Below are 72,089 nucleotides of genomic sequence, written 5' to 3'. Positions count from 1 at the left end.
CTTACCCGGCTGAAGGTTCTTATATAGAACTGACATGTATGATTTAAGATATTTTGTGTGTGATCTATCAGAGCCGATGAATGTATTAAGTATGACTAAACATGAACTCTGAATTCTATATATGCTCAGAATAAGAATATGAATATGAATTTCAGTTTCAGCCATAGTTATGGGACATCATTCATTAAAGTCTTTACTATGTTATTATTCACTGGGCTTTAGGTCACTATTTATATTATGTATGTAGGTGAACAGGCACACGACCAGGCCCAGAGTTGACGGCCTAAATTCTGTTTTTGTCAGCCAACCCTTGCACCTCTTGAGGAGGTTCCGAATGAAGTCAAGTTTTTATGGCAGTTTTTGTAAACATATTAGGCTATGTTATACTATGTGATATTTGGACAAGATTTCTGATAACATACTGATAGAGTGATGTGTAAATATTGCATCCTTGTCGTCACTCATACGTCTATAAAAGGGTATTTAAATTATCTGTCCCATGTACGTCTTCATAGCTCAATGACTTTGTATGTTTTGTACATTTTCTTCCGCAGCCCCTTAATATATGTTAATCGGTCAGGAGGCCTTTGGTAATCCAAGCATTACTGGCCGGTCACGACGCTAAACCCATAGGGGCGGGTTCGGGTCGTGACACTTATTGACTATATGGAGGATAAGGTTAGCCCAACTGGTGGATCAGTGTTGCCTAAGAAGAAGTGGAAGAGGGCGGCCGGCCAATACAGGGAGTAGAAGACTGATAGACCACATGATAATGGGTCTAAACGAGCATTCGAGGAGCATGTGCTCTCTCGGGGGCAACAAAGTGATGGGACTTGTTCTGCGAATACTAGAAAATGTCTGTGTATGCATGGGGGTGATGTAGTACACCAAACTCATAAACTTTCAATGGTGGTGGCTGATGATCAGCCCCACCGATCCCAATGAATATGTTATGCTGGAATTGTCGTGGGCTTGGGAACCATCGGTCAGTTTGGTCACTTCAGTTTCTATTAAAGGCAGAAGTTCCTGGGTTGGTTTTTCTTATGGAGACCAAGCTTGATTCGAAACATATGGATGGGATTCGGAAAAAACTTGAACTGGTAAGTGGCTTTTATGTCAATCGAGTTGGACTAGGAGCGACTTTGATCTATTATGGCCTGCAGGTATCCAAGTTAGTGTGAAAAACTATTCGATTGGCCATATCAATGCATTTGTGGAATCCGGCTAAGGTGACCAAACATGGCGATTTACGGCGTTTTATGGATATCCTGAAATAGTACAAAGGAAGGATTCCTAGGCCTTATTGAGACGGTTAGCGGTGTGTTTCCAGATGCCTTGGCTTTGTGTTGGTGATTTTAATTAAATTATGTTCTGTAAAGAAAAGTGTGGAGTGTTGGGTCGAAGTCAAACACAAATGGAAAACTTTTGACATGTTATCGAACATACACACCTTGTTGATATGGTTTTGTTGGGCCGCTTTTCACTTAGTCAAACAACTGAGTTGGTGCGGCATTGGTTCGGGAGAGATTGGATCATGGGTTAGCAAATGATGAATGGCAGGTCTTATTTCCCCATGCAAAGGTATATCCTCTGGCTTGCGCATCCTCAAATCATTTGCCTCTTTGTATTGACCTTTGTGGGGTTAAGGATCAACGTGAGTTTTGTGGTAGTAGACATCGAATTTATCGGTTCAAGGCAATGTGGTTACGAAATACAAATTGTAAGCAAGTGGTTACTAAAAATTGGATGCCTTCTCCTACTGTAGATATTCAAGCCTTGGTTTCTAATATTTCCCAACTGAGTTCTTTGTTGCAACGTTGGGACCGAAATGCGTTTAGGTGTGTAAAGCGGTAGTTGAAGGAGAAAACTAACCACCTCAAACGGTTGCTTACGATATGTTCCAATTCTTCGGAAGAGGTAGAAAAGGAGCATATGATGCGGTGTGAAATTGATAAGCTTTTAGAATGGGAATCTATTTTTTGCGGACAATGTGCTTGAGCCAATTGGCTAAAGGATGGAGACCGTAATACTTCTTTTTTTCCATTCTAAGGCCACCCAAAGACATAAGAAGAAGAAGATCGATGGCATAGTCGATTCCCATGGGATTGGCAAAAGGAGCACTGAGTGGTGGAGGACAATTTTGTGACTTATTTTCAGGAGTTATTTTCGGCGAGCATGGGATTGAGCATGGATCCGGTGTTACAATTGATTCGAGTGAGAGTTTCAGACCATAGTGCTGCTCAACTAAGTAGACCATTCTCTAAAGTTGAAGTACACCATGTGCTTTTCCAAATGCACCTAATGAAAGCACCCGAGCCTGATGGTAAGCCTGCTTTATTCTTTCAAAAAATTTGGCAAGTGGTGGGTCCTAGTGTGAGTAATGTTGTGCTTGGGGTTTTGAATGGAGTTAATGATATTTCACAGATTAATCGTACCTTTATTGTGCTTATCCCTAAAGTTAAGAAACCCAAGCATATGTCAGAATTTTGGCCAATCAGTCTGTGCAATGTTGTCAGCAAGATTATTCCAAAAGTGTTGGCCAATCGCCTTAAAGAGGTGTTGCCATCAGTAATTTTTGACACTCATAGTGTTTTTATACTAGGCCGATTGATCACAGATAATACGTTATTGGCTTTTGAAGTTTTCCATTTTCTTAAGAATAAGCGGGCAGGAAAACATGGGTTTCTTGCACTGAAACTAGATAAGAGTAACGCTTATGACCGAGTGGAATGACCATTTCTTCATCAAATGATGCACCAGTTGGGCTTTCCATAGCAGTTTGTGCAACTCTTCATGAATTGTGTGTCGACAGTATCATTTTCAGTTCTTATTAATGGGAAGCCTTAAAGATTGTTTCACCCGACAAGGGGGCTTCGACCGGGGGATCCCCTTTCGCTATATTTATTCACTACTTGTGCAAAAGGGATCTCGGCGCTTCTCTCACATGCTATGGTAGACAACCAGTTGTTTGGAATTTCAATTTGTAGAGGTAGTCCACGATGATCACATTTGTTTTTTTGCAGATGATAGTCTTTTTTTTTGCAGTTGCAAATGAAGATGAGACGGGTGTGTTGTAAGATGTCCTTCAAATGTATGAGCAAGTGTCGACGTAGAAAATTAATTTCCAAAAATCTACTGTTTATTTTAGTAAAAATACAAACTTCGTTACTCAGCAAGTGGTGATATCAATTCTTGGGGTGGGTTCTATGGCGACATACGGGAAGTATTTAGGTTTATTGTATTGTGTGGGCCAATCTAAACGAGCAGTTTTGGGGTTTTTTAAGGAGCGAGTATGGCATGTTGGAACAATTCATCTTGAATTTTTTAGTTGGTGGTCTTCGGGTCATCAAAACTTGGCGATGATCTTGTCTATATCAAACAGAAATTTGGTGCTTCAAGTCGCATTACTTAATCACTTTCCTAAAGACAATATTTACACCCACCAAAAGGTGTACAAGGGCTTACAGCAAATTCTCCTCCAAGATACAATGAAGCCTGATCTAAAGATCAAGTCTACCAGCGTCTGCACTGATGACAATAGATCAGAATACTCTTGATATAATCAAGAAAACCAAGACACTGATAATCAAGTATGTAGAATTTGATTACCAATAAGAAAAGCAGAAACTTGCTTAAGAAACTCTTGATTGAAAACTCTAAATCAAGAGGGAGGGAGGGAGGGGGAGAGAGAGAGAGAGAGAGAGAGAATGAGAATTGCAGGAATGCTTTCTAAATTTTTGGATGATTGAAATGGCTAATTTCGCAGCCTATTTATAGGCCTTGATGCATCTGATCGAATGGTCATGTCCCTTGATCGCATCCGATCAGATCTGACCGTTGGATCGCCGATCTATGGTGTAGATCATTCTCACACCGAATACATGCCTTAACTGATCGTACTTGATCACGAACGGGTGCCATCTCATCCGTATGATCATGCACATCGCCAATCAATAGCTATAGTCAAACCGCTCTTGCTCAGACAAGCAACCATTCGATCGGTTGGTTGACTCATCACCAACAGACACCACATCACTACCATGTGGAGCTAACTGTATTCCACGTCACCCGTGCCACGTTGGATCCACGTCATCGTTCCAACCTGTCTGATGCAAATAGAAAAGTGCCCTCATAGCGCCTTGCACCGATGCGTCCGTGCTAAGTACAAAGTGCGCCATCAAACGCCACACAACCCACTAGCTACGCCACGTGTGCGCGCACAAGTGTGCGCATGTGCGGATGGTGCGAAGAACCATCCTTGCGGTGTGCGTACATGCACACTAGCTTCCACTTCACAATTCCATATTCAAAGGAATATTCCATGTAGCACTTTATTAAGTGCACTTTATTAAGCTTTATCTCCTACCTCGGTCCAGACCGATGGGCAAATAGAGAGAACAATTCAGACACTTGAAGATATACTTAGACTATGTGTATTGGATTTCAAGGGAAGTTGGGAAGTGCATTTGCCATTAGTAGAATTCGCCTACAACAACAGTTATCAAGTTAGCATTGGCATGGCGCTGTATGAAGCTTTGTATGGAAGGAAGTGCAGATCGCCGATATGTTGGACCGAGGTAGGAGATAAAGCTTTGATAGGTCCCGAGTTAGTTCAAGTGACAACTGAGAAGATTAAGCTTATTTAGTAGAGAATTAGAACTGCTCAGAGTCGACAGAAGAGTTACGCCGACCAGAGGAAAAGAGAGTTGGAATTTGAAGTTGGGGATCATATATTCCTGAAGATCTCGCCGATGAAAGGAGATTCAAGATTTGGGAAGAAAGGTAAATTAGCACCTCGTTATATTGGACCATTTCAAATTCTTGAGAAAGTACACCCCGTTGCTTACAGACTTGCTTTGCCGCCCGAACTAAGTCAAGTCCACAATGTGTTTCATATCTCAATGTTGAGGAAATATATTTGGGATCCATTGCACGTGATTGATCATTTCGGGATTGTGATTAATGAAGATTTGGGTTATGAGAAGAAGCCGATACGGATTCTTGATTGGCAAGTGAAGCAGTTGAGGAACAAGTCGATACCGATGGTGAAGGTTGAATGGAAAGGGCATTACGGCAAGGATGTTACATGGGAAATGGAAGAAGAAATGAGAATCCGCCACCCGGAGTTGTTTGTGAGGCAAGGTAACTCAAGTTTGGGGACCAAACTTCTTTAAGGGGGGTAGGATGTAACAGCCCTCACTTTATCTTAGTCATGCTCATGTGCATTTGCATGATCTTTGTCTTGATTAAGTTTGCACTCACAGACTTTGATTTGTTTTGTCTAAGTGTTGCTTGTATGCTTTGTTCCTTGCTTGGTGTGTTAAGCCGAGGTTATCCTAAGCCTAGGTCACACTTTCGAACCTCTTATACTTAGGATCCATCTTGGAACCACCTTGGTTGACCTCCACCTTCACCCTAGCACATCGGCCAAGATGTCATCATTTAGGCCGAAGTGTTCATCTAGACGTCCTAGATCTTTGATCCCTGCACCTAGTGGTCTCGTTCTTGGACTAGAATGTCCTAGACCGAGGTGTGGCACATCTAGGCCGAGGTGTGGCACAACTAGGCCAAGTGTTATCCTTTCTAGCCGAGATCATCGAAACCTCCTTGCCGAAGCCTATGTCTTGACCCGAGGTCATTACCTGCCAGAGTGCCCATGCTACCTTACTTGTTGTATACACTTTGTCATGCTCTTGTCTTGTCAGTCAGTCACCTTTTGAGGAGAGCCAACCAGTCGTCACCACGTGTCCCAGCAGAGGGTTAAGTCAGCCGGCAAGGGGAGAAAACATATCATTGTGTGTCATATCTTTTGCATGGTAGAGAGAGAAGCTCTAGGAAGAGAGGAGGAAGAGTTCTTAGAATGAGAGTGAATTTCCAAGCTTGATCTTCACACCTTGAGCCGTTAGATCTGTGTTTTGAGGTTAGATTCTTGATCTACTCTTGTTATTCTTTATGTTGATCCGATCACATTACATGATCTAGCATGATTCATGAACCATGCATTGATTTAAAGCTTGTTTTAGAAAGGGAAAATGATGTTCTTGTGTTGTTGAAAGAAAACCATGTTTTGATCTGAAAGTTTGTATCAAGATCCATGTTTTGTGTTTGTTTTCCTAAGATTTTCAAGTATGGGTACCCAGGTCCATGTTTTCGAACTCATCTCATGAAATCTCAGATTTTGAATAAAGAAGTTATGATTTTTGTATTCATGTTCTTCATGTTCTTCAAAAGAAACCCAGAATTTCCAGACTTCATTTCCCTGAGTGTGGTCATCGGGACCACACCTCGGCCAAGGGGTGTGGGACCTCGGCCAAGACCTGGTTGGTGTCCAGCTTGTTTTCCCAAGATGAAAAACAGTGTTTTAACCCCCAACACATGTTTTGCTTTGTCTTGACTTAGTTTTGAAAGAAATGCCGAGATCATCTACACTCATGCAAAACTTGTTTTATGAATGCATTTCATATCCATCTTTGCTCTCCTTGACTTCTTGAAGTACATTCAATGGGATTTATTATGTGCTTGTAGGCCTTGGAACCCTTGCTTTAATCCCTGTACACGAGGAGCTATGTGAGTGGTATTTTTAATAAAGCTATGTTATAAAGTTTTGATAAAGCATTGCTTTGCTTTGGAAAAGTATTTGATCAAGCATGAATGATTATTCCTAGTTTTTGTATCAAGTATTATATTTGTTTTGATGACATTCTTGGAAAGTCCTTAGTGCTAGGGGACTATAATGCAACTAGTACCCTTGTTTTGAAAGTCCTTAGTGTTAGGGGACTATAATGTAATTAGTACCCTTGTTTTGAAAGTCCTTAGTGCTAGGGGACTATAATGCAACTAGCACCCTTGTTTAAGATATCTCCCGTTGTCTTGCCACCGACGGTTTACCGCGTGGGTTTGTCCGGAATGTCATCCCTTGTATTATATTGATGCTAGTAAGCATCCCTTGAAGCTTTGAAAGACTTGATAGATGAACTTGGTTCATCCCTTCATTTTGTACAAACTATGCTATGTATTGTTTTGATGAAAATCTTGAATAACCTTCATGCAAACCTTACTACTATCATTCACTGAGTATCCAAGCTCACCCTCTCCTTATATATATGTAGATGATGAGCAAGAAGGAGGTGACGCCTAGATGTGTTTTACAAGATGTTTTTGGATTCCTATTTGTAGCATCTTGAAGATTATGCTTCTTGGCTTTGTAATTCATTTACTTTGTATATGTCGGCTTGAGAAGCCTTTTGATCAAGATGTATTACGTACTTATTTTATTGTAATCAAGTTGTAAGACCATGTTAAGATGTATGTCATTTCATTTGATCTATGCACAGCTCTTATGGACTATTTAGATTTAAATTTATTGCTTCCGCACATGAAAGCCTCATATGTATACTCTGATTGTGTGTGAGACTTGGTAAGTTGGCCTTTGGTAATCTCGGATTACTAGCCATAATGGCACCATTCTACTAGGGGCGGAATGGGGTTGTGACAAAAAATACAAGAACTCATTCTCAAGAACCCATTTACCATGAACGAGAAATGTTGAAATCAAACACAAGAACTCATTCTCAAGAAGCAAACTAATAAAAAAAAAAAAAGAAAACCCATTTAACATTACAGAATTTGTAATTCAAGGCAATAAACACTTGGTTTAGGATTGAAAATTTGGTTGAGGAATTTCATCGAGCAGGTGATAGGGAAGGTCAAGTTTACTTAATTCCCAAATCAGAAGCCCATAATCTAACATTCAAATTGTTTATCGGATTGTCCAAAGCCCAAATTCCAACATTTCACAACATTTATCAAATTGTCCAAAGCCCTAAATCCTCGTCCAAAGAAGAAAAAAAAAAAAAAGAAAAAAAGAAAAAAAAAAAGCCCTAAATCTAAATGTATATATACACAGATATATATATATATATATATATAAGGGCTAATATATATATATATATATACAAGATACATATATACTTAATATACAACTACATATATACACACATATATATACCACATTACCTGAGATGGAAATATAGACATATTCGGAAGTCGGGCGTTGGAGTCCATGGAAAGACAGAGTACGGCGTCCGAGTGAAGTGAAGGAGTTGAGGGAGTCGGGCGTCGAATTGAGGGGGGTAGCTCTCTCTCGTGATAGAGATCAGAGGTGTATCATCTGAAGCGATTTCAAATTGTGAAATCTATAGTTGAAATTGCATTTTGAGCATACAATTTCAAGCCACATCAGCAAGCCATTGTCCATGTAGACTTCAAACTTATACTTCAAATCTGTCCATGTAGACTTGAAATTGCATTTTCAACATGCAACTTCAAGTTAAAATTGCATGTTCAAAATGCAATTTCAATTTGAAAGTGCATGTTCAAGATGCGATTTCAAAATTGGGTTACTTCCCCAAATAGTTTGAAAAGTGGATCAATTCGCTAAATAGTTTGTTTTTGTAGAATATTAAAAAAAAAACTCGGTCAAAATCAAACTACTAAAATTTTATAGATAATTGGGGTTAATTCAATATTTTAACTAATACTTTGTAATCTCATTAGATATATTTACAAAATTAAGTTTTTGGAATTTCTTTAAAATGGACCTACTAAATTATATAGTTGAAAAGAATGCCAAGTTTAACATAAAAAGTATTGAAAATGTTTCCTAAAATATGACTCTAATTGGAAATTTAGTTTTTAAAAAAATTAAAATGGAATACTTTCAATTTTTTTGTATTTTTTAATAAAGAAATACTTTTTATAATGGCGCCAACCACTCCCTCCCGTAGCAGCTTCTGTTTGCATTTGAAAGCTCTCCTTCAGAATCCCTTTTGGCTAACGGCAACCTCATAAGGTCATTTTCACTTAAACAAAGGCATAGAGCAAGAGACACTGCTAGTGCATTTTTTGTTTTTTATTTTATTTTTATGTTAAAAGTAACATTTTATTAATGCTAATAAAACGTTACAAAAACAGAGGATAAAAGGGAGAAATCAATAGCATATACATTTTCAAATAATGTAATGTGAGAAATGTTATGTCACTTTATAATGTTAATTATGTTATTTTATAAAAAAATTTAGAAATATGCAAATTTATATTTTACATCTCTAAAGTGTAAATTATAAATCATTATTGTGATATTATAAATGATATTTACCAGCCATTTGTGGTTAGAATTGTTACCAATCTTTAAAAAAAAAAAAAAAAAAAACATCTGTGTGGTGTTTGTTATGAAGAGTTTGGTAAAATACATATCACATTTCTCTTTTTAAATGTGTACCATAACAGCTCCAAATAAATAAAAAAAATTAAATAAAAAATTATTTCAGTGCACGTTAGAAAAGCATTTTAACATTAATGGTAACTTCACGTACATTTAAAAATAAATCATAAATTTAGGGTAACTTCCCGTACACCCTAAATCAATTGTAAGGCCTAATTCCCATCTTCGGTATATGTAGGCAACTTCATTCTGAAGTCCGACCGTAAACACCTCCAACTCAACTGTCTTGTCCACGTGTTGATCAGATCATCTTTGTCTATTCTTTATCTGAATGTTCGGTTGTGATACGTATTCAAAGAGCTGGTTATGGTGCTGAGCAGTGTTGTTTAGTCAAGGGGCAATCATCCATTTTTGGATTCGGGGTTGTACATCTTGAGGGTAGCACATGCGAGAGAGAAAAGGGAAAATCTCTTAGCGTAGCACACACGAGAGAGAAAAGGGAAACCTCTCAGTGTAGCACACGCGAGAGGGGAAAGGTAAACCTCTCAGCATAGCACACGCGAGAGAGGAAAGGGAAAATCTCTCAGCGTAGCACACGCGAGAGGGGAAAGGTAACCCTCTCAGCATAGCACACGCGAGAGAGGAAAGGGAAAATCTCTCAGCGTAGCACACGCGAGAGGGGAAGGGTAAACTTCTCAGCATAGCACACGTGAGAGACGAAACGGCAAAAGCTCTCAGCGTAGCACGCGCGAGAGCGAAATGGGAAACCCCTCAGCGTAGCACATGCGAGAGGGCAAAGGTAAACCACTCAGCATAGCACACGCGAGAGAGGAAAGGGAAAATCTCTCAGCATAGCACACGCGAGAGGGGAAGGGTAAACCTCTCAACGTAGCACATGCGAGAGGGGAAGGGTAAACCTCTCAACGTAGAACACGCGAGAGAGGAAAGGGAAAATCTCTCTGCGTAGCACACGCGAGAGAGAAAAGGGAAACCTCTCAGTGTAGCACACGGGAGAGAGGAAAGGGAAACCTCTCAGCGTAGCACACGCGAGAGAGGAAGGGTAACCCTCTCAGCATAGCACACGCGAGAGAGGAAAGGGAAAATCTCTCAGCGTCGTACACGCGAGAGAGGAAGGGTAACCCTCTCAGCGTAGCACACGCGAGAGAGGAAAGGGAAAATCTCTCAGCGTAGCACACGTGAGAGAGAAAAGGGAAACCTCTCAGCGTACCACACGCGAGAGAGGAAAAAGAAAATCTCTCAGCGTAGCACACGCGAGAGAGGAAAAGGAAAAGCTCTCAGCATAGCACACGCGAGAGCGAAAAGGGAAACCTCTCAGCGTAGCACACGCGAGAGGGGAAAGGTAAACCACTCAGCATAGCACACGCGAGAGAGGAAAAGAAAAATCTCTCAGCGTAGCACACGCGAGAGGGGAAGGGTAAACCTTTCAACGTAGCACACGGGAGAGGGGAAGGGTAAACCTCTCAATGTGGCACACGTAAGAGAGGAAAGGGAAAATCTCTCAGCGTAGCACACACGAGAGAGAAAAGGGAAACCTCTCAGTGTAGCACACGCGAGAAAGGAAAGGGAAACCTCTCAGCGTAGCACACGCGAGAGAGGAAGGGTAACCCTCACAGCGTAGCACACGCGAGAGAGGAAAGGGAAAATCTCTCAACATAGCACACGCGAGGGAGGAAGGATAACCCTCTCAGCGTAGCACACGCGAGAGAGGAAAGGGAAAATCTCTCAGCGTAGCACATGCGAGAGAGAAAAGAGAAACCTCTCAGCGTAGCCCACGCGAGAGGTGAAAGGTAAACCTCTCAGCGTAGCACACGCGGGAGAGAAAAGGGAAACCTCTCAGCGTAGCACACGCGAGAGAAGAAAGGTAAACCTCTCAACATAGCACACGCGAGAGAGGAAAGGGAAAATCTCTCACCGTAGCACACGCGAGAGGGGAAAGGTAAACCTCTCAGCGTAGCACACGCGAGAGAGGAAAGGAAAAATCTCTCACCGTAGCACACGCAAGAGGGGAAGGGTAAACCTCTTAGTGTGCCACACACGAGAGAGGAAAGGGAAAAGCTCTCAGCATAACACACGCGAGAGAGAAAAGGGAAACCTCTCAGCATAGCACACGCGAGAGGGGAAAGGTAAACGACTCAGCGTAGCCCACGCGAGAGAGGAAAGGGAAAATCTCTCAGCGTAGCACACGCGAGAGGGCAAGGGTAAACCTCTCAACGTAGCACACGTGAGAGAGTAAAGGGAAAATCTCTCAGCGTAGCACACGTGTGAGAGAAAAGGTAAATTTCTCAGCGGAGCACACACAAAAGAGGAAAGGGAAAATCTCTCAGCGTAGCACACGCGAGAGGGCAATGGTAAACCTCTCAGCGTAGCACGCGCGAGAGAGGAAAGGGAAAAGTTCTCAGCGTAGCACACGTGAGAGGGGAAAGGTAAACCTCTCAGCGTAGCACACGCGAGAGAGGAAAGGGAAAATCTCTCAACGTAGCACACGCGAGAGGGGAAGGGTAAACCTCTCAGCGTAGCACACGCGAGAGAGAAAAGGGAAAAGATCTCAGTGTAGCACACGCGAGAGAAAAAAGGAAAACCTCTCAGTGTAGCACACACGAGAGGGGAAATGTAAGCCTCTCAGCGTAGCACACGCGAGAGAGGAAAGGGAAAATCTCTTAGCGTAGCACACGCGAGAGGGGAAGGGTAAACCTCTCAACGTAGCACACGTGAGAGAGGAAAGGGAAAATCTCTCAACGTAGCACACGCGAGAGAGAAAAGGGAAACCTCTCTGTGTAGCACACGCGAGAGAGGAAAGGGAAACCTCTCAACGTAGTACACGCGAGAGAGGAAGGGTAACTCTCTCAGCGTAGCACATGCAAGAGAGGAAAGGGAAAATCTCTCAATGTAGCACACGCGAGAGGGGAAAGGTAAATCTCTCAGCGTAGCACACGCGAGAGAGGAAAGGGAAAATCTCTCATCGTCGCACACGCGGGAGGGGAAGGGTAAGCCTCTCAACGTAGCAAATGTGAGAGAGGAACGGGAAAAGCTCTCTGCGTAGCACGAGCGGGAGAGAAAAGGGAAACCTCTCAACATAGCACACGCGAAAGAGAAAAGGGAAAATTTCTCAACGTAGCACACACGAGAGAGAAAAGGTAAACCTCTCAGCGCAGCACATGCGAGAGAGGAAGGGTAAACCTCTCAGCATAGCACACGCGATAGGGGAAAGGGAAACCTCTCAGCGTAGCACACGCGAGAGAGGAAAGGGAAAATCTCTCAACGTAGCACACGCGGGAGGGGAAGGGTAAACCTCTCAACGTAGCAAACGCGAGAGAGGAACTGGAAAAGCTCTCAGCGTAGCACAAGCGAGAGAGAAAAGGGAAACCTCTCAGCATAGCACACGCGATAGGGGAAAGGTAAACCTCTCAGCGTAGCACACGCGAGAGAGGAAAGGGAATATTTCTCAGCGTAACACACGCTAGAGGGAAAGGGTAAACCTCTCAACGTAGCACACGCGAGAGAGGAAAGGGAAAAGCTCTCAGCGTACCACACGCGAGAGTGAAATGGGAAGCCTCTCAGTGTAGCACACGCGAGAGAGGAAAGGGAAATCTCTCACCGTAGCACACGCGAGAGAGGAAGGGTAAATCTCTCTGCGTAGCACAAACGAGAGAGGAAAGGCAAAATCTCTCAGCGTAGCACACGCGAAGGAGAAAAGGGAAACCTCTCAGGGTTGCACACGTGAGAGGGGAAAGGTAAACCTCTCAGCGTAGCACATGCGAGAGAGGAAAGGGTAAATCTCTCAGCGTAGCCCACACGAGTGGGGAAGGGTAAACCTTTCAATGTAGAACACACGAGAGAGAAAAGGGAAAAGCTCTAAGCGTAGCACACGCGAGAGAGAAAAGGGAAACCTGTCAACATAGCACACGCGATAAGGGAAAGGTAAACCTCTCAGCGTAGCACACGCGATAGAGGAAAGGGAAAATCTGTCAGCGTAGCACACGCGAGGGGGGAAGGGTAAACCTCTCAACGTAGCATACGTGAGAGAGGAAAGGGAAAATCTCTCAGTGTAGCATATGCAAGAGAGAAAAGGGAAACCACTTAGTGTAGCACACGCGAGAGAGGAAAGGGAAACCTCTCGGCATAGCACACATGAGAGAAGGAAGTGAAACCTCTCGGCATAGCACACGCGAGAGTGGATGGGTAAACCTCTCAGCGTAGCATGCACGAGAGAGGAAAGGGAAAATCTCTCAGCGTAGCACACGCGAGAGAGAAAAGGGAAACCACTCGGTGGAGCCCACGCGAGAGAGGAAAGGGAAAATCTCTCAGCGTAGCACACGCAAGAGAGGAAGGATAAACCTCTCAGTGTAGCACACGCGATAGGGAAAAGGTAAACCTCTCAGCGTAGCACCCGCGAGGGAGGAAAGGGAAAATCTCTCAGCATAGCACACGCGAGATGGAAAGGGTAAACCTCTCAACGCAGCACGCGTGAGAGAGGAAAGGGAAAAGCTCTCAGCGTAGCACACGCGAGAAAGAAAAGGGAAACCTCTCAGTTCATCACACGCGAGAGAGGTAAGGGAAACCTCTCAGCGTAGCGCACGCGAGAGAGGAAAGGAAAACCTCATAGCGTAGCACACGCGAGAGAGCAAGGGTAAACCTCTCAGCGTAGCACAAACGAGAGAGGAAAGGGAAAATCTCTCAGCGTAGCACACCCAAGAGAGAAAAGGGAAAACTCTCAAGGTAGCACACGCGAGAGGGCAAAGGTAATCCTCTCAGCGTAGCACACACGAGAGAGGAAAGGGAAAATCTCTCAGCGTAGCCCACGCGAGAGGGGAAGGGTAAACCTCTTAGCATAGCACACGCGAGAGAGGAAAAGGAAATGGTCTCAGCGTAGCACACACGAGAGAGAAAAAGGAAACCTCTCAGCGTAGCACACGTGATAGGGGAAAGGTAAACCTCTCAGCGTAGCTCACGCGATAGAGGAAAGGGAAAATCTCTCAGCGTAGCACATGCAAGAGGGGAAGGGTAAACCTCTCAACGTAGCGCACGCGAGAGAGGAATGGAAAAATCTCTCAGTGTAGCACACGCGAGAGAACAAAGGGAAACCACTTAGTGTAGCACACGCGAGAGAGGAAAGGGAAACCTCTCGGCATAGCACACACGAGAGAGGAAGGGTAAACCTCTCAGCGTAGCACACACGAGAGAGGAAAGGGAAAGTCTCTAAACGTAGCACACGCGAGAGAGAAAAGGTAAACGTCTCAGCGCAGCACACACGAGAGAGGAAAGGGAAAATCTCTTAGCATGGCCGACGTGAGAGAGAAAAGGGAAACCTCTCAGTGGAGCACACGCGAGAGAGGAAAGGGAAAATCTCTCAGCGTAGCACACGCGAGAGAGGAAGGGTAAACCTCTCAGCGTAGCACACGCGACAGAGGAAAGGGAAAATCTCTCAGCGTAGCACACGCGAGAGGGGAAGGGTAAACCTCTCAGCGTAGCACACGCGAGAGAGGAAAGGGAAAAAATCTCAACATAGCACACGCGAGAGAGAAAAGGAAAACCTCAAAGCATAGCACATGCGAGAGAGGAAAGGGAAACCTCTCAGCGACGCACACGCGAGAGAGGAATGGAAAAATCTCTCAGTGTAGCACACGTGAGGAGGGAAGGGTAAACCTCTCAACGTAGCACACGCGAGAGAGGAAAGGGAAAATCCCTCAGCGTAGCACACACGAGAGAGAAAAGGGAAACCTCTCAGTGTAGCACACGTGAGAGAGGAAAGGGAAACCTCTCAGCATAGCACGCGCGAGAAAGGAAGGGTAACCCTCTCAGCGTAGCATATGCATGAGAGCAAAAGGAAAAATCTCTCAGCGTAGCACACGCGAGAGAGAAAAAGGAAACCTCTCTACGTAGCACACGCGAGAGTGTAAAGGTAAACCTCTCAGCGTAGCACACGCGAAGGAGGTAATGGAAAATCTCTCAGCGTAGCACACGCGATAGGGGAAGGGTAAACCTCTCAATGTAGCAAACGCGAGAGAGGAACGGGAAAAGCTCTCCGCGTAGCACAAATGAGAGAGAAAAGGGAAACCTCTCAGCATAGCACACGCGATAGGGGAAAGGTAAACCTCTCAGCGTAGCATACGCGATAGAGGGAAGGGAAAATTTCTCAGCGTAGCACACGCGAGAGGGAAAGGGTAAACCTCTCAACGTAGCTGACGCGAGAGAGGAAAGGAAAAAGCTCTCAACGTAACACACGCGAGAGAGAAAAGGGAAACCTCTCAGTGTAGCACACGAGAGAGGAAAGGGAAACCTCTCAGCGTAGCACACGTGAGAGAGGAAGGGTAAACCTCTCAGCGTAGCACCAACAAGAGAGGAAAGGTAAAATATCTCAGCGTAGCACACGCGAGAGAGAAAAGGGAAACCTCTCAGGGTGGCACATGCGAGAGAGGAAACGTAAACCTCTCAGCATAGCAAATGCGAGAGAAGAAAGGGAAAATCTCTTAGCGTAGCCCACACGAGAGGGGAACGGTAAACCTCTCAGCGTAGATCCCGCGATAGAGGAAAGGGAAAAGCTCTCAGCGTAGCACACGCGAGAGAGAAAAGGGAAACCTCTCAGCGTAGCACACGCGATAGGGGAAAGGTAAACCTCTCAGTGTAGCATACGGGATAGAGGAAGGGGAAAATCTGTCACCGTAGCACATGCGAGAGGGGAAGGGTAAACCTCTCAATGTAGCGCACGCGAGAGAGGAAAGGGAAAATCTCTCAGTGTAACACACGCGAGAGAGAAAAGGGAAACCTCTCAGTGTAGCACACGCGAGAGAGGAAAGGGAAACCTCTCGGCATAGCACACGCGAGAAAGGAAAGGGAAAGTCTCTGAGCATAGCACACGCAAGAGAGAAAAGGTAAACCTCTCAGCGTTGCACACACGAGAGAGAAAAGGGAAAATCTCTCAGCGTAGCACACGCGAGAGAGAAAAGGGAATCCTCTCAGTGGAGCACACGCGAGAGAGGAAGGGTAAACCTCTCAGCGTAGCACACGCGATAGGGGATAGGTAAACCTCTCAGCGTAGCACACGCGTGAGAGGAAAGGGAAAATCTCTCAGCATAGCACATGTGAGAGGGAAAGGGTAAACCTCTTAACGCAGCACATGCGAGAAAGGAAAGGGAAAAGCTCTCAGCATAGCACACGCGAGAAAGAAAGGGGAAAACTCTCAGTGTAGCACACGTGAGAGAGGAAAGGGAAACCTCTCAGCGTAGCACACGCGAGAGAGGAAGGGTAAACCTCTCAGCGTAGCACAAACGAGAGAGGAAAGGGAAAATCTCTCAGTGTAGCACACGCGAGAGAGAAAAAGGAAACCTCTCAGGGTAGCACACGCGAGAGGAGAAAGGTAAACCTCTCTGCGTAGCACACGTGAGAGAGGAAAGGGAAAATCTCTCAGCGTAGCCCACGCGAGAGGGGAAGGGTAAACCTCTTAATGTAGCACACGCGAGAGAGGAAAGGGAAAAGGTCTCAGTGTAGCACACGCGAGAGAGAAAAGGGAAACCTCTCAGCGTAGCACACGCGATAGAGGAAAGGGAAAATCTCTCAGCGTAGCACACGTGAGAGGGGAAGGGTAAACCTCTCAACGTAGCGCACGCGAGAGAGGAAAGGGAAAACCTCTCAGTGTAGCACACGCGAGAGAAAAAATGGAAACCTCTTAGTGTAGCACACGTGAGAGAGGAAAGGGAAACCTCTCGGCATAGCACACGCGAGAGAGGAAGGGTAAACCTCTCAGCGTAGCACACGCGAAAAAGGAAAGGGAAAGTCTCTCAGCGTAGCACACGCGAGAGCGAAAAGGTAAACGTCTCAGCGCAGCACACACGAGAGAGGAAAGGGAAAATCTCCTAGCGTAGCACACGCGAGAGAGAAAAGGGAAACCTCTCAGTGGAGTACATGTGAGAGAGGAAAGGGAAAATCTCTTAGCGTAGCACACGCGAGAGAGGAAGGGTAAACCTCTCAGCGTAGCACACGCGAGAGAGGAAAGGGAAAATCTCTCAGCGTAGCACACGCGATCGAGGAAAGGGAAACCTCTTAGCATAGCACACGCGAGAGAGGAAAGGGAAAATCTCTCAGCGCAGCACACGTGAGCGAGGAAGGGTAAACCTCTCAACGTAGCACACGCGAGAGAGAAAAGGTAAACCTTTCGGCATAGCACAGGCGAGAGAGGAAAGGGAAAATCTCTTAGCGTAGCACACACGGGAGAGAAAAGGAAAACCTCTCAGCTTAGCACACGCGAGAGGGGAAAGGGTAACCAAACGTGTGCCAAACGCGAGAGGGAAGGTGACCAGACGCGTGCCAAACGCGAGAGGAAAATGGTAGGTCCAAACGCATGCCAAATGCGAGAGGAGAAAGGTATCAGTCAAGCTGAACCGAAACTTCTCTGAATGAATAGTACATACAATACCGTGCATAAATGAGAAAGAAACTAGACAGGTACAATACAATACAATGCATGATGTTTAAGGAATGCAATAAACAAACACAGCGGCGCTCTAGAAAGCACCTTATGAGGTGAGTGGCGGTGAATCGCTCTACTGTGACGGGGATCCCCCCCTTCGTGTTCCTCGGACACTTACCTTTAACTCACAGTACAAAGGTGCTGAAATGCTGACAAAGAGCAAGTTCTGCTGGGGAAGCCATTGATGCCGCTTTTCTTCCGGATCATGCTCACAACTTTCCCTATTTTCCAACAGGGTGGCATACGAGGTTGGTTCAATATCCAGAGTCGAGATGCACATCTGCTACCTCAACCTATGGGGCTTCCATACGGATTTCAAGCGGGGGTACACCCCTGGGTATTTAAACCAGACTTTAGTCTCGAAAATTCCAAACAATTGTGTTCTGGGCATCAGCCATTCGAACTCTAGTTTCCACTGTCGCAATTGATCTCCTAGGAACTCATTGCAAACACAGCCAAGATGCATTTGGCCGGGATTGGTACTCTGGGAGAGCACTTCTGATTGCCATTCTGGCATCGAAACAGTCATCAAAATATTCTATTCACTTTGAACACACAGCTCGTACCACACACTGCTTATTCTGAATACACAGCTCATAACACAGTACTATGTTTATTTGGCACACCGCTCATACAGCACACTGCTCACTCTAAACACACAGCTCATAACACAGTACTCAGTTTATTCGGCACACAGCTCACTCTGAACACAAAGCTCATTCTGAACATACGGGATGTAGTGACAGAACTTGCAGAAGTCGAAACAAAATCAGATGCTCCAAATTTTCTCTCATTTCTTTTGCTTTGTCACCTGAAACCTATATAGTTTCAGATAGGTCCTGGTTTTATTGTTCTCACGTGACCTGGGTTGAACCCTGTAGTTTTATGAAAGAGCAAATCCTGTTTTGCACAGATGTAGAGAATGGCACAGCGCTCTGAGCACAAAATGATTTATTTTGAAATTAAGAAATGAGTTCTTAACCGGGTATTGAGCCTACGACTGAATGCAGCGCACTACGACTCAACAAAGAAAAACGAAAGGTAAACAACCTAAACACATCGAGAAACACTCGAAACGCCTCAAAACAAGAATTGAGACAAACAAAACAACAGACACGACACTCAGACGTGTTCCAAAGATGAGGGACCTCTCAGATCACGAGGAGCCAGTTTCTCCAGGTATTGCTTCCCACTCTTTTCTCATTTGTGATTCTCACATCACTCGACCCTCAGGCTCTGTTTTTCTGAAAAAGCCATTTCTCACTTTTTCTCTCAGCGCATAACTCTCTATTCTTTAATCTCTCTTTTCTTTTATCCCTTCCCTAGGTGGTTGATGGATAAACAGGAGGTTGTGGGCTCGTGCCCCTAGCATCCTGTTAGATTCTTCTTCTTCTGCTCACAGCAGTGAACTTCCCTACAGAGGAGTTGTGACAAGATGTGCAGTACATCCACAGCTGACACCAGCTGACGATGCTATACTGGGGAGTTTGGACGCCATCAGATGTGTCCAGACGAGGGAGTGGAATATCCTGATCCATTCCATTTCGCGCTTCACATTTAGCTTGATACCTCGCTGCTCGGAAGATGTGAGAGCTTTCTGCCCTTTGCTGTTAACTCCAGTTGTGCCCTTTTCTGGCAAGTAGAGTGCCCTTTTCTGGCAGGTATGTTGACAATGGGGAAAGGACAGAACACCTGACTCAACTGTACCCCTAGTTCATCATGTTCACCATTTTTTTGTTTTAGTTTTCTACTAAAACAATTTTGACCAATATGAGAGTTAGATTAACACACTTGTTTGATTTTTGATTTGAAATCATGCAAGTTAGGCTATGAGCGCTGAAAATTTTCCCTTTTCGGGTACAAGAAATGGTCTAGTTTTGGAAAAAAACAGAATAATTTTCGAGAGAATTAGTCAACCTCAGTAAAAATTCTCAAAACTGCTTTTGCAAATGGCCACTGCTCAACGAGCACGGAACCTACTCTTGAGATACGCAACCTGAGATCTAAAACAATGGAAAATTGTCCCTTGTCTAAAGGACACTGCATGGCAACGGAAAGTTGCCTCTTGTCTGAAAAGCACCGCAGCACACCGTATGGCAACGGAAAGTTGCCCCTTGTTTGGATAGCACCACAGCACACTGTAAGCAGTTCTCAAAATGACGATCACAACCGAACTCTCGGATATAGAGAAGACAAAGATGATCAGAACCATTTCATGGACACAATCGATTTGGAAGTGTTTATGGTTGGACTTCAAAATGAAGTTGCCTACGTATCCCAAACATGGGAATCAAGCCTTACGTAGTTGCGGTTAAGGTACACTCGGGTATTAACCTCTCCTTTTGCGCTCTAACTTTTGCCAAGGCCGCCCTTCCGGGTTTTCAACCTCGCGAGCTATGTTTTTTTTTTCTTTTCATTTCATTTCTTTTTTCTTCTTTTCTTTTCATTTCTTTTTTTTCAATCTTTGCATTTTTTCTTTTTTGTTCTTTTTCTTTTTTTTCTTGCTCTAACTTTTGCCTGGGTCGCCCTTCCGGGTTTTCGGCCCAGCGAGCCTCTCAAAGGTAAAAGTGTAGCTTTGTCCATGCCGAATGGTTTTGAGATTTCGAAGCCATCTGAATCTAGAAGAGTGGCTGTTGTTCGCTGATGATGCAAAAGTCCATCTGATAGGAGCTGAATTTGCCCCTAGTGTTGTAGATGGGAACTCGATTGTCCTTCAGCAATATTTCCTTCTTTCCTCCCTTCTGGGATTTGGCCTTCTTGCCGATCTTTGTTAACTTGAGAAATGTCCCGATTTTTTACTCTTCGAGCACTTCTAACATATTTTCCCCTAGTTCGAGGTGCTGCTTCTCATCCAGCTTTGCAAGCTTCTTTTGACGACGTCTGACCTTCTTGATTTGACTTTCTTGCCTCTTGTTCGAGGGCTGCTTTAGATCTGGCCACACAGGCCTCACATTATGATTGACCTTTGAACATTCTGAATCCAAGTTCAAGGTCTGAAAGCAAAAGGGGTCGAGTCTCAAGAATGAGAGCGATCCTAAGCTGCACAATCTCAAGAGCAATTCCATGCAGGTCTTCGTAGGACTGCGCAAAATATTTTTTGAAATCTTTTAAGAAAGCGACTAGTCGCTCGCGCTGAAGACAATGTAGAACCAATCTGGATCAAGCTAGGATCCTTCTCAGTACTCACATTAACAAGCATGATCTCAATCATTAAGGGCTTAGCACGCCTCTCTTTCTCTCAAATGATCAAATTTTGCAAATCCCGAGGAATTCCTTCCTCTTTGTTTTCACCACAGTGTTCAAAAAGTTTTGAAAAACTTATGTCAATGCAATGATTTGAAGGCACAAAAGAGCAGGTGAAACATACTGCCGTTTCATTTAAACTTGTTGGCACAACAGGTTCAAGATAGCAACAAACACAAAAGCGTGAAAACCACCGCTATTTCATTCAGATCTTCTAGTGTAACTGGCTCAACGGCAGACACAGACTCAAAAGAGAGAGAAAAGACAAACACAAAACAAAATAGGGATATCCGAGGTAACGCTCCCAGAATCACTCGACTCCTATACAACAGGACTGACTCGATACAACAAGACAGACCCAACTTACTCAGTACAAAAAGACTAACTATATACAACATAACTAGACTGACCCAAAATACCCAAGTCAGAAAGTACAAAACTAGCATTCGCAAATGCTCAAAACAGTGCGTGCCATACACCATATCTGGAGTAAACTGAGCGCCGCCCGCAGGTGGTTCACCTCGCGATCACATACTCGCACTATCCTCCAAGTTCACTGACCCAGTGACGATAAACTTTGCTAAGCTTGGGGGGATGACGACCCCATTGTCAAACAAATTTTGTACTTCGTGGCGAAGACGAAAGCAATTATCGGTGCCATGATCAGTTTGTTGATGGTACGCACAGTACTGGGTAGCATCATGACCAGGTGGAAGACGACCGGGGAGAGGTCGAGGCTCAAGAGGTTGGAGATGGCCCTTTTCAGTAAGGATTTGAAGCGCCTTGGACAAAGGCATATAGAGGGCATGGAAGACCCTGTGACCTCGGAGTTGATACTTCGAGGTTTGTGGATTTTTGCTGGGTGCACTAGAAAAAGGGTCAGCAGGTACTGGCTTGGTCTGCTGATCTTTCTCGGGTGTAGAATTAGGGTTGGAATGAACGGTTCTGGTACGACGGCCCTTCTCCCGATTTTCCCCTTGGATCGAATAGCCCTCGTTCTGAGTGACGAAAGTGTCATCCATAGTTTTTGTAGCAACTGCGAGCACTTGCTGTTTGTTGAGTCCCCCGGCTTTCAAAGCCTCAACAGCCTGCAGAAATTTTTCATAGCGATCAGTGTCCGCCCCCACCTTGTTCTTACCACACGCCTCATCTTTGTCGAAGGTTTGGGTTGCTACATCAGTGCAAAGCCCTGTGGTTGCTAACACGTCATTGCCCGAACTTGGGATGGCTTCAGGTTGGCTGAGTTCAATTACAATTCGCACCAATAGCGGGGGCTCTTCTGGCATGAAATTTTTGGCATGTGATATGATCGATGGTGGAGCCGATAATCCAAAGGCTAGATTTGCCACAGTTCTCTGAAGATCGCCGATCATTCCCATGAGCTCAAAAGTAGTGGGCTCGCGAGTTTGAAATGATTGGAGTTCCAATACTGGATGTGTGGCAGGGGCCCCAGATGGGCGTTGCATTTCAACGTGGGTCTCACCCTGCATGGTGATTCCCTGGTTTAATGCTGCTGCCATGACCACGATTTCTTCTGAATTATGCGTCATCATGAGTTTGCTAAACTGAACAGCGGTGATGTGAATGGTGACTAACAAATCTGATGAACCGGTGAGCCTTGACTGGCCCTTCTCTGCCTTGCCTCAGTGAAGGAAAACACTGGCTGCACTGAACTAAATCTCTTACCTGACAAAGTCTATCAGCAGAGTCCGATGTATTGGGGGGATATTGGAGCCTTTTGAAGCTACGCTTCCAAGACCACCCTAGCAAAAGACAAAATAGGCAGCATCTCAGCCCAATTTCACTGGAACAGATACGAGCAAAGCTGAATGACTGTGCTTTCTACTGAACTCTGCTCAAAATTCTTCTTCTAAACTGATACCCTCTGGTAAACTGATTCTCCAAAATACTGATGCCCTCAGGCCTGATACCCAGACTTGCAAACTGATACATGTATCCTTGTAAAGGCACACTTTAAAAGCACATAGCAAGCGAGCGAGAGCCAAAACACCCCTATGTTGGGGTAGGGTTTCCCTATCCTATTTTGTCAGGAGCTACAGTTTCACTACGCACACAACGGTTTGAAATAACCTATGATCGGGTAAGCAACCTGTCCTAGTTTGGAATAGTCACAACGGATTCCGATATGCACTAGGTCGAATGGTCAAAAGGGTGCCCCAATAACAACCGGGGTTTGTGTTCCCATCGTGATAGAGCCCGTAACCGGTCAACCTTATGGCATACAGCCTCAGGTAGATCGTTCAGGAATAGCAGATAGCGAACACGGTCTCCTAGGCACACCAATGCAAATGCAATGCAAAGAGACACATAAGTGTAAACGAAACAAGATATCATGAGTCCGAGTCAAGTTCTCTAAGTCCCCAGCGGAGTCGTCACAAACTGTAGACGTGCCCAAACATCCCGAGCTCCGTGCACGAATGGGCGCGAAATCCCGTTTTGTTCATTGAGTTTACTACTGTTCGGACTCAATGTCATGGTTCTGAATCTAATCTCACAAAGTGCAATGCAAGACCGATAAATCAACAAAGAGTCCAAATCGGGCAAATCATTTTGGAAAACTGATTTTAATAAAGAAGTGCCAAACATGGACTGTTTTGCCAGATACAGAGTCGCCACCTAAATATTTTATTTTGGGGGAATTTAGGAAACCCTGACTCGTGCCTAAGGCCACGTGTCTGTCATCACCAAAGTTGCCTCGGCTCGGAAACTTGGGTATAAGAGGGGAAGGTCATGTAATGAGCACCTCCACTCGCTCGATCAAAGATTGGCCTGTACTAAGCATGATATTTTATTTTTGAAAACACATGTGTTTTGATTCCGGTTATTAAACCTAGAATTACTATGTGATGCGCACAACACACAAGTATAGACTAGATCGCCTAAGTTGGAACAAAACATTGCATATTCGTTTGTTTGAAAATAGTTTGAAGTTTGCTACTCGCAAGTAGGCTAAAACAGGGATTTGATGACTTGTTCCAATTCAAGTAATCCAATCTTCACCCACAGGCATTCAGACAATTATATCACATAAGCAATTAGCCTCATGGCAAGCATGCTTTCATGGCAACATTAACACACATGCAGTATGCTAAAGCGTAAACACTCACAGTATACTCCAAGTCAAAACAAAGAACTAGTTAGAAATCATGCATGATCCTAGTTCATATTAAGATGGCTAATGCAACACATGTGAAAATGCATCTAAAATAGGCTCGGCTACCTAGAATGTCATGTGAAATGCAACTTGATAGCATGCCGTTGAACACATATTTAAGTAAATGTATTGAAAATACAATGCACTTTGTATGATGCGCCGAGCCCGGTGCATGCAATACAGATGAATGGATGCACGCATGCGAGCATAAGGCATGCTAAATGAAACATGCCCTAAAACTAACAATCGTAAATGGTTAAGTAAAAGGGAGAAAGAAATTGGGGATTGGAAAACATGCATCACAGACATGCACACTTATTACAACAATTGGCCCTCTCGAGGGAGAGTCCGAATAAGAAGCTAACTAGCTAATCTAAGCTAATTAAACTAATTATTACACAATAAATTAATTAACTAAGTTAACTAACTATTACAAAACAAATTGAATAGTTAACGTATCAACTAATTAGGTACAAACCAAAGCGTAAACTAGCTATCTACGCATGGCAGCTAAGGGAATCAATAAAAGCAGGAGGTTCTGAGAGGGAGAAGACTGGATGCATGCTCGGTCGCCTCGTTCGGAAATCCAATGCGATGCCCCAATTTGTCTCTGTTTTCAACTGTCCTCAGAACCTTGCACCAAGCTCTAGAAAGCTAAAACTCCACCTTGAGAACCTGTGGGAGGGTGGCCGACCACTTCTTGGTGTCACCAGCCACTGGCCGACCACCTATCTTTGTTGAGAGCCAGAAAAAGTGGTCGCTGGCCGACCAGTTGTTGCTGCTGAATTCCAGTTTGCTGCAACAAAGAGTAAAAAAGGGCATGGCAATGTATTTGCAAGGTATGTGTGCACAATCACCCTCCCTATCATTTCATGAGCTCAAGGGAGTGTAGGTTCTCGACCATCGGGCCACCAATTGCGCATTTCAATGCATGATGGCCGAGAGGCGAAGTTACACAATTCAATATAAAATGAATGCACAAGTAAACACATAAAGCCTAGAACTCTATCATGTATGATCAAGAGCGTCGGCGACCGGGAATTAAGGCACATTTCATCACTTTAAGTATGAAACATCCATCTTTTCCCGTGTTTGGACTAACACGTATTCCAAACACAATGCAACACATAGCATGGCATGCACAATGCTATGTAACATGGAGTATGCAAAAATGCAATGCAACACAAACTTGCAAATATGCAATATGACTTAAGCATGCAAACATGAAATGCAAGATGAATAACCTAACAAGGCTAATGGCATGCACAATGCACAATGCTAAGAACAACTAGCATGCACAATGCAATGATGTAACATAAGCATACACAATGCAAAGAACTACATGGCATACTCAATGCTATGAACTACATGGCATGCACAATGCGAAGTAAGATAAGCATGCAAGCAACATGCCAATGAACATGCTAAATGGACTTAAACCAAAAGGGGTAGACCTCGGTCATGCCCAAATCAGTGGCCATTGGTGATAAAATTAAGGCATGGAAGCATATATAAGCATGCATGCCAATTGGCTCACCAATTAGGCTAAAGGGCACAACTCTCAAGAGTGCTCAAAGAGTGACAAAAGTGGAAGTGTAGCAACACTAAGTGCACTGAAATTAAGTAAGAAATGATGCCAAATCATTCAAACAAAGCAAGTAAAGCATGCAAGAATCCTAAAGCATGAAAGCTAACAAAGAGGATTACTCTAGAGACATGCAATACATGGCACAAATGCATGAACCAACCATGGACAGAGCTGAAATAGGTCAAAACAATGACCAAAACATGCTAAGATGGAGGCTCAAGTACCTAGTCAATATGGCATACATGCTAGGCCACAAACTAGGCAACAATGCTCAACACTCAAAGGCACTTAAAGAGTGAATGAAGTGGGAACATGACGGTTCTATATGCTCTAAAATGTCATGTTAAGTGATGCTAAATCATGTACACAACGCAAATGAAGCATGCTATGATGCTCAAAGCTTGAAGCAAGCAAGAGCACTTGTACTATAGCTATACAAAACATGATGCATATGGCTAAGGCAACCCAAAACAATCATAGAACATGTTAAAATGAGTCTAAAACATGCATGGAAGAAAGCCAAAACATGCTAGCATGAGGGATAAAAGACATGATGCATACAAGGTAAATAAGGTGGATTACACTACACCTATTAAGACCAAGCATGGGATGACTTAACCACCAAAAATTAGAGTAATATTATGGTGTAATAACCCCAAAAACACACTGAAATGATGGCTCACAAGCTTAGGCATGAAGGCATACACAATGACTCATGTTAAGGCACAAAGAGGGAAACCCGCCAACGCATTGAATGGATGATAAATGCAAGTGCATGACCATGAAACATGGACTGAAATCACATTATAAATGATGTCAAATCATTCAAATAGGCCAAGTAATGCATGCTAGTGGACTTGATGCACAAAGCTAACAAGCTAGAATGCATTATAGCTATACAAAGCATGGCATGCATGACAAGGACAACCAAGACAACCAAAATCAGAGCTAAAGCATGTTAAAACATGGACAAAATCTTCTTGAAGTTAAGCCAAAAGCATGCTAGAATAACATGTTAAAGCATGATGCATGTTAGGCTATTTCATGGAATTGCACTACAAGTGCATGGAGCATGCAAAGGCTAACCAAACCAAACTCTAACAGAGGTATGACATGGCAAAACATCACCAAAAACATGCTAAAATGGAAACAAAACAAGCTAGAATGACATGTTACTTCATGAAGCATACAAGACTAGTTTGTGTGATTTACACTACAAGTGTATTAGGCATGCGTGGAGTGAAAAAACCAAGCAAAAACAATGGCATGCCACAGCAAAAAGACCACAAATACAAGCTAAGATATGGCCAACATAAGCTTAACAAACATGCTCACACATGAGGCATTCAAGACAAGTATTGAAGACACAAGGAGAGGAGATGACCCTCTCCTATTTGGGACCTCAAAACACCCTTCCCACCACTGAAATTCTTCTGAGTTTCAGTGGTGAGAAGGCCAAAACAAGGTGGTTCCAAAGGCTCACAAAGAAGGCACAAAAGCAAGGCCAAACAAGGCCTAGTTTAGATTGCTTAGTTGCTTGCCTTTTGTTAGTTCCTCTAGTTTAGGGGCATTAGTCGGAGAATGTAGGAGGAATGGTTAAAAATGACTTTTTAGTTGTGTTCTTGACTGGATTATACATATGTAGACTTGAGAAGAAATTTTTTATTTAATGAACTCAAGTGTAATGAATTTGCCATCTAGTGCCTTAATAATAATTCCATTTAAATTTGATATGGGTAAAAAGTAAGGACTGGAGATGTTGTCTTTGCTCAAATTATAACTCAAGTTCATATTTGATTAAGAACACACTCCAAACCACTCTCTAGCCTCCATTTTGTCTCAAACTCATATCAAATTGAGTTTATCATTTTTCTACCCAAATAAAGGGAGATACTTTTGCAAACTCAAATTCTAACTATTTGGTGACATGTAGCATTATTTAATTAGCCATTTGCAAGGAATAGATGAGATTTTATTTTAAAATTTAAGTTTAATAGTGATAATGTTATAGATCCACTGAAAATTTTGTTCAAATTTTTACTCTAATCTTTAGTGAAGAGTTGAGTCATGATTGGAGATAAGAGTAACTTGCTTGATGAGGTACCTTCAACTCATTTATATATCTAGCCCTCTACGTGATACTTTCCTTGAATTCTTTTCTTTCCAAGAGTACGCATTGAGAGGGAAGAATTTGTTGGTTAATATTATGTTGTAATCTTGTGATCTTATTGATAATGTGACATATTGAAATCTGTCATGAGTCAGGTATTTGCATTTTTTTGTCTGTCAAGCACACCATTAGATAGCTTCCTTGAATTTTGGCTACCAATGTTATTAAAAGCGATAGGCGCACCGAGGCGCCAATGTCTCTTGGGGCCCAGGTGCAAGACGCAAGACACAAGGTGAGGTGCAGGCTTTACCGAAGTGAGGCGTACCTTGTACGAGAAAACAATGTAGAGAAGAAGAAACGTAGATAAGAGAAGTGAAGAAGACAACGATGTAGAGAATAAGAGAAGAGAAAAGAATGAGAGAGAAATGTAAGAAGAAGAAGATAGCAACGTGAAGAAGATTTTTTGGAGCTGCTGGACTCGATAACGAAAGCAGGCAGTAGTAAAGTGTTCTTTAGAGATTAGAAATTAAGACAAATTTTTCTTCTATTGTTGATTTGTGGCTGAATGCCCAATGTATTGGCATGTGTACTTCAGAGTGTGGATCTTTTATAGTTGCATCATGTTTAATCAATGGTTAGATTTTAAACAAAACCAATCAAAATAACAATAAAAATAAATAATAAAAAAAAGAAGCCCTCAAGGCGCAAGCCTTGGGCTTTTTTGCGCCTTGGCCTAGTCGCACGCCTTAAGTGCGATTTATCAAAGTTGCCTAGCTTGGAACACTGCAAGGTGAAAACCTTGGGCCTAGGTGGGACTTTGGCCTAGGTGCACATTTCATAACACTGTTCGTAACTATTTCAAAGATAATGCAATGAAAGAGAAGAATTCTGTTGGTTGAAGGGTGTCTTGATGCATATGCATACATTTTTTGGTGTTCATATGTGCAATAATATGATGCTTGATGAGATAAACCATACAAAAATTATTGATCTATGGGTTTTTTATTTTTTATTTTTTATTATTTTTTAAAGTTTAGGAGTGTGCTTGCCCAATTGGCCTCATGGATCAAGTTCCATTATATTCTTTGTCCGCTTTGTCATCTGTGTTGTCAAAATACGTTTTGTTTTTTCTTATGTTACCTTTGGTATAATAAGGGATGAAAATTTTGGGAGGAAGGAGGATGATAGAAGAGGCATACTAGAGATTGAATTGTGTGTTTTCTTCTATTTGTTTTATGAATGGAAGAGAGAGAGAGAGAGAGAGAGAGAGAGAGAGAGCAAGAGATGGTTGTAACATAATTTTATTGGTTGTCTTTGCAAAATGAAGGATAACCAACCTTTTAAGGTTAAATTATAAATCTATATTGAATAGGATGGGGAAGCTCGTGCTCTCCTCCCCATTAACCCCTTAATGTGAGCCTGTGAGCCGATGAAAATTGGTGGGTTTGGAGGCAGTGCACATCCCTTCCTAGATTTGTAATTGGCATGGGCTCTTTTAATTTGTGTCCAAACTTTGACTGTGTATACAAATTTATGTATTGCATAACATATTTTTGACATTTCTTAAGTTTTGCAGTGATTGGTCAAAATATTTGAGATAGTAGTGGAGCTCATTTTCCTTGCTCAAAGTCGGTTTCTCTAGCTCTAAAATACTTGAACACCATGCTTGTAAACACAATGGTTTTTGCAACATTGATGTCCCAAAAAAAGAAAAAGAGAAAAGAAAGCTTTTGTGTGTTTTGTGTGAAACATTGGATGTGTAGTGAAAAGGGAAAAAAAGGAACAAAATAAAAATTGTTTTTCCCCTTCCAGGAATACAAGATCTAAGCATACTCTATAAGGTGCAAAATAAGAAAAATTGAGTAAGCAGCATCATAGGAGGAAAGTGTGTTTGATTTCAATATTTTGGATTTAATTTTTTTGAAATTGAGTTTTAAGCAAATTTTTTACTTTGTAGATGCATCTTACTATGCATCTAAAAAGTAAAATATTTGTAAATTTTTTTTAAAAAAAATCAATAAATACACAAGAATACGTAAAATGTATTGAACTCTCATATTTTTGTTATTTTTTATTTTTTTGTATTTTTGATATTTAGTGAATTTTTTAAAGATGTTTTTTCACAAATATTATATTCTTGAAGTGTATTTATGTTTGGTGTATTTAAAAATTAATAAAATTGTTTAGAATATTAAAAAAATTTAGTGAAAAAAAAAATTACAAAAAGAAAATTCAATTTTTTTGAAAAGTAAATCCTAAAAATTCAAACCAAACAAGCTCAGCTCTTCAAAATTCCTATGAAAAATTGCAAGCCATAATTTACCAGAGGACTTGAGCTCGATACGTAGATTTTGTGGACACAGATAATGAGCTTGGTAGCATTGATGCAGATTGATCTCAATTTTCATTTTGAGCTCTGATTGTGGTTTGTGCTTTGTTACCTACAATGCTTTCTGCATTAATATATACATTTATTACCACTGGGTTGGCTAATGTTGCAGATCCGCAGCTTCTTTTGAAGATATGGTTGCACAATCAGAAGCAACTACTCATTTGGTGCAGTTTCTGGAACTAATACCGATCTTTTAATTATTGAAGTTGTGTAATACTGTTTGATGCAATAAACCTATCCTCAAGTCTGGAGAAAATATAATAAACCTTATAGTTTTGACATTATTATACTGATCTCTCTTTCAGTAATGCTAAAGGAGTTAAACTCATACATCTGGTGAGAGAGCACAAAAATAAATAAGGTAAAATATATATTTTGATTTAAAAAAGATGACAATATAAATTTTCTATTCGTCTGACTAATGAATTACTATTGAAATGAGGCTAATGTGAATTTAAACTTCATAGGAGCCCAATGTGACTTAAATTTGTGGGGCTTATTTTATTTTATTTTTTCAAAATGGGAGGTTATTGCAACTTATACGAAAAGTTGGGATGAAATGCTTTAGCTTGCAATAATCAACACCAGATATTACAAAATTCCAGAGTATGGGTGGCGTTGTGATCTTTAAATATTGGTCACTGACAGTTTATTGTCATTGTCACCGACAGTTTTTTGTGATAAACTCCCTTTGCATATTCAAGGATGAAAAAAATAATGAAGTGTGAGTGATGACTTTGGCAGGCATCTGAGTGTTCATTGGCTAAAAATTGCCAGATAACCCTCAAAACCCCTTCTTAAGTGGAGCAAGTGCTGACATAGAAACAACAAAATTTGGTCTAGTGCTCTTTCCACTGACTTTGTGGGTTTTCTTGTGTACCCACCAACTATGTTGATCCTACTTGCTAGTTGGTAATCCAGTCATCTTTTTCTATAAAGCCCATGGAGTTGCAAAGAGTTTGAGCTACACACACACACACACACACACACAGCAGTAAAAGAAATGGAAGCTCCAAAGAAGTACATTTGTTTTCTGGGGTTTCTGTTGTTTCTAGGCATTGCAGAGCTTGGAGGGGTTAATGGGGCTGGTGAATGTGGAAAGGCTTCTCCAGACACAGAAGCTTTCAAGTTGATTCCTTGTGCATCAGCAGCAAAGGATGAAAATTCTACACCTTCTAGTGCTTGCTGCCTTCAGGTGAAGAAGTTGGGCCAGAACCCTGGATGCCTTTGCGCTGTTATGCTTTCCAACACTGCTAAAAACTCTGGAGTCAACCCTGAAATTGCCATAACCATTCCTAAACGCTGCAACCTCTCTGACCGTCCTGTTGGCTATAAGTGTGGAGGTTTGTTATATCCAATAACATCCGTCTCTTAATCACCCTTATATTTATTCTCTTGGAAAATTATTCATTACTCTCATAGCACCACCACTAAGTCATATGCACATACGTGGTGCTTTCGTACTCAATCAATAAGGTTCACCTAAAAAGGATGGTGATCACTGTTTTGGCTGGCCTCCACCATGCGAGCACTGGTGTTGGAAGTTGGTGCTTTGAGATTTCTTTTCTCACCCATGCAATGTTGTTTTTACCATCTTTTCAGACGTAAGAACTTTAGCAAAGAACAAAAGAAAAGAAAAGAAAAACTAGCTGTCCATGGTTATATTGCATTGAATTGATTGCTGGATTTTTTGGTTGTGCAGGGAGTTCTGCTGTTGAGCCACTTTCTTGGGACATACGGCTCAAAATAGCCATTGGTGCAGCACGGGGCCTTGCTTGCTTGCACATATCAGACAAGAAATTCATTTACAGGGACTTCAAAGCATCTAATATACTGCTTGATGGGGTGAGAATTTATATGATCGTGCCTCGTAAGTTAATGAGTTGGATTTTATACTTGTGTTCTGAAAAGGCACTGACAATAAGAATAAGTAGGAAAAGGAACTTTGAATATGGTGACTATCTTGGAATGGAATGTGTGTCCTCTGTTTGAGTGACAAGGGAATGTAAGAAAAGAGTTGAGTACATTTTTTTTGGGGGCGGGGGAAGGGGAGGGGAAGTTGATCCCGGGGCTCGAACCTGGGTTTTAAGCTTGGCTTACCCCTAGGTATCCATATTTTTTTTTTTGCAAAAATTTGTATCAATTAGAGGGGGAGGGAACGTCAAACTTGTGACCTCCTCCTAGTGAGGAACGAATCATGAATTCTGGCCAGTACTTGTTATCTGTGTTTTCTTAATGACAAGGTCTATAATAAGGTCTCAAGACTTGGGAGAGTGACTTGAGCACTTATCTAGAATACAGGGACTGCCATTTCATCTTTTTAAATCATTCAACAAAACAAGTGGTGTATCAACATCACAATCATGTAGATAGATATTTCCTCTAACGGCATTCATGTAATGAGATTCATCCTGTGCATTTTCCATTGAAACAAACATGACCTACGATAAAATGGGGCAAACATGGAAAACAATTATTCTGAAAGCTTTTGTGTGTTTTGTTTTCTTTTTACAGAACTACAATGCAAAAATCTCAGATTTTGGCTTGGCGAAATTGGGGCCCTCAGGTGGAGAATCGCATGTGACAACACGAGTTATGGGCACATATGGTTATGCTGCTCCAGAATATGTTGCAACAGGTAAATAAGAATCCTTTTTTGTTAAAATGTTTAGAGAATTGAACCATAGAAATTATTCCCAAAAGACATCTTCTATGAACAAGCACATGAGAGGCAAAGGTTCCTGCTTATATGTTTTATTTGGTCGATAGTTCATATGATCTAGGTCGAAAAATAAAAAATAAAAAAACCCGTCCCTTGTGGTAAAATGAATTAGTTCAAATTTTCAACAGGTCATTTATATGTGAAGAGCGACGTGTACGGTTTCGGTGTTGTGCTGCTGGAAATGCTGACAGGTTTGCGGGCACTTGATTCCAAACGCCCCAGTGGGCAGCATAATCTGATTGATTGGACAAAGCCCTTTCTCTCCAACAAAAGGAAGCTGAAATCAATTATGGATGTGCGGATAGAAGGGCAATATTCTTCAAAGGCAGCGTTGATTGCTGCTCAACTCACTATACAGTGCCTGGAATCAGAACCTAGAAAACGCCCCCCCCCCATGAAAGAAGTTATAGATATCTTAGAACGGATTGAAGCCATGAAGCAAAAACCAAAAGAATCCCAAGCCATCTCTACACACTCTACAGCTCATCGTCATCAAAATGAACTAGTGCATATTTAGTATAATCTTTTCCTGTCATCAAAATGAACTAGTGCATATTTAGTATGTTAATTTTGTAGGCAAGTAAGTGAAACTGATAGTCATCTCTCAACCACTCTCTCTCTGCTATTCATTTAGTAGTGATATTTAGTATCTTTTTTTTTTAAATTTTAATTTAATTTTTTTTGAAGCTTTTTTACAAATGAAAGAGGCAGAGAATACAAGACAACGTGAGGAGATGCAGCGGCAGCTTTTTGGACTTCAGAGCATGTTGGCGCAAGTTTTGGAAAATCACAATCCACCAAATTCTCGACAATAGATAGTCATGGTAATTGGTAAGTGTGTTAAACCATATTTGATTATAGTTATGTTCAAAGTAAAGGCAAATAAACGTTTGATGAGAATATCATAGAGAAATGATTGTCTTTAAACTAATTTAGTTCAATATTTAAAAGATCGAATTTACAGTTTAGTTTATGTTGACTAGTATAGAAACTTCAAACATTGTAATGTTCCACTGATCCAAGGATGAATAGTTAAACAAGAATTTTTGACTGTTCCATGGAAACCAAAATGTGATAAAGAAGGCAAAAAACGAGCCGGTTGGGGCAAATAGTTGGAAACAGCCTGGAAACAACCCGAGATCGTAGTGGTCACCTCGGCCTAGATCAAACAAACTTGTGAAAGCAAGCAATGCTTCGATAGGATGCATTATTAGTTATGTAGGACATAAAAGTGTGACAAAGTAGGCAAAGCCGGGGCGTTTGGGGTCCAAAACTGCTCTGAATTAGCTCCTCTCTATTGTTTTATTTACAATTTGATAATGGTAGTCATTTAATTTGCTAATGTGACATTTGCTTTTCATGGACATTTTTCATTATTTGTCCAATTTTAACTGACATTATTTATCTTTTTCTTTGGTACAGATGGATGAACTCGTGCACAAAGCTAAATTGTACAGGACAAATTGGCACTTTTTGCATTTTTGGAAGGATTATATATTTTTGTATAGATGTATATAGAAAATATTAGGGTAGACTAGTAGTTATATTTTTGGATACACTACTAGTTATATTTTTTGATGGGTGTGTATAGAAAATATTTGGTAGACTAGTAGTTATTTTTTTGGGTTGATGTACATGGATAAAAATTTCAAACATAATAACAAGTACTTGTTATGTTTTAAATTTTATGCGAGATGAAATATGTAGTTTCTAATTATTTGTGGATGTAAACTTATAATAGTTGCTGACTTTAATTAAAGAGGTTCAGAAATGGTTGATATATGTATTTTGTTGAATGTTGATGATTCAACTTATTTGTTGGTTTGAATGATTTCTTCTTTTTACAGATTATATTGAATAAATTGGATGGATTATTATAAATTACAAGTTTATTTTGTTGGATGTTGGTGACCAAAATTTGGTTTTGTTTTTATAGTTTTGGCGACCAATTGATTAGTCGCGAAATGTCACAATTGGCGACCAAAAAAATTTTGGTCACAGAATGTCACAATTGGCGACCAAGTGATTAGTCGCAAAATGTGACATTTGGCGACCAAACAAATTTTGGTCGCAGAATGTCACAATTGGTGACAAAGTTTTTTGGTCGCAAAATGTCACAATTGGCGACCAATCAAATTTTGGTCGCAGAATGAGACTATTGGCGACCAAAATTATTGGTCGCGAAATGTCACAATTGGCGACCAAAATTTTTTGTCGTCAATTGTCACAATTGGCGACAAAAAAATTTGGTCGTTGAATGTGTTAATTGACGACCAAAATTATTGGTCGTGGAATGTGACAATTGGCGACTAAGATATTTGGTCGGCAAAAGGCGACTTTTCGCGACCAAAATGTTTTTGCGACAAAATAGATTAGTCGCAGTAATGATATATTTAGCGACCAAAAATTTAGTCGGCAAATCCAACTTTTCCCGACCAACGAAAATTTTGGTCGCGAATTACTTTTGCCGACCCTCAATTGGCGACCAAACTAGCGACAAAAAAAATTGGTCGCGGATAACTTTTGCCGACCAAAAATTGACTTTTAGCGACCAATTTTTTTGTTGCCAAAAGTGTTAATTCTTGTAGTGCTAATAAGAAGTCCATCCGCCAATTGCATTATTAGTATACGTGAACTACTAAAAGAAACTTAATTACATCCTACAATGATGATAATACTATTAAAATCATGTAGTGATTAAACACATTCCGCTATAATCTAACAATAATTGAATAACCACAACAAATATATATATATATATATATATATACATATCTAGCCAAATAATTGTGCTTAAATACAGATACATATATAGTTAGTCGTGTGTGTTAAGTTTTGTTGACATCCGACGCTGTTTAACCATTTTAGTGAGTCAACTTATTCGGAAAAAGAGTTTATAAAGGACAAGTTTTCACAAATGGACATTAGGCTATAAATTCAAAATCGGGAATGAATTTTGATTATTATCTTTTTTTTGCAAGTCATCTGTGCCTAGTTAGTCATGGTTGTCAAATTTCGTTGACATCCAACGCCATTTGACCATTTTAGAGAGTCAATTGGTTCGAAAAAAGAGTTTATAAAGGACAAGTTTTAACAAATGGACATTAGGATCTAAATTCAAAACCGGCCTGTCTTTTCCTACAAGTCATTTGTGCCATGTTAGTCGTGCGTGTCAAGTTTCGTTGACATCCGATGTTGTTTAATCATTTTATTGAGTCAATCGATTCAGAAAAAGAGTTTATAAAGGATAAGTTTTCACAAATGGACATTATAGGCTCTAAATTCAAAACCGAAAATTGATTTTGAGTCTCCACTTTTCTTAAAAGTCATATGTGCCTAGTTAGTCATGTGTGTCAGGTTTTGTTGACATCCGACGTTGTTTACCTATTTTACTGTGTCAACTGATTCTGAAAAAAGGTTTTGAATGAAAAGTTTTCACAAATAGACATTAGGCTCTAAATTCAAAATCGGGAATCAATTTCGAATCTCGTCTTTTCCTATAAGTCATTTGTGGCTAGTTAGTCGTGTGTGTCAAGTTTCATTGACATCCGATGCCATTTGACCATATTAGTGTGTCAACTGATTCAGAAAAGAGTTTTAACAATACTAATTAAGTACTCAAGTGTTTACGAAAATAACAAATTATATGTATGTATGTAAACAGTCTAGTCTTGTTCCAAATTATAACTATAGTTATAAAATCATGTATCGAACAGTAAAATGATTTACCTATTTTAAGAATCAACACTAAACTATGAATTAAAAAACCATGCATTGAGAATCCTCCATTTCAAATCAATGAGAAAGGTTACCATTTTAAGAATCAAGAGTAAACTGTGAATTGAAAAACCATCCATTGAGAATCATGGTTTTGGAAAAGTTTCTAGACGAAGGAAAGAAGAATACAACTCAATCAACCAACAAAACTCAGTATGATTTGACAAACAAATAGATTATTTTAACTTCATGTTCACAGACAACAAACATTGATCTAAGAACACCCAACTCACCCACTCCAAATATTGCACATCCATCCTACAACCCACTCAAAATAACTTCAATTGTAAATGTAATACCTTCATCAGAATCTCTACACATCCATAAAGAGGTACATATTTAAAATTAATATGGTGCGACCAATACCCAAAATGCATGTAGTCCATACACTTTATTTTCAATACTTAAAAACAACTATTCTTACATTTAAAAAAACAAATAAACAAAACCAAAAAGATTATGTTGAATTAGGAGACAATTTGAAAAAATTGACTTCAAGCTCCATCATGACTAAGTATGAGTTGTAGAAATCCATATATTTATTTAATTTTTTATTTTAAATAATATATTAAAAAGGTAGATGATAGATATATCTTGTTTTATAGTTAAGAAATAAGAAATGACTCACTTACACTTAAACGGGTTTATATTTCTGCGGCTCTCTAGCACTACTCATTTATCAATGTAGACCTACTAGTGTGGGTAATGAATGTTATGAAAATTTAAAAAGAAATTGACCTATGCATAATTTTTCTCAATCATGATCATAATAAATCAACCCCCAAATCAATTGTTGCTATTCATCAAATCAACCAAAATCAATCCAGGGGCATTCCCCTGGCCAAAATTTGGAGAAAACATTTCACAAGTTCCTTCAACCAAGTTGTGTATATTCACTAATAGTTCAGCATTGGCATTCCATGTGTAAGAGGAGGAGGAGGAGGAGGAGGAGGAGGAGGAGGTAATCAAAATGAAATTGTTTGCTAGAAGACAATGTGGATTTGTGTGGATTGGTCTTGAGTTCACCGATTTGTTTTTGTGCCTTTTTTTTATATATTTTTTTATAATACTAGAAATCTTCTGAAGGCAGTCCCACAAGACTCCTGCTATTGCGAGGCCACATTCTCGAATGAAGAAAAAAAAAATTCCCGTGATTTGAACCTATAAGCTATAACACCCAAATCACAATGGAGTAATTTTTTGTTGTGTTAAAGCCATCATCTGTTTTTTTGGAAATGTTATGTGGTTGATTTTGTTGGTTGCATTATTTTAATTCCAGTCAATTTATTAGGAGGAGATGAGAAGATATGAAACCCTCGCACTAGTTCCACAAGGTTGTCTTAAAGAGCAAGAGACCCAATTGAACACTACAAATAAACTACACCAGAGAATCTAGGTGTGTATGAGAGTAGAGGAAAACAGAGGATTTGTATACTTGGATGCCAGAGGGAGAACCGGTGAGGAGATCGCTACTGCTGTTGCCATAAACAGTTCGTGAGGATAACGCAGGAGCGAGAGAGAGATTGTGAGGGTCTACGCGAGAGAGAGCGAGAGGAAAGAAGAGAAAAGGAGAGAAGGAGATGAGGGTTACTTGGAACTGCCCATGATGCTATTGTTGTCACTGTGAGAGAGACAAAATGACAACTGGGTACGAGAGAGAGAGAGAGAGAGGGGCAGAATACTGAAAGTTTTTTTTTATCCTAAGAGAAATATCGAGAGTTTGGGAAAAGCGGGAAAGAATGGGGTTGTTTGGTGGGGTTTTTTTGAGTCAATTTACGGTTTTTGGTTTTTAAAATGTTATTTTGGACTGTTTAGTTAAACTTATTTCAAACAATTTTTGATTCTAACAACTTATTTTAAGTCAAAAAAACTGATTCTGAGAAACTGCTCACCCCTTGCCTCTGATTATCAGCTTCTGCTGTGGACATGTTAATTCACGGTTATACTCTTAAATTTTTTTATTTTTTATTTTTTTAAAAATAGAAAAAGACCCAAATGGACTATAAAATATTATTATTATTTTTTATGAGAAATGTAGACAAATAGTGAATAATAAAAAATAAAAATTAATTGAAAAAACTACTTCACAGCTTATTTAACAAACACTACTCAACAACTTAAATCTATAATCCAACAACTATACCAAACAGATTAACAGCTTCTGATTAAAGTCATAATCTATAATCTGTTAAGATATAATCTATAATCTATTTTAGCAGCTACACCAAATAGCACCAAGGAGGGACCGGGGAAGAGGGAAAGGGGGTGCGAATTTTGAAATTACCATTTGGTATGATGTCAAGGCGAATGAATGAGCAAAAGTAAACATTTTATGACGAATTGCCAAAAGAGCATACCCAAAAAAAAAAAAAACGACGAGACCAAAAAAATTTTTGCGACGGTTAACTTACTGTCGTGTATAATCTTGCTTTTTACACGAGCTTAGATTTTCCGTCGTAAAAAAAAAAAAAAAAAAAAAAACTTTTAGGGCTGTATACGGTCCGGATTGGTTCGGTTATGAGAAAATTCAAGAACCGAACCGATCCTAACGGTTCAGTGATTTTGAGAACCAGGCCAGACCGTTACACTTGTAAAACCGGACCAGAACCAAACCGAAAAAACAGTTCGGTTTCGGTTTGGTTTACGATTCCAAAAATTTCTATTTACAAGAATAAATTGTTAATATTAACAAAATAATTACTCAAACTAATTACATTTAACTCATGATAAAAACTAATAATATTAAGGCATTACTTAATATTACATATATATACATCCTAATATCATTAAAATTATAAAAAATCAATTAATAAAAATAAAACTTGATATTATATATATATATATATATATATATATTTTAAAATTCGGTTCGGTTTGATTCGAACCGCGGTTTTTTCATAAAATTCATTAATTGAACAGTTTTTACGGTTCTCATATTTCTTAATTCGAAACCGAAACAATTCTTAATAGAACCGAACCAAACCGTATGATTCGGTCTGGTTCGGTTCGAATTACCGATTTAAACAGATTTTTGTACAATCCTACTTTTCCTAGTTGTGGTCTTTAGTACCTTTTTCAAAATGTTTTAGACTTTTAAATTCTACTCACCTAGGTGAACCGAAAAAGTAAGAGAAAATTAACAATATATCCTCCATATAGTTTGAATAGCAGGAGCAATCCCAGATAATTTCTCTTTATCCTATAATTTGCTCTACAAATTTACTTGAAAATAAAAAAAAATTAATAAAATTGTCAGGCACGTCACATTGATTAAGTCTAGAAGACCTTTATTAGTGGTCTAAGTCAAAAAGACTATTATTAAGAAAAAGAGCAAATTACAAACACCCCTCAAGATTTGGTAAAAATACATATTTTTTCTTGAGGTTTGAGAAATTACAAATTGCTTTTTGAGGGTCAATTTTCATAACAAATTAAGGAAAATTAGAGGGGAATCTGTATGAAAATAAAAACCTCATGGGACAATTTGTTATGAAAATATAAACCTCAGGGGGCGGGATGTAATTTCTCAAACCTCAGGGGGGAATCTGTATTTTTACCAAATCACGAGGGGGGTGTTTGTAATTTCCCCTAAGAAAAATTATGTAGTGTCATTAGCCCTTGTTTGGCATTTTAGTTTTCAAGGTAGCAAGTTAAAATAGTTACAGAAAAGATAAAGTAAATTAAAAAGTTAATAACATAAAATGTCATATTTAAACTATAATTATTTCATTTTTTTTCTCTTACAAAAGTCAATCAAAAAGGCCAACTCAAACGAGACTTTTTAGCACCTAGCTAATAGCCAAAAAGTCAAAAAGTCAACACACATCCCAAATAAAGTCCTAGAATTCACATGATGCCATAATTAAAAATTGTGGAATTTAGTACTTTTTATTAAGATTTAAAAATAATAAAAGAAAAATGAGAGAAGCTTCTCTCTGATCCACAATAAAATTGTGAACTAGTAGACGTCCCCGAACGTCCCGGGAGGGAATCCCCCGTTCTGTTCGTTTGGGCTTACTACAGTTCAGGACTCAATGTCACGGTCCTGTATCTAATCTCGCAGAGTGCAATGCAAGACCGATGAAATCATCAAAGAGTCCAAATCCGGCAAATCGTTTTTGAAAACAGATTTTTTGAAAGAAGTGTCAAACATGGGCTGCTTTGCCAGATACAGAGTCGCCACCTAAATATTTATTTTGGGGGAATTTAGGAAACCCTGACTCGTTGCCTAAGTCCACGTGTCCGTCATCAGTAAAGTTGCCTCGGCTCGGGAACTTGGGTACGATTGGGGAAGGTCACTTCGTGAGCACCCCCGCTCGCCCGATCAAAGATCGGCCTCTACTAACTATGATATCAAGTTTTGAAAACATTATGTGTTCTTATTCCGGTTATTAGCCTAGAATTACTGTGTGATGCGCACAACATACAAATATAGACTGGATCGCCTGAATTAGAACAAAACATCTCATGTTTGTTTTTTAAAGCGGTTTGCTACTCGCAAGTAGGCTTAAAATGCAGATTTTGCCACCCTCGGGTGGGCTTAGAAAAGATGATTTTGCCACTATCTAGTGGGCTTAAAACTCACGATTGATGAATTGTTCCAATCCAAATAACCCAACCTTCACCCACAGGCATTCAGGCAGTTGTATTACATAAGCACATAGCCTCATGGCAAGCATGCTATCATGGTAGTCACTCACACACATGCAAGGATGCTAAAACATAAACACTTACCGAGTACTCCAAGCCAAAACAGAAACTATGTTAGAGATTCATGCATGATCCTAACTATGCTGAAATGCCTAATGCAACACATTGTAGACGCGCCCGCGAAGGGGCCTCCGCCACTACAATTCGGACTCAATTTGTTGTCACAGTTCTTAATCTGAACCAAAGAGTCCAAATCTGGCAAATCGTTTTGAGAAACAGATTTTTTTTTGAAAAGAAGTGCCAAACATGGACTGCTTTGCCAGATACAGAGTCGCCACCTAAATATTTTTTAATGGGGAAATTTAGGAAACCCTGACTCGGTGCCGAAGGCCACATGTCTGTCATCACCGGAGTTGTCTCGGCTCGGGAGCTTGGGTACGATCGGGGAAGGTCAGCTATGAGCACCTCCTTTCGCCCGGTCCGAAGACCGGCCTCTACTAACCGTGATATCCGATTTTGAAAACTTTATGTGTTCTTATTCCATTTATTTGCCTAGAATTACTATGTTATGCGCGCAGCAAACAAGTATAGACTAGATTGCCTAATTTGGAAATAAGCATTGCATATCCGTTTGCTTTTGAAAAGCACTTTGGAATTTGCTACTCGCAAGTAGGCTAAAATACGGATTTCAATGAGTTATCCAACTCAAACAATCCAACCTTCACCCACAGGCATCCAAACAGTTTATCACATAAACACTTAGCTGCATGGCAAGCATACTGTCATGGCAACACTCACACGCATGCGGGATGCTAAAGCGAAAATACTTACATCGTACTCCGTACCAAAACAATAAACTAGTTAGCAAACATGCATGTCCTAGCTCATATTAAATTGCCTAATGCAACACACACAGGGTGCAATCAAAGTAGGCTCGGCTAACCTAAACTAAACACGGCATATGAACTGCGATTAATTTGATGCACGTATTCAATTTTGAATTGTAGTACAAATGCAGTTAGCATGATGTACCGAGCCCGGTGCATGCAATACAAATGCATGAATGCACGCATGCATTGCATAAGGTATGCTAAATTAAACGTGCCCTAATACTAACCAACAAAGCAGGTAAGTAAAAGGGAAGAAAGAAGTGGGGATTGGAAGACATACACATCACTCACACACACTTATTACAGATTTGCCCTCGCTCGGAGGGGCCAAATAAATAATACAAATTAACTAACTACGCAAGCTAATTAAATATTACAAATTGCCTAATTAGTTAACAAACTAATTTAAACCAAGAAAAGCAGTAAACCGCCTCGGGAGGAGAGCTCGATGCAATGCACGCTCGGTCTTGCTCGGAAATGCACCGTCATGCATAGGCTGCCTCTGTTTTCCTTCCTTTACTCCTCTGGAGGCTGCCAAAACCTCAGGACTGCTTCTCTGGACATTGGGGAGTGCCACTGGCTGAATAGAATGCCTACCGGCAGTGTCATGTGGTCACCGGCACAAAATGAGTCCATCGGCTGGTTATTCACTGCCGGTCGGCAATCTATGCTGCCGGTCGGCAAAGAATGCCTGTAGAACCTGCAACTCACAGCAACAGAGGACAGAACTTTCATGGCAATACAATTCAAACATATATGCACCAATCATGTCCCTTATCATGATAATGACTCAAAGGGGCATTTGTCTCGATTCTCGGACCACCAATCACGCATTTCCATGCATGATGGCCCAAGCGATCAAGCGTGCAACTTTCATGTCAAATGAAATGCAAACCAAACAAACAAACCAAGGCCCAATTCCTATCACTAAGTCAAGGAACAAGGCATGCGTGCAAGATGCAATGCAACCTAGGCATACAAGCTAAGGATGCAACATGACATGGCAAGACACTTACGCAAGCATACAAGCAAACATATGGCCATGCAAATGGATGCAAAGATGGACTTATACATGATTTAGGCAACTCTAAATAGGCCCAAAACAGTGGCCAAAGTGACCAAAACAAGGGACCAAATACACATACACACATGCACATGTTAAAGGGGCAATGCTTAGGCACAAATGAGGCAACTCTCAAGCACATTTGAAAAGGGATATCATGGACAATTAGCATGCAACATAAGCTCTGAAAATCATGTTAAAACATGGTGCCAAACCAAGCAACAAGGCGAGCTAAACATGCAACAATGGTCCAAGTACTTGAAGCAAGTCAAAGGGACTTGAACCATGGCTAAGCCAACCAAGCCTCACAAGGCTAAGAGGGCTTAAAATAGGTTCAAGACAGACCTAGACCATGCAAAGGGGGCTCCTTAGATGGCATCTAAGTGGCTCAATTTCAAAGCATGCACTATGGCCAAAACATGGAGCATACTACACAAGCTTTCAAAGCATTAAAGAGGCGTCTAAGGTAAACATATAGGCATGCAAATCGGACTGAAATGACATGGTAGATGATTCCAAATCACCAAATCAATGCAAAAATGCCATGCTATACATTCGCCTACTTGAAGCATACAAGCTCGAATACAAAGGGGCTATACTTGGCGTGCCAAATCCGACCCAAACAACTATGGACAGACCTAAAACATGGCAAAATATGCACAAAAGCTTCACAAGACTAAGCCTAAAACATGCTCGAACAAAGGCTAACAACCTAAGGCATATTAAGGCGATAACAAGGAATTACATGGTAGGTATGCTAAGCATGCATGGTGTACCAAAACCAACAAAAAACAGAGGTATATTATGACATACTAAGCATGGAAAACAGCCAAGACATGATCAATACACACTCTAACATGATGCTCTTTCAAGAGGCCAAAAACGGTCCGTTTCAAGGACAACAAGGAGAGGGGGTGGCCCTCTCCTTTTGGGGACTTCAAGGCACCATCTTCACCACTGAAATTCCTCAAGATTTCAGTGGTGAAGAGGCCCAAACACCAAAGTCTCGAAACTTGCACAAAATAGCACAAAATGAGGCCTTTCAAGGCCTAAGAGGGGTCAAACACCCTCAAACCACAAAACACTCTTAATAAACAATCAAGAGGGCTAAAAAACAAAACTTTTTTGTATTATACACCAAGCTCAAAAACGATTTTAAGACAGGTAAAAATACAATGCAAGATTGGGGAATAAAGAGGCTAAATTCTTACCCTTGAAGACCCCTTCACAAATGATGCTCCAATGGCCCTCCTTGGCTTGAATCCAGCTCCAAAACTTCAAAACCAACCTCTTAGAACCTCAGTAGCTAAGTGAAGGTGAAACACTATGTGTTTGTGTGCAATAGTAAGACACAAACTCACTAAAACACACACAAGAGGGAGATATAGAGATAGAAAATGTATGGTTTCTAACCCTAGAACTCAAGAACCCTAAAAATGGCTGTCTAAGCTCTCCAAAATATCTCAAGTGTCTAACCCTTGCAACAAGAGAGAAGGCTCTCTCTTATAGAGCCTTTTGTCTTGTAAAGCTTACAAGACAAGCTTCTAAAGAGAGAGATCCCACCATACACATATATGGAGGGGAGCAAAAAGCAAGACAGTTGTCTTAAAATATCTGCAAAAGTAGATGCACAGTAGTCGGCCGGCCAAAGATGCCATTTTGGCAAAATTGAGTGCCGACCGGCAATATACATTGCCGGTGGCAGCAAAAACCAGCCGGTGGCCTCTGGCCACTGCCGGTGGTGTGTGGGGATGCCTCACAAGGCATTCCCTGCCCTTCCAAGGCAAAATGCAAGTGTTTGGTGCAAAACCAGACACTAAACGGTCGAATTCGGAGATCTTGAGGCAAGGTGCGTAGCCAAGACCTCCGGGAACTCCAAACGAACACAAACATGGATGATCACCGAGTGTTCAAACGGTGACGTCCAAGTCTTGAGGACGGTCAAAAATGGGGTGTCTACAGTTGCCCCTCTTTGACAGAACTCGAAAGTCATAACAATGACGGGAGTGAATGTCAAAGCCCAGAGACGACCCATTTTTAACAAGGCCGAAGACTTAGACAAACATGCAAGACAAACAAGGTATGCGCCCGAAGGCAGGGGCAAAATGCAAGACAATGCACGAAGCCGAGCATAACTTATGATCATGCAAAGAAAGCTGTAATGAAGCATACATGCGACAATTTAAGCTAGCAAACACCAAACTACACTACAATGCAGAAAGGATGTAAGAGAATTATGCAATTCTCGATACGTCTCACTCGGAGGATACAATACCTGTGCGGTTCGTCTGGTTGCACCAACCTCAAATGAACCGTACATACAATATCGTGCCTGCAAAGAAAACAAACTTAACAGGTACAATATTGTTAGCAACATGCATGACAATGCAAAAAATGGATGCAAGACGATATGCAATATATACAAAACAATGTATAAACAATGCGAATGAAGATGCAATGTAATTGAAACAATGCAAACTATATGCAAAGCAATTGAATCACGATCCAATCACGAGCGGTTCGAAACCACACCTATGTCAAATAGATTGATGGAGGTAACAAGTCTGTCTACCATAGAACGGTCAACTGAACTATGAGCATCGTAGACAGACACAAGAACAAGTATTGGGTGGAATGACATAAGTGGGGAAACGACTCGCTGGGGAAAGGACTACAATCCTAATGCTGGATGCAAAAATTACACTACAATGTAATATAGATACGCTAGGAAGATGGCAATGGATATGGCACGCAGGCCAAACCAAATCTTGCCTAGGAAAGGCATGTACGCATACAAGCCATGTTTAACATAGAACGGTCTACTGAACTATGCTTCGACACGAGAAGTATGGGCACATACCAGACCAAGCTCAACATGGAAAGGCGCAAGCCATAGATGGAAGTGATGCAATGAATGCATGTAAGCTACAATGCAATGGATATGGCACACAGGCCAAACCAAATCTTGCCTAGGAAAGGCATGTATGCAAACAAGCCATGTGTAACACAGAAAAGGTGCCGCAACCCTCAAACCAACATACCAGCGTGGAATAGGCGCGTACACATGCAGGACTGTGTTTTAACGTGAAAAGTAAGGGCACATACCAGACCAAGCTCAACATGGAAAGGCGCAAGCCATAGGCAGAGGTGATGCAATGAATACATGCAAACTACAATGGAAATGCATGACAATGCACTATGATGCAACGACTATGATTGCAGCTTTCCCTATCTTACCAACAGGGCGATTTACTAGGTTGGTTCAGTATCCAGAACTGAGGCGCAGACATGCTGCCTCAATCTATGGGGCTTCCATATAGATTTCAAGCCGAGGATACACCCCTGGGTATTTAAACCAGACTTTAGTCTCGGAACTCCTGAACCTTTGCGTTCTAGGCATAAGCCATTCGAACTCTAGTTTCTACCGTCCCAGTTGGTCTTCTAGGAACTCACCGCAAGCATAGGCAAGTGGCTTTACTAGACCACCGCAAGTCGTTCGGGCACGACAAACACCAAAGGAATTGCACCTTTAGAGGATTTAAGGTCTCCTAGACCATGATGCAAAATGTATGCATGACAATGCATGTTTTTTTTTTGTTTTTATTATGAAAATGATGTATAAAATGCATATTGCATGGAATGCGCGACAACACGCGGCTTAAGATGACGCATGATGCGAAAAAAGTCGTTCAGGCACAACAAACACCGAAGGACTTGCACCTTCAGAGGATTTAAGGTCTCCTAGACTGTGCGTGTTTAAGGTCTCGCCAGACCATAAAAAAAGCGGAGCATGAGAAATGCATAACAATGCAAGTGAATTTGAAATGCGCAACAGCATGCGGCTAAAGACACGTGAATAATGCATCTAATCGAAAGTCGTTCGGGCACGACAAACACCGAAGGACTTGCACCTTCAGAGGATTTAGGGTCTCCTAGATCGTGCGTGTTTAAGGTCTCGCCAGACCATAAAAAAAGCGGACTGTGCACATCGATGTGCTGAAGGTCTCGCACCTCCCAAGGATTTAAGGTCTCCTAGACCGTACAATACCTGTCCGGTTCGTCTGGTTGCACCAGCCTCAAATGAACCGTACATAGAATATCGTCCCTGAAAAGAAAACAAACTTAACAGGTACAATGCATATTGATGTATTTGAAAATGCGCGACAACGCAAAACAAGTGGGAAGCATAACAATGCTGTGAAAGCACAGACATGTAAGTGGAGCATGCGGTCTACGCAGGCAACGAAATTGATCATAAGCATGCGGTCTACGCAGATAATGAAATTAACAAACATGCGGCCTACGCAAGCAATACATGCGTTCTACGCAAGTAATGGAATTGAACAAACATGCGGTCTACGCAAGCAAAACATGCGGTCTACGCAAGTAATGAAATTAAAATGCGGTCTACGCAAACAATACATGCGGTCTACGCAGGTAAAGATATTGAACAATCATGCGTCTACGCAAGCAAAACATGCGGTCTACGCAAGTAAAGAAAAAATGCGGTCTACGCAATCAAAACATGCGGTCTACGCATGTAATGAAAATAATAATGCAGTCTACGCAATCAAAACATGCGGTCTACGCAGGTAATGAAATTGAACAATTATGCGGTCTACGCAAGCAATACATACGGTCTACGCAGGTAAAGAAATTGAACAATAATGCGGTCTACGCAAGGAAAGAAATTGAGCAATTATGCGGTCTACGCAAGCAATACATGCGGTCTACGCAGGTAAAGAAATTGAACAATAATGCGGTCTACGCCAGGAAAGAAATTGAACAATTATGCGGTCTACACAAGCAATACATGCGGTCTACGGAGGTAAAGAAATTGAACAATAATGCGGTCTACGCAGGGAAAGAAATTGATTACAAACATGTGGTCTACGCAAGTAATGAAATGGATTACAAACATGCGGTCTACGCAGGTAATGTAATTAATATGCGGTCTACGCAAGTAATGAACTGATTACAAACATGCGGTCTACGCAGGTAATGTAATTAATATGCGGTCTACGCAAGTAATGAACTGATTACAAACATGCGGTCTACGCAGGTAATGTAATTAACATGCGGTCTACGCAAGTAACGAAATGGATTACAAACATGCGGTCTACGCAGGTAATGTAATTAATATGCGGTCTACGCAAGTAATAAAATTGATACGCATGATAATGCAAAGGTGGATGCAAAATGTTATGCAATCTATACAAAATAATGTATAAGCCATGCAAATGAGGCACGCATGCCAATGCAAATGAGGCACACGTGCCGATGCAAATGAGGCACACGTGCCGATGACAATGAGGCACGCATGCCGATGATAATGAGGCACACATGCCGATGCAAATGAGGCCAATGAGACGCGCATGCCTCATAAGGTGCTAAAATAAAACAGATGAGGCACGTATGCCTCGTAAGATGCAAAACGAAACAAATGAGACACGCGTGCCTCATAAGATGCAAAATGAAACAAATGAGACACACATGCCGCACGGAATGTAAAATGATGCCCAGTGTGACACGCATGCCATACGGAATGTAAAATGATGCCCAGTGTGACACGCATGCCACGCAGAATGTAAAACGATGCTGAGTGTGACACGCATGCCACACGGAATGTAAACGATGCTAAGTGTGACACGCATGCCACACGGAATGTAAAACGATGCTAAGTGTGACACGCATGCCACACGGAATATAATGCAAAGTGCGACACGCATGCCACACGGAATGTAAATGCGAAGTGCGACACGCATGCCACACGGAATGTAAATGCGTAACAACGCACGTGTTTCGGAATGCATGACAATGCATGAGAAGGGAATGCACGACAACGCGAACGATACGCGAGGCGACGTATGCACTGAAATACATGACAATGCTCGTAATAAAAATACAATGACAATGCATGAGAGATGTGCATGACAATGCGATGGGTGCGTGTTACAACGCATGCAGTATGTGCATAACAATACAACTATGAGGCGTATGATAGCGCGATGTAATGCACCGAAATAGTGCAATGAACACGTGCAACGCACACGGGGTAACTTTTGGATCTTGTAAGAGGCAAAAAGGATACCAAAGGATACAACCTTGCACGAGTTGGAGTGCTACGCACAGAAGACGCGGTCCGAGGTCAAAACGGAGGCCGGTTGAGCATCGGAGATACACTTTTTTGCACTTTCTTGAGCTATAAAGACCAAAAACTTCTCATATGGCCTAAACAAGGTTGTGGGAACACCACCGGCCAGGAGGGGAGGCCACCGGCTGCAAAATAACTCCATCGGTACAAAATACTGCCGACCGGCACAAAATATTGCCGACCGGCAAAAAGTTACTGAGTCGGGGCAGATTCGACATTTCAGCTTGGATGTTTTAAAATAGGGTTTCAAACCCTATTTTCTTACTTTCCTTTCCGCCGAAAACTCTCACTCTCTCTCCCTAGAGCGTTTTTCTCTTCTCTTTTGCCCGTTTCTTCGCGTTCTACGCCCGTTTCGTCGTCGGATTCGCGATTTTCTTCGCGTTTCGGACATTTTCGACCGAACAAAACTTTGTTTCGGTGCCTCGTTTGCCGTTCCCACCTTTTCGGGGTTTGTTCCCCTCACTTTCCTCTCGATTTTCGTGCGTTTTCACATTCCGGCCTTCCCGGCCATTTTTGACCTTCTCAGGGGTTGACCTTTCGGTTGACTCTTCGCATTCCGGTCCGGTTTTCCTTCCTCCGGCTATTTTCTCATCACTCTTGACATGGCGGACGACATTCCACGCGGCGGGACTCCCCCGGGCCACGAGATGGATCCCGGGGTCGAGCTTCTACCGTTGAGCGAGCGCCCGTTCGACCCGGCGACCTACCAACCGGCGATCCATGTTCTGCCCCCCGACAGCCTGCGCCAGTTTCGGAGCTTCGAGAGGCACGTGCCACCCGAGCTATTGCTGCGCGAGCCTACCTCCCACCTGTCCTTCGGCGTTTCCGAGGTAATTCTCTTTCTTCTGCTTTACTTTCCGCAATGTAGGATACAAAACTATCGTAGTTAGTTGTACTCTTTAACTGCTTTAGCTCGGATATCCTGTATACTGTAGTTGATCGCAATCATACATACAACTGATATCTGCTTGAAACTGACACATGCACACACACTGCACTATCCCCGAATCATCCAGACACACTGTATTTCACTGTATACACACCGATACCCTATAGCTGTTCAAAGCTGTCAAACTTGCACACATGCTATATCTGTTCTGAACTACCCAAACACACTGACACATCACACGCTGTAGTTCACTGTAAGCACACCGGCACCCGGCATTTGTTTAAACCTGTCAGACTTGCACACATGCTACATTTGCTCGAAACCACCCAAACATGCTGACGCATCATACGCTGTAGTTCACTGTAAGCACACCGACACCCGGTATTTGTCAAAGTCTGTTAAACTTGCACGCATGCTATATCTGCTCTGAACCACCCAAACACGCTGACGCATCACACGCTGTAGTTCACTGTAAGCACACCGACACCCGGCATTTGTCAAAATCTGTTAAACTTGCACGCATGCTATATCTGCCTTGAACTACCCGAACACGCTGACGCATCACACGCCGTAGTTCACTGTAAGCACACTGGCACCCGGTATTTGTCTGAATCTGTCAAACTTGCATGCATGCTACATCTGTATGCTTCTCAAAACTGCATTTTGAATGTTGTCTTGCAATTGTTATTTTCTGTTTACAGGAGGATTCCCATACCACCGGCGGGTATGGGAACACTAGCGCTCGGGAGTGGTACGACGAGCTTCCTGACGCGGTCCGACGCATAGTGGACCGGGCGGGCTTCGGCGCCTTCTGCCGAGGACTCTCCAGGCTTACTACATGCAGACCTCTCCTCCCCGCTCTGGCGGAGAGGTAGTGGGACACCACCGATTCTTTTCATTTCTCCACAGCAGGGGACATGACGATGACCCCTTACGATTTCTCGATGCTCACAGGCATCGGGGTAGGGGGTGATCCGATCCCTTTTGATATCGACATGGATGAGTGGATCGCCGCTTAGGTCCATCTGCTGGGTGAGGCGCCACCTCTTGCTCGTCCAGGTTTTGTGCGGTACTCCTGGTTCGAGGTACAGTTTAGGGTCCAGCCTACTCTCGTTGATGCAGCTCCGATGACCTCGGAGGCCGTGGAGAGGTACGCCCGCGGCTTCCTCATGTTCTTATTCGGGACGACCATCTTCGCCGACCGGGCGAACACCGTGCCTCTCTGCCTTCTCAGCGCACTGGTGGACATCCGAGACATCCTGTATTACGACTGGGGTGGCACCACTCTGGCCACTCTCTACGGGTACATGAGCTCAGCTTCCCGCGGCAGCGGCCAGTTGCTCGGAGGTTACTGGCGGGCTTGGGAGGTACATTTCTTCTCCGCTTTTCATTTCTGCCCTATATTTTCTGTACTCTGTACACTGCACACACTGTAGTCTACTTTATACTTGTTGTATACTGTACACACGGCACACACATACATTCTGCTTTACACTGACTGTACACTGCTCACACTGTACACTGTACACAATACACTGCACAACACACGGCTCTGCCATTTCTGCTTTATTCTGTATTCTGCTTTATCTGATAAATGCACTGGTATTTATCTTGCAGTTGTGGGTTTACGCCTACTTTCCTAGGCTCGCCCCCGTACCAGTCACGGAGACTCCTTTGGTTGTCCCGTTTTTGCGACGCTTCGACGGGAGATGCACCCGGCGGCCGCGAGAGACTTTCAGCTTCTTCCGCCGTTACTTCGACACCATTACCCCCGCCGAGGTATGTTTTACTTACAGTCCATTCAAGCTTCACCTTTCCACTGCATATTTTAATAACAGTAGATAATAAACTGTATGTCACTTTCAGATCACTTTGCAGCCGTGGGCTCCATTGCCGGCGGCGATGCGGGATCGGTTTGCCGGTGCTGAGGAGACCTCGCGTTTCCGGATCCTACTGGAGGGCCCGGTCTGTCGGGCTTGGTACCTGGGTGAGCGTTTCCTACGCCAGACCCTAGGGTTACCTGAGCAGATAGTCCCGGTTCACCCTCCTGCGGATATGAGGGAGACCGAGAGGCTCACGACCGAGCAGATGGCCGATTACACTATCGGCTGGGAGGCGACCCGCTTTAGAGGCATCGGCGACTACCGAGAGTACGTGCGGACGTACCTGATGCGACCTCTGAGCGGCGGCCGTCGAGCGGAGGGAGCCAGGCCTGCGGCGCCGGCAGCTGGGGCAGGAGCGGGAGATGGAGCGGGAGCTTCGAGGAGGGCCCGAGTCCGGGGCAGAGGCAGAGTTCAGGGAGGACGGGGGGCTGGCTGGCCCGCCCTGCCCACTGCACTGACTTTCCGAGGGCAGGGTGGGGCGACCTATCAGATCCCCTTCGCCCCTCCGCCAGCTGATCACGAGTTCGTCGGCGTCCCTGACTTGCCTCCGGTATGTATTACTGCATTTTTGTACAGTCATTTCATTTCAGCTTATTTGATATTCCACAGAATACTGATGCATCTGATACTTTTGCAGGCTTCTTCTGGGTATACCCGACAGTCATTGGAGATGAACGCCTCCATGATGGGGATGCTTCAGCGGACCTTTGATCTCCTGGCCCTCTACAGCATCCCGGTATGTTCTTCTGTCACTGGCCTCAAACCACTCATACACTGCTTCACATAATCTGATGCGCGGCACAACACCTGATACACTGATCTCACAGTATCTGATACACTGCATACACTGCATTCTGCACTGTACTCTATACTGATAAACTGCTCACGGCATTCACACTCTGTGCTCATACACTACATTTTGCACTGATAAACTGCTCACGGCATACATACATTGTACTCAGACACTGCATTCTGCACTGCTAAACTGTTCACGGCATTCACACACCGTACTCATACACTGCGTTCTGCACTGATGAACTGTCCACAGCATTCTCACACCGTACTCATACGCTGCGCTGATAAACTGCTCACGGCATCCACACACTATACTCATACACTGCATTCTGCACTGTTAAACTGTTCACAGTATACTGATGCATTTCCCTTTTATGTACTTTTTCAGCCTCCTTTCCAGATTCCTGCTGTAGGAGGCATTCCAGCTGGACCTTCCTTCCCGGCTCGAGGGAGAGATGAGGAGGGCAGAGCATTCACCCGCATGAAGGCGGGGCGCACTCATATCGGGAGTAGCTCGCGAGCTCCAGTCCCGGATGATGATAATGACGAGGAGTCAGAGGCGAAGGCAGAGGCGGAGTCAGAGTCATCAAAGGAGGAGACCGGAGGCGGCACTAGCTCAGGCTCTGACGGCGATGCTGATGATGCTCCTGGACCTTCGTCCAGGAAGAGGACTAGGACAGACTGATGGTCCCCCGGAGTGCTCGTCATGGATACAGATTTTTGTTATTTTTCTTCTTGTACTTTTCTCTTTTTGTTGGTAGTTAGATTACCTTGTACTGTCGCAGGCAAATTTTTGTTTCCAAAACTTGTATATTTGAAAATATTATGAAATGAACGAACTGTTTGTCTTAAAAAGTGTTACATCCGTATATCTTTACCTTTCATACTTTGCATCGCATCACACCATATTACATCTCAATGTAAATGAAACTGATTGGTTGTCTGAAAATTGAACACTTGCACGGTAATAATCAGATAACTAAACAGCCAACAGCAAAATAAACCCAAGCAACCCACTGCCTGATTCTGGACACACAGCCTTCACTCTGTTGGGGATTAATCTGCATACGGCCCATAACACAGCATTCGGTTCATTCTGCACACGGCAAATCCTAAACAAATAACCCAATCTGACAAGACGGACCACGGAGGTGAAACCAGCTGGAGTTTGAAATACAATCGAATGTAGAGAATGGCACAACATTCTGAGCATAAAAGATTAACTTTCAGAAAAGGGGTTTTCTTAACTGGGGTATCGAGCCTACTACTGAACACAGTGGGGAGGATTCAAACAAAGAGGTACACGACCTAAAACACAACGAGACACGCTCGGAAGAGACCTAAAACAAAGGTTGAAGTAAACAAAACAAAAGACACGACACAGAGGCGCGTCTACGACGATGGGGGACCTCAGATCACGAGGAGCCAGTTTCTCTGGGTATTGTTTCCCACCCTTTCTGATCTGTGATTCTCACATAACTCGGCCCTCAAGCTCTGTTTTTCTCTCAAAGACCTCTGGCTCGCTTTTTCTCTCAACTTACACCTCTCTATTCTTTATTCTCTCATTTTTTCGTTCCTCCCCAAGGTGATTAATGAATGAATAGGAAGGTGCGGGTTCATGCCTGATGCCGCTAGCTCACAGCTATTTCCTCTGGTGGGTAGAGTGCCCTCCGGGCGAGTACGTCAATGACGGGGGAAAGACAGAACACCTGACTCAACTGTGCCCCTAGTTCACCACTTTGACCATTTTTTGTTTTGGTTTTCTACTAAAACAATTTTGACCAACATGAGAGTCGGATTAACGTACTTGTTCGATTTTTGATTTGAAAGCCGTGCAAGTCAGGCTGTGAGCACTGAAAATTTTCCTTTTTGGGTCCAAGAAAATGGTCCAGCTTTGGAAAATGGAATAGTTTTCGACAAAATAGTCAACTTCAGTAAAAATTTTCAAAAACTATTTTTGCAAACAGCTGATGCTCAACGAGCATGGAACTTACTCTTTGAGATGCGCAACCTCGGATCGGAGGCAATGGAAAATTGCCCCTAGTTTGAAGAACGCCGCACAGCAACGGAAAGTTGCCCCTGGTTTGAACAGCGGCTCACGACAACTCGTGGCAACAGAAAGTTGCCCCTTGTTTGGATGGTGCCGCAGCAGCCTGCAGACAGTCTTCATTGGTGGTGGTCGAACTCTTGGACACAGAGATGACGACGACGGTCATAACAAATATATGGACACAATCACCTTGGAAGGTGTTGACGACCAGACTTTAGGATGAAATCGAAACCATTGCATGGACCGAAACGCTACGAAAGCGTTGGGGGCTGGACTTCATGATGAAGTTGCCTACGTATCCCAAACATGGGAATCAAGCCTTGCATAGTTCCGGTTAAGGTACACTCGGGTATTTTAACCTTCACTTTTCAGGCTCTAACTTTTGCTATGGTGCCCGATGCGGGTTTTTGACCTTGCAAGCTTCTTTTCATTTTCTTTTGTTTATTTCTTTTTCTTTTCTTTTTTGCAATTTTTTTCTTTTCTTTTCTTTCTTTTTTTTGTATTTTCTTTTCTTTTCTTTTCTTTTTTGCATTTTTTTTTCTTTTCTTTTCTTTCTTTTTTTTGTATTTTCTTTTCTTTTCTTTTCTTTTTTGTATTCTTCTCTTGCTCTAACTTTTGCCTGGGTCGCCCTTCCGGGTTTTCGGCCCAGCGAGCCTCTCAAAGGGTAAAAGTGTAACAAGTCCATGTCAAATGGTTTCTAAAGTTGAAGCCTCTCTGTATCTAGGAGAACGGCTGTTGCAGTGATTTGTAGGAGAATCCATCATGGCTGCTCCATGAGCTTCTTCTGGTGAGATCTACTCTTTTTGATTCGGCGTGGGTGCCTCTTGCCTGGAGGGCTGCTTCAAAACTGACCACACGGGCCTCCTCCGACAGTTGACCGTTGAATGTTCCGGATGAATTCGTGGCTCGAAACGAACAGGTCAAATCTTGAGGCTGAGAGCGATCCTAGGCTACACAATCTCAAGAGCGGTTCCACACAGGTCTTCACAGGGCCATGCAAAACATTTGTTTTTGAAAGTTTTTAAGAAAGCGACAAATCGCTCGCGCCGAAGATAGTGTGGAACCAATCTGGATCAAGCCAGGGTCCTTCCCAGTACTCATACTGACAAGCATGGTTTCGCTCATTAAAAGGCTTAGCATGCCTCTCTTTCTCTCAAAATGATCAAAGTTTTGCAAAACCCGAGGAATTCCTCCCTCTTCGTTTTTATCACCGCAGTGTTCAAAAAGTTTTGAAAAACTTAGGCTAATGCAATGAGCTTGGCACGCAGAAGAGCTGGCGAGATGTACTGTCGGCCCATTCAAATCCGCTGGCACTTATACTGAAAGCAAGCACGAAAGTGAGATAGGAACAGCTGTTTCATTCAGATTTGTTGGTATAACTGGCCCCTCGGCAGAAACAGACTCAAAAACAAAAAAGGTAATTACAAGACAAAATGGTGTTCGGGACAACAACCCCAGAATCACCTGGTATTCTATACAAAGGGGACTGACTCGCCACAACAAGACAAACCCTTAAGCAAAAGACTGACTCAAAACAAAGAGACAGACTCAAAACAAAAGACTGACTCGATACCCAAGCCAGAATTTACAAAACTCGGTTTCACCGATGCTCAAAAATGCGTGCCAGACGCCACACCCAAAACATACCGAATGTCGCCCGCAGGTGGTTCACTCTCTGATTACGTACTTGCAGTATCTGTGTCCTCAAAATCCAACAACTGGGTGCTAACGGACTTGGCTGAGGTGGGCGGGAGGATAACCTCGTTGTCGATCAAATCTTGCACCTCATGACGGAGGCGGGAACAATTGTCAGTAGGATGGCCTGTCTGCTGGTGGTACGCGCAGTACTGAGCAGCATCATGCGTGGCAGGGAGATTCTTCGGGAGTGGCCGAGGCTCCAAGGGTTTAAGGTGCCCCTTCTCGGCAAGGATCTGAAGTGCCTTGGACAGAGGCATGTAGAGAGCATGAAAGGCCCTGCGCCCTCGGGGCAGGTACTTTGGAGTCCGAGCGGTCTTACTAGCCGCACGAGCAAAAGGGTCGGCAGGCGCCACCTTAGCTTTCTGATCTTTCCCGGGTGCAGGGGCGGGAATAGGAGGAACTGTTCTGGCATGACGGGGCCCAACCCGATTTTCCGACTAACTTGAACTACCCTCAGGTGGAGTGGAGAAAGCACCTTCCACAGTTTTTGCCACAACTGCGGCTATCTGTTGCTTGTTCATCCCCCCGGCTTTCAAAGCCTCGACTGCCCATAGCAGTTGTTCGATGGGATCGGCGTCTATCTTTGCTTTGTCTTTCCCTCTGGCCTCAGCCTGGTATGTCATTGCCATAGCTGGAGGTCATCTCCGGTTGGCTAAGTTCGATCACGATACGCCCCAACAGCAGGGGCTCCTGGGGTACAAAACTCCCGGCATATGGTGCGGCTGGAGGTGAAGCTAACATTCCGTAGGCGAGATCCGCCACAGACCTCTGGAGATCACCTATCATCCCCATTAGTTCAAAGGTGGTCGGCTCGCGAGCCTGGTATAGCTGGGGGGCCCAGACCGGGTGCACAACAGGTGACCTGGGTGGATGTGGCATATCCATGTTGGTCTCACTTTGCAGAGTGATCCTTTGATCTAATGCAGTCGTCATAACCACGAACTCTTCTGAATTCTGCGTCGTCATAAGTCCTGCCTCAGCAAGGGGGAACACTGGCTATTCTGTATCAACCCTCTGAACTCTCTAAACTGAAAGGGAAAACAAGCAGTATTTCAGCCCAAACGGATCAAATACAGGTGTAGCCGAACAACTGCACTCCACTACTGATCATTGTTCCTCAGAATCACTGTCCCCAAAACTGAACCTGATACCCACAGATAACTGATTCTCGACAATACTGATACTGATGCCTTCAGGTCTTATACTCAATCTTGCAAACTGATATGTACGTTCCTGTAGACATACACTCTAAAAGCACACAGCACGTAAAGAGAGCCAAAACACCCCTATGTTGGGGTAGGGTTTCCCTGTCCTATTTTGTCAGGAGCTAGGGTTTCACTATGCACACAGCGGTTTTCAAACAACCTAACATCGGGTAAGCAGCCTGTCCTAACTTGGAATGGTCACTATGGATCCGAATATGTACTAGGTCGAATGGTCAAAAAGGGTGCCCCGGTAAAACCGGGGTTTGTGTTCCCATACTGTCAGAGCCCATAGCCGGTCAGCCTTATGGTCATGCCTTGACAAGACAAGCCTCCGGCAAACCGTTCAGGAATGGCAGATAGCAAATACTGTGTTCCTAGGCGCACCAATGCACATGCAATGCAAAGAAACACATAAGCAAAATCAAAACAAGATATCACGAGTTCGAGTCAAGCTCTCTAAAATCCCCAGCAGAGTCGCCAGAAACTGTAGACGCGCCCGCGAAAGGGCCTCCGCTACTACAGTTCGGACTCGATTTGTTGTCACGGTTCTTAATCTGAACCAAAGAGTCCAAATCTGGCAAATCGTTTTGAGAAACAGATTTTTTTTTGAAAAGAAGTGCCAAACATGGACTGCTTTGCCAGATACAGAGTCGCCACCTAAATATTTTTTAATGGGGAAATTTAGGAAACCCTGACTCGGTGCCGAAGGCCACATGTCCGTCATCACCGGAGTTGTCTCGGCACGGGAGCTTGGGTACGATCGGGGAAGGTCAGCTATGAGCACCCCCTTTCGCCCGGTCCGAAGACCAGCCTCTACTAACCATGATATCCGATTTTGAAAACTTTATGTGTTCTTATTCCATTTATTTGCCTAGAATTACTATGTTATGAGCGCAACAAACAAGTATAGACTAGATTGCCTAATTTGGAAATAAGCATTGCATATCCGTTTGTTTTTGAAAAGCACTTTGGAATTTGCTACTCGCAAGTAGGCTAAAATACGGATTTCAATGAGTTTTCCAACTCAAACAATCCAACCTTCACCCACAAGCATCCAAACAGTTTATCACATAAACACTTAGCCGCATGGCAAGCATACTGTCATGGCAACACTCACACGCATGCGGGATGCTAAAGCAAAAATACTTACATCGTACTCCGTGCCAAAATAATAAACTAGTTAGCAAACATGCATGTCCTAGCTCATATTAAATTGCCTAATGCAACACACACAGGGTGTAATCAAAGTAGGCTCGGCTAACCTAAACATGGCATATGAACTGCGATCAATTTGATGCACGTATTCAATTTTGAATTGTAGTACAAATGCAGTTAGCATGATGTACTGAGCCCGGTGCATGCAATACAAATGCATGAATGCACGCATGCATTGCATAAGGTATGCTAAATTAAACGTGCACTAATACTAACCAACAAAGCAGGTAAGTAAAAGGGAAGAAAGAAGTGGGGATTGGAAGACATACACACCACTCACACACACTTATTACAGATTTGCCCTCGCTCGGAGGGGCCAAATAAATAATACAAATTAACTAACTACGCAAGCTAATTAAATATTACAAATTGCCTAATTAGTTAACAAACTAATTTAAACCAAGAAAAGCAGTAAACCGCCTCGGGAGGAGAGCTCGATGCAATGCACGCTCGGTCTTGCTCGGAAATGCACCGCCATGCATAGGCTGCCTCTGTTTTCCTTCCTTTACTCCTCTGGAGGCTGCCAAAACCTCAGGACTGCTTCTCTGGACATTGGGGAGTGCCACCGACTGAATAGAATGCCTACCGGCAGTGTCATGTGGTCACCGGCACAAAATGAGTCCATCGGCTGGTTATTCACTGCCGGTCGGCAATCTATGCTGCCGGTCGGCAAAGAATGCCTGCAGAACCTGCAACTCACAGCAGCAGAGGACAGAACTTGCATGGCAATACAATTCAAACATATATGCACCAATCATGTCCCTTATCATGGTAATGACTCAAAGGGGCATTTGTCTCGATTCTCGGACCACCAATCACGCATTTCCATGCATGATGGCCCAAGCGATCAAGCGTGCAACTTTCATGTCAAATGAAATGCAGACCAAACAAACAAACCAAGGCCAAATTCCTATCACTAAGTCAAGGAACAAGGCATGCGTGCAAGATGCAATGCAACCTAGGCATACAAGCTAAGGATGCAACATGACATGGCAAGACACTTACGCAAGCATACAAGCAAACATATGGCCATGCAAATGGATGCAAAGATGGACTTATACATGATTTAGGCAACTCTAAATAGTCCCAAAACAGTGGCCAAAGTGACCAAAACAAGGGACCAAATACACATACACGCATGCACATGTTAAAGGGGCAATGCTTAGGCACAAATGAGGTAACTCTCAAGCACATTTGAAAAGGGATATCATGGACAATTAGCATGCAACATAAGCTCTGAAAATCATGTTAAAACATGGTGCCAAACCAAGCAACAAGGCGAGCTAAACATGCAACAATGGTCCAAGTACTTGAAACAAGTCAAAAGGACTTGAACCATGGCTAAGCCAACCAAGCCTCACAAGGCTAAGAGGGCTTAAAATAGGTTCAAGACAAACCTAGACCATGCAAAGGGGGCTCCCTAGATGGCATCTAAGTGGCTCAATTTCAAAGCATGCACTATGGCCAAAACATGGAGCATACTACACAAGCTTTCAAAGCATTAAAGAGGCGTCTAAGGTAAACATATAGGCATGCAAATGGGACTGAAATGACATGGTAGATGATTCCAAATCACCAAATCAATGCAAAAATGTCATGCTATACATTCGCCTACTTGAAGCATACAAGCTCGAATACAAAGGGGCTATACTTGGCATGCCAAATCCGACCCAAACAACTATGGACAGACCTAAAACATGGCAAAATATGCACAAAAGCTTCACAAGACTAAGCCTAAAACATGCTCGAACAAAGGCTAACAACCTAAGGCATATTAAGGCGATAACAAGGCATTACATGGTAGGTATGCTAAGCATGCATGGTGTACCAAAACCAACAAAAAATAGAGGTATATTATGACATACTAAGCATGCAAAACAGCCAAGACATGATCAATACACACTCTAACATGATGCTCTCTCAAGAGGCCAAAAACGGTCCGTTTCAAGGACAACAAGGAGAGGGGGTGGCCCTCCCCTTTTGGAGACTTCAAGGCACCATCTTCACCACTGAAATCCCTCAAGATTTCAGTGGTGAAGAGGCCCAAATACCAAAGTCTCGAAACTTGCACAAAATAGCACAAAATGTGGCCTTTCAATGCCTAAGGGGGGTCAAACACCCTCAAACCACAAAACACTCTTAATAAAAAATCAAGAGGGCTAAAAAACAGAACTTTTTTGTATTATACACCAAGCTCAAAAACAATTTTAAGATAGGTAAAAATACAATGCAAGATTGGGGAATAAAGAGGCTAAATTCTTACCCTTGAAGACCCCTTCACAAATGATGCTCCAATGGCCCTCCTTGGCTTGAATCCAGCTCCAAAACTTCAAAACCAACCTCTTAGAACCTCAGTAGCTAAGTGAAGGTGAAACACTATGTGTTTGTGTGCAATAGTAAGACACAAACTCACTAAAACACACACAAGAGGGAGATATAGAGATAGAAAGTGTATGATTTCTAACCCTAGAACTCAAGAACCCTAAAAATGGCTGTCTAAGCTCTCCAAAATATCTCAAGTGTCTAACCCTTGCAACAAGAGAGAAGGCTCTCTCTTATAGAGCCTTTTTGTCTTGTAAAGCTTACAAGACAAGCTTCTAAAGAGAGAGATCCCTATGGAGGGGAGCAAAAAGCAAGACAGCTATCTTAAAATATCTACAAAAGCAGATGCACAGTAGTCGGCCGGCCAAAGATGCCATTTTGAAAAAATTGAGTGCCGACCGGCACTAAATAGTGCCGACCGGCAATATACATTGCCGGTGGCAGCAAAAACCAGCCGGTGGCCTCTAACCACGGCCGGTGGTGTGTGGGGATGCCTCACAAGGCATTCCCTGCCCTTCCAAGGCAAAATGCAAGTGTTTGGTGCAAAACCAGACACTAAACGGTCGAGTTCGGAGATCCTGAGGCAAGGCGCGTAGCCGAGACCTCCGGGAACTCCAAACGAACACAAACATGGATGATCACCGAGTGTTCAAACGGTGACGTCCAAGTCTTGAGGACAGTCAAAAATGGGGTGTCTACACACATGCAAAAATGCAACTACAATAGGCTCGGCTATTCTAAACATGGCATATGATGATGCTACAGCTAACACGTATTCAATTTGGAATTGAAATACAATGCAGTTAGTATGATGCGCCGAGCCCGGTGCATGCAAGACAGATGAATGAATGCAAACATGTTATCATACTGTATGCTAATTGAAACATGCCCTAAACTAACCATCATAAGCTGGTAAATAAAAGGGAGAAAGTCATGGGGTTGGAAGACATACATCACACACATGCATACTTATTACAGTATTGCCCTCGCGCAGAGGGTCCGAATAAATAATATACAATCCGAATAAATACAACAGTCCGAATAAGTGAAAAATCGTAATTAATTAACAAGTTAATCTAGGAAAGCAGTAAATGACACGCAAATCCATGGACCGCCTCAGCTCTGTTCCAAATGATGGATGATGCATGCTCGAGTCGCCTTTGCGCGGAAATCCCTTGCAATGCCCCGATTAGCCTCTGTTTACAATTAAGCCCGGAATATTGCACGAAGCTCCAAAAGACTGCCGATTTCTGATTTGCTGCAACAGATAGCAAAAAAGGGACATGGCAAAGTATTTTCACAAATGTATGCATACCTCAATCCTCGTGCCACCAATCACGCATCTCGATGCATGATGGCCGAGGAGTCGAATTGCACGTCTCAATATGAAATGAATGCACATGAAAACACAACAAGACCTAAACTCCATCATGGGTAATTCGGAGTGTCGGTGACTGGGAATTGAGACACGTTCCATCACTCGGAGTATGAAACATCCCTCGTTTCCCGTGCTTGGGCTAACTCCTATCCCAAACACAACGCAATATGCATGACATGCATGAATGCAATCCTAACATGCAACCTAGCATACACAATGCCATGAAATGGCATACGCAATGCAATGTGGGCTAACACCAACATGAGTGGACCTCAGCCACACTCACGTTAGTAGCCATTAGATGAAAATGAGACACTCAAAATGCGCGCACACATGCACGCGAACCGAGGACCAAGCCTAAGGCATCAAATGCCACTTTACCAAAGCATGGCAAGACATGGAACATGGTATGCAAACATGCAAATTTCAGCACTGAAATATGATACAAAATGGTCCCGAATCACGGAAATATGGCACCCGATGCATGAGATGAGCCTCGAAACTCAAAACTAGGCGCATGAATTGACCAATAGCTATACAAAGCATGCATTATTTGATCATGAAGCACAAAGACAGAGCCAAGGCAGTCCCAAAACATGAACATTTCTAGTTCAAAGCATGGCCAAAAGATGCTAGCATGGTGGACAAAAATAGCATGCAACTTTGACTAGCAAACATGAGTTGTATGGCATGTACATGAACCATATGAAATCTCACTAAACCAGAAAAAATTAGTGAATAAAATATGCCAAAATATGCTCAAATAACCACTAAAATGAAGCCAACACTTGCAAAAATGGGGGGCTCCTTTGGAAGGGCATACAAGGGGTTATTAAGCACATGCAAGATGGACAATCAACAAGGCCAAACCAACTCTGGAAATGGTCTATAGGGGTCCTAAAACCCACTAAAAGAGGCCTGGAACAAAGCTTAGAAGCTTGCAAACGGGGGGTCCTTTGGAAAACCAAAAAGGCCACCAAACAAGACAAGGAGAGAGGTGGTCACCCCCCTCTGATTTTGGCCTTCAAGAATGCCTCAAAGCCATTGAAAATCCACTGGATTTCAGTGGCTAAGAGGCCAAACCATGGCCAATGCAAATGCTCTAATGCATAGCCCTAATCGTGAAGAGATAAAGCATGCATAGGGGAAGATGACTCCAAACAGAAAATAAACCTTAATCAAACATGAAGATGATACCAAAACAAGACTTTTTTCAGTTTAGGTCGAGGTCCAAAAAGGCTCACAAATAAGGCTAATGTATCATGCAAAAACGGCCCCAAAAGAGAGATTGAACAAACAGGGTAGCAAAAGGCCTCAACCAGAAAAGAGCCCTTCAACAAAGTTTAAGAGAGGCTCAAAACAAGATACTTTACAGTTTATGGTAAATCTCGAATATGCTCACAAATAAGGCTAAAATATGATGCAAAAATAGCCCTAAAAGAGAGATAAAGGAAAGGGGCAGTAGCTGGCTCCAAACAGTGAAGAGCCTTTCAACAAAGTTGAAGAGGTGCTCAAAATAAGGCACTTTAAAGTTTGGCCCGGAGCCCAAAAATGTTCAAAAACAAGGCTAAAATATCATGCAAGATAAGCCCTAAAAGAGAGATTAAACACAAAGGGTGAGGAGAAGACCTCAAACAGAGAAAAGTCCTCTATCAAACATGAAGATAAGCTCAAAATAAGACTATTTCTAGTTTGGGTTGGAGCCCAAAAATTCTCGCAAGTATAGCTTATAGATGAAGCAAAAAAAATACAAGTTTAAGGGAAATAAGTGCTTACCCTTGAAGAGCAGCAAATCAGGAGCTTTTGGTCCAAAATTCTGAGCTTTTAACCTCTTCAAATGGCCTCCAAGGTGCTGGAATGAGTGATGGGGAGGTGGTAGGTTATGAGGTGTAGGGTAAATGGTGCAAGGTCAAGGATGTTTTGAAGTTTGGAAGAGATAGATATATGGTTGTATCTGTAATGGTGCCTCAGCTAATTTTCTAACCCTTCAAAATGGTGGTAGAGTGCTGGTTTTAAAGAGGGAGAGAGGCCAAGGAAAGGGGAGGGGGGAAACAAATTCAAATTTCCCCCCCAAAAAGGCAGCCCTTCTGATACAAGATCTGGGGGGAAACAGCTGGCACAGCTGGAATACACTTGGAGAGAGGATCATGGCTGGCCAGGTTCAAAAGGTTCAGGGGGCCGGCCGGCCAGGGGCCAAAAGGGTCAATTAGAATTGCTGGACGGCCACCCAAGGAAGGTGGCCTCTCTTGTGTGCACAACACAAATATGTGGTCAAAACCCAGAAAATGTGAACTAGGAGAGAGAAAAACCCACTTTTTAGAGGGGTCAAAAGGGTCAGAGAAAATTGCGGGTCGGCCTACCAATATTGGTGGCCTCCCAGGTGTGTGCAACACGAATATGTGGTTGAGGGCCCAAGAAAGTGGCCCGGGAGGGGTCAACACCAACTTTCTAGGGAGGAAAATGGGCGATGGAGAGCGATGAAGGAATAAAGCTGGTCTTTAGAACAATTACTAGCCTCCCACCCTTCTACAACCTTTCTAACAATGAAAATAAGGTCTCCACCAAAAATGGACCCAAACCGATGCAAAACGAAGGTTCAGGGGCCAAAACGCGCGGCATGGGGCCCTGAAAATTGACTATTAAGCACCGGAGGTGGTGTTCGACCACAAAGTTGGTCTCTCGGACCACAGTGTCCCTAAAAAGGGAGGAAATAAGGTGTGTGCCAAAAATCGGAGCGAACGGAGGTGGTCAAGTGGTCCCGAACCGAGGCACACGGCCGACGGCTCCGAAAAATCGAAAACCGGGCTCCAAACGGAAAAAAAGGCCTACGACCACAAAACGTAGCCTACGGCCACTGAGAGATGGTCTACAAGACCTCTCCCTCCCTTCGGGAAGAGAAAACGGAGAAAACGGGACCCAGTTCGTAAATCGAGGCAAAGCACAAAAGAGCCCCGAAGTCCGGAGTCAAGGCTCGCAGCCAAGACTCTAAAACTTCAGAACTAGCACAATGTGCAACATCACCGAGCGCTCAATTGGTGACGTCCGAGTCTTAAGGTCGGTCAAAAATGGGGTGTCTACTGTTGCCCCTCTTTGACAGAACTCGGAAGTCAAGAAGTGACGAGAGTGAATGTCAAAGCCCAGAGACGACTCATTTTTGACAAGGCCGAAGACTTGGACAAACAAACAAAATATAGATAAATAAATGGTTGTGCCTGCAGGCTGCCTACGTATCCCTTTGTAAGGAATCAAACCAGCGTAGTTTAGGGGCAGGATGCAAAATGATATGCAGGAAAATTTTGAAAATTGGACCTATATGCTGCGCGAAGCCGTCTTGATAATTGGACTTATACGCTACGCGAAACCGGTTTGAAAATTGGACTTATACGCTGCGCGAAGCCGGTTTGAAGATTTAGGATTTATGCAATGCACTGTAATGACTAAAATGAAATGTGATAGCTAGGAAAAGGGCAGTACCTTACAGGGGCAATGGGCAATGACTTACCTCAGCAATGTCCTACCTCATCCTGATGTGGGAATCTTCATCTTCTTCTCAATTGAACCACAGGTACTACTTTTCTCCCTGGCCATAGTCGCAGCTTTCCCTATTCTCTAACAGGGTGACAGACTAGGTTGGTTCAGTATCCAGAATTGAAGCGCATACATATGCTATCTCAATCTATGGGGCTTCCATACAGATTTCAAGCCGAGGATATATCCATGGGTATTTAAACCAGACTTTAGTCTCGGAAATCCCGAACCTTTGCGTTCTAGGCATAAGCCATTCGAACTCTAGTTTCCACCGTCTCAGTTGGTCTCCTAGGAACTCACCGCAAACACAGGCAGGTGGGTATACCAGACCATCGAAAGTCGTTCAGGCACGACAAACACCAAAGGAATTGCACCTTTAGAGGATTTAAGGTCTCCTAGACCAGAGAGTGCACAAGATAGTGCGATGAAATGCAAGTAAAATGCAAGTACGATGCGCAATACAGCGCGAATGATGATGCAGGATTTAAGGTTTCCTTAGACCGGAGGATTTAAGGTCTCCTAGACCAGACAATAAAACATATACGATGCAATGGATGCAATAGATAATAGATGCAATGCAACAAAGAGTACAATAGGTGCAAAATGGTGACATACGCCAACCACGCTGGACTCGTGAGTGGACGAAGAACAAAGAAAACAAATCAGGAGCGCGTTCTACGCACCCTAAGATAACTTCCAAACACGCTGAAATCGTGTGAGGAAGGGGAGGCTCCAATCACGCTGAAATCGTGAGAGGAGGTCCAAAGACAAACCGCCTAGCGCGTGTACAATGCAACCTGGGATAAATTCCAAACACGCTGAAATCGTGTGAGGAAAAGAACACTCTAACCACGCTGAAATCGTGAGAAGAGGTCTGAAAACAACCGCCCAAGTGCGCGCACAACGCAACCTGAGATAAGATCCAAACACACTGAAATCGTGTGAGGAACGGGACACTCAAACCACGCTGAAATCGTGAGAGGAGGTCCAACAACCCGCCCAGCGCGTCTACAACGCAACCTGGGATAAATTCCAAATACGCTGACATCGTGTGAGGAAAAGAACACTCTAACCACGCTGAAATCGTGAGAAGAGGTCCAAAAACAACCCGCCCAGCGCGTCTACAACGCAACCTGGGATAAATTCCAAACGCGCTGAAATCGCTTAAGGAACGAGACACTCAAACCACGCTGAAATCGTGAGAAGAGGTCCGAAAACAACCGCCCAGGTGCGTACACAACGCAACCTGAGATAAATTCCAAACACGCTGAAATCGTGTAAGGAACGGGACACTCAAACCATGCTGAAATCGTGAGAAAAGGTTCGAAAACAACCGCCCAGGTGCGTACACAACGCAACCTAAGATAAATTTCAAACACGCTGAAATCGTGTAAGGAAAGGGACACTCAAACCACGCTGAAATCATGAGAAGAGATCCGAAAACAACCGCCCAGGTGCGTACACAACGCAACCTGAGATAAATTCCAAACACGCTGAAATTGTGTAAGAAACGGGACAGTCAAACCACGCTGAATTCGTGAGAAGAGGTCCGAAAACAACCGCCCAGGTGCGTACACAATGCAACCTGAGATAAATTCCAAACACGTTGAAATCACGTAAGGAACGGGACACTGAAACCACGCTGAAATCGTGAAAGGAGGTCCAAACAACAACCGCCCAAGTGCGCGCACAACGCAACCTGAGATAAATTCCAAACACGCTGAAATCGCGTAAGGAACGAGACACTCAAACCATGCTAAAATCGTGAGAAGAGGTTCGAAAACAACCGCCCAGGTGCGTACACAACGCAACCTGAGATAAATTCCAAACACGTTGAAATCACGTAAGGAACGGGACACTCAAACCACGCTGAAATCGTGAAAGGAGGTCCAAACAACAATCGCCCAAGTGCGCGCACAACTCAACCTGAGATAAATTCCAAACACGCTGAAATCGTGTAAGGAACGGGACACTCAAACCATGCTAAAATCGTGAGAGGAGGTCCAAACAACAACCGCCCAGGTGCGCACACAACGCAACCTGAGATAAATTCCAAACACGCTGAAATCGCGTAAGGAACGGGACACTCAAACCACGCTGAAATCGTGAGAGGAGATCCAAACAATAACTGCCCAAGTGCGCGCACAACGCAACCTGAGATAAATTCCAAACACGCTGAAATCGCGTAAGGAACGGTACACTCAAACCACGCTGAAATCGTGAGAGGAGGTCCAAACAACAACCGCCCAAATGCGCGCACAACGCAACCTGAGATAAATTCCAAACACGCTGAAATCGCGTAAGGAACGGGACACTCATACCACGCTGAAATCGTGAGAGAAGGTCCAAACAACAACCGCCCAGGTGCGCGCACAACGCAACCTGAGATAAATTCCAAACACGTTGAAATCGCGTAAGGAACGGTACACTCAAACCACGCTGAAATCGTGAGAGGAGGTCCAAACAACAACTGCCCAGGTGCACGCACAACGCAACTTGAGATAAATTCCAAACACGCTGAAATCGCGTAAGGAACGGGACACTCAAACCACGCTGAAATCGTGAGAGGAGGTCCAAACAACAACCGCCCAGGTGCGCGCACAACGCAACCTGAGATAAATTCCAAACACGCTGAAATCGCGTAAGGAACGTGACACTCAAACCACGCTGAAATCGTGAGAGGAGGTCCAAACAACAACTGCCCAAGTGCACGCATAACGCAACCTGAGATAAATTCCAAACACGTTGAAATCGCGTAAGGAACGGTACACTCAAACCACGCTGAAATCGTGAGAGGAGGTCCAAACAACAACTGCCCAAGTGCACGCATAACGCAACCTGAGATAAATTCCAAACACGTTGAAATCGCGTAAGGAACGGTACACTCAAACCACGCTGAAATCGTGAGAGGAGGTCCAAACAACAACCGCCCAAATGCGCGCACAACGCAACCTGAGATAAATTCCAAACACGCTGAAATCGCGTAAGGAACGGGACACTCATACCACGCTGAAATCGTGAGAGAAGGTCCAAACAACAACCGCCCAGGTGCGCGCACAACGCAACCTGAGATAAATTCCAAACACGTTGAAATCGCGTAAGGAACGGTACACTCAAACCACGCTGAAATCGTGAGAGGAGGTCCAAACAACAACTGCTCAGGTGCACGCACAACGCAACTTGAGATAAATTCCAAACACGCTGAAATCGCGTAAGGAACGGGACACTCAAACCACGCTGAAATCGTGAGAGGAGGTCCAAACAACAACCGCCCAGGTGCGCGCACAACGCAACCTGAGATAAATTCCAAACACGCTGAAATCGCGTAAGGAACGTGACACTCAAACCACGCTGAAATCGTGAGAGGAGGTCCAAACAACAACTGCCCAGGTGCACGCACAACGCAACTTGAGATAAATTCCAAACACGCTGAAATCGCGTAAGGAACGGGACACTCAAACCACGCTGAAATCGTGAGAGGAGGTCCAAACAACAACCGCCCAGGTGCGCGCACAACGCAACCTGAGATAAATTCCAAACACGCTGAAATCGCGTAAGGAACGGGACACTCAAATCACGCTGAAATCGTGACAGGAGGTCCAAACAACAACCGCCCAAGTGCGCACACAACGCAACCTGAGATAAATTCCAAACACGCTGAAATCGTGTGAGGAAAAGAACACTCTAACCACGCTGAAATCGTGAGAAGAGGTCTGAAAACAACCGTCCAGGTGCATACACAACGCAACCTGAGAAAGTCCCGGAGGACAACGATTCTAAACGCAGCACGGTGCAAAAGGATATAAGATAATACAAGATGCAAATAAACGCAACAAGTGCGATGAAACAGTACATGTTAAAAGCAATGTAGAGCATGATGTTTAGGGAATGCAATAAACAAACAAAGCGGCACTCTAGAAAGCACCTCATGGAGTGAGTGGCGGTAAATCGCTTTACTCTGACGGGGAATGGTACTCAAGGAGAGCACTTCTGATCGCCATTCTGGCTTGAAACAGTGAAATAGTTAACACAGTATTCTGTTCACTTTGAACACACAGCTTGTTTTTCGAGCACACAGCTCATTTTTTCGGGCACACGGCTCATTTTCAGGCACACAGCTCGTTCTTCGGGCACACAGCTCACAACACTACTCAATCTGAATACTCAGTCCATAACACAGCATTCGGTTTGCGTTTTGAACACACAGCTGAAACACTTCGAACTTCTGAACACGCAGCTCAAACTTTTGTTGTGAACACGCAGCCCACATTTTTGAAATCTGAACACACAGCTCAAACTTTTGTCGTGAACACGTAGCCCACATTTTCTTGAAATCTGAACTCACAGCTCAAACTCTTGTGGTGGACACGCGGCCCACACTGATTGAAAGTTGAACACGCAGCCCAAACTTTTGAATTTCTAAACACGCAGCTCATATTTTGAATGTGAACACACAGCACACTCTTGTTGAAACAAGTTGAACACGTAGCTCGAACTTTTTGAATCTCTGAACACGCATCTCATATTTTGAATGTGAACACACAGCACACACTTGTTGAGAGTTGAACACGCAGCCCAAACTATTGAATTTCTGAACACGCAGCCCAAATTTTGTTGAAAGTTGAACACTCAGCCCAAACTTTGAATTTCTGAACACGCAGCCCATATCTTGATTGTGAACACACAGCACACATTTGTTGAAAGTTGAACACGCAGCCCAAACTTTTGAACTTCTGAACACGCAGCCCAGTTTCGAATGTGAACATAGCACACACTTGTTGAAAGTCGAACACGCAGCTCGAACTTTTGAATTTCTGAACACGCAGCCCATACATTTTCATTTGCACGCAGCTCATTCTTAATTCTGAACACGCAGCTCACACATTTTAATTCCGAACCCACGCTCATATGTTGAACACGCAGCTCACACTTTTCAATTCTGAACACACAGCTCAATACTTCATGTTGAACACGCAGCTAACTCTTAATATTGAACACGCTGCTCATAAATTTTCATTTCTGAACACACAACTCATTCACTTTATTTTGAACACACAACTCATAACACAACACTGCTCCATCTGAACACAAGGCTCATAACACAGTATTCTTTTAATTTTTGAACACACAGCTCATATGTTGAACACACAGCTCACCCTTTTCAATTCTGAACACACAGCTTAATACTTCATGTTGAACACGCAGCTAACTCTTAATATTGAACACGCAGCTCATAAATTTTTATTTCTGAACACATAGCTCATTCACTTCATTTTGAACACGCATCTCATAACACAACACTGCTCCATCTGAACACAAGGCTCATAACACAGTATTCTTTTAATTTTTGAACACACAGCTCATTCTGAACATATAGGATGCGATGACAGAACTTGCAGAAGTTGAAACAGACTCAGATGCCCGACATTTTCCCTTTTTTCTTTTGCTTCGAAGTCTGGAACCTATATAGCTTCAGATAGGTCCTGGTTTTACTGTTCCCACATGACCCGGGTTGAACCCTGTGGTTTTTGAAAGAACAAAATCTTGTTTTGCACAAATGAGGAGAACGACACATCACTTTGAGCACAAAACGATTTTTTGAAATTGAGAAACAAATTCTTAACCGGGTATTGAGCCTATGACTGAACACAGCG

The 72,089-nt window shown here is 42.9% G+C and overlaps 1 protein-coding gene and 1 long non-coding RNA gene across 2 annotated transcripts; both read left to right on the top strand.

The window, feature by feature from the left end:
* Positions 1–30,439: 30,439 nt before the first annotated feature.
* LOC145798611 (uncharacterized) lies at positions 30,440–31,154 on the top strand. The gene is made up of 2 exons (XR_014339731.1): positions 30,440–30,577; positions 30,961–31,154. It is a non-coding gene; the product is annotated as an uncharacterized LOC145798611 (long non-coding RNA).
* A 65-nt stretch (positions 31,155–31,219) lies between these two features.
* LOC114297813 (putative serine/threonine-protein kinase PIX13) lies at positions 31,220–34,624 on the top strand. Its single transcript, XM_082889043.1, has 6 exons — positions 31,220–31,559; positions 31,919–32,061; positions 32,731–32,854; positions 33,067–33,518; positions 33,626–33,769; positions 34,361–34,624. The coding sequence occupies exons 1-4, from the start codon at positions 31,220–31,222 to the stop codon at positions 33,453–33,455; spliced, it is 996 nt and encodes a 331-aa protein (XP_082745169.1). The 3' UTR covers positions 33,456–33,518; positions 33,626–33,769; positions 34,361–34,624.
* The last annotated feature ends 37,465 nt before the right edge of the window (positions 34,625–72,089 follow it).

This window comes from Camellia sinensis, chromosome 9 (assembly GCF_055761805.1).
Source record: "Camellia sinensis isolate YWXY chromosome 9, ASM5576180v1, whole genome shotgun sequence".
NCBI lineage: Eukaryota > Viridiplantae > Streptophyta > Magnoliopsida > Ericales > Theaceae > Camellia > Camellia sinensis.
This window is presented reverse-complemented; position numbering and strand designations above follow the sequence as displayed.

Excerpts from the sequence above, each read along its gene's own strand:
- LOC114297813 (XM_082889043.1), top strand. The coding sequence starts at position 31,220 with ATGGAAGCTCCAAAGAAGTACATTTGTTTTCTGGGGTTTCTGTTGTTT. Across the intron at positions 32,062-32,730 it reads CTAATATACTGCTTGATGGG|AACTACAATGCAAAAATCTC; the intron begins GTGAGAATTTAT and ends TTCTTTTTACAG. Across the intron at positions 32,855-33,066 it reads TCCAGAATATGTTGCAACAG|GTCATTTATATGTGAAGAGC; the intron begins GTAAATAAGAAT and ends AATTTTCAACAG.